Source organism: Pseudorca crassidens, chromosome 2, assembly GCF_039906515.1.
Source record: "Pseudorca crassidens isolate mPseCra1 chromosome 2, mPseCra1.hap1, whole genome shotgun sequence".
NCBI classification, from domain to species: Eukaryota; Metazoa; Chordata; class Mammalia; order Artiodactyla; family Delphinidae; genus Pseudorca; species Pseudorca crassidens.
Window position 1 is genome coordinate 27,393,398 of NC_090297.1, and position 72,089 is coordinate 27,465,486.

Genomic DNA, 72,089 nt, shown 5'->3' on the forward strand with positions numbered 1-72,089 from the left:
CAGTTCACAACACATACCATCAGCAACTGCCTGTTTAGGGTTCTGCTGTTGTTAAATTTTGTTTCATTATTTTTCCCCTTCAACCTCACTCCCCAGGCCCATTTCCCATAAGCACTTACTATATGGTGTTTGGTAAATGCCCTTGGATATAAATGTATCCATGAAAAATCTGTAATAGTGCTTCATGAATGAGTTTGTTTTAAATGTATATAAGAAGCAGTGTGCAACATATTTCATGCTGTTTCTTTTTACTTTAATCACTCTGGTTTATAGTTCAACCCATGTTGCTGTTGTTGTTGTTCTAACTTTTATGCTATATTACAAAAATGCATCCTCTACATTTTGCTTATCAATTTTTTAGTGACAAGTGTCTTAATTGCCTAAAACTCTCTGCCACCCCAACAATGTTGCTATGAACATCTTTGTCCATGTTCCAAGGTGAATCTGTACCTGAAGTTTTCTGGGTATATACACGAGAGTGAGATTGGCAGGTCATGGGCCATGTGCACATTTAACATCATTAAACGAACTCTAGAGCAGCTGCACCAGAATTGAGGTCTTTTCTTTTGTTTCTCTTCCAATCATATATTAGTGTTAAGTATCTTCATATGCAATTCTCAATATTTACATTATTTTGTTTAAATTCTTGTGGTTTTCTTTTTGAGATAACCAGGGCAACCGAATTTGGGGGAAATGAGGTTGCAATGCTGGGCTTAGTGATGTCTATACCAGAAATCAATAAGCTAGAAATTCAGTCAGTCTATGTCCCAATATAATCACGCATAGGAAGTTGAGATCAACTCCAGGGGCAGGGGTTGGGGCATTAGGAGATAGAAATGTCCATCTCCAGACCAGTGATTCTCAACCCTTGGTTGTACATTAGAATTACCTGAGGAGTATTTAAGAAATACTGATGCTTACACTATTTACAATGGTGAAGACATGGAAGCAGCCGAAATGTCCGTCCACAGATGAATGGATAAAGAAGATATGACATATATATACAATGGAATATTACTCAGTCATAAAAAAGAATGAAGAAATAATGTCACTTACAGCAACATGGATGGACCTACAGCAACACGGATGGACCATACTAAGTGAAGTAAATCAGAAAGAAAAAGACAAATACCATATGATATCACTTATATGTGGAATCTAAAATATGATACAAATGAACTTATTTACAAAACAGAAAGAGACTCACAGACATAGAAAACAAACTTATGGTTACCAAAGGGGAAAAGCAGTGGGGAAGTGATAAATTAGGAGTTTGGGATTAGCAGATACAAACTACTATATATAAAATAGACAAACAATAAGGTCCTACTGTATAGCACAGGGAACTATATTCAGTATCCTGTAATAAACCATAATGGAAAATTTTTTAAAAAGAGATACTGATGCTCATGCCTCACTCAAGACCAATTAAATCATGTTCCCTGGCGGGGGTGGGTGGGGGGGCTTGCATTGGCATTTTAAGAGCTCTTGAGATAATTTTAGCATGCAGCCAGGGCTGAGACTCTTACCCTGGACTAAGGGGTTAAGCTTAGAAGGAGGAGCATCTGGTATTTATCACTGGGCACATGGGTGTGAGGATTTAGGCACCTGATGGCAAAGAGGAAGTCCTGGAGGTAAAATACATAGAAACAGGATGAGAAAGGTGACTGTAACTACTACCATCCACCACTCACAGGAAGGATAACCTGACAGGAACCCGATACCACTAGCTCTCAGCCTAGAGGGAACTAAATTACATAGAATATTTTAATTCATGCCTAATAATTAGAAACTCAAAACTTCCAAATGATGGAATAATTACAGAAATATGTGAAGCCCTAAGGCCATTAGCAAGTCTGCTATGGATCATTACCCAGGGCTAGTGAGTGCCCAGCTGACAAACCTGTTCCTCTCGTGCCCTGTCCAAGGTGCTGAAGCCCACCATGCTTATTGCTGGCCCCCTCTCTGTCTGCAGGAAGCAGATTCGCGGGAGCACCCAGCACTGAACCAGATGGCCCCCTGAGAGTCAATTTCTCTCTGCAGCCTGTAAGTAAATCCTTTACCACGCTGATGTTCCTTCTCAAGCCACCAAGAAAGTTTAATCTCTAAACCGGCAGAAATGATGCTGACTCTGAAAATGTCTCTCCCCTCCCAGCCTGGTTCATTTTTCTTCCTAATATATTTCAAAATAATCATAGTGTCCAACGATGAACACTGACTCTATTACAAGGAGGAGAATACATTAGAAGGGAGATTCTTAATATTAGTTGAGTGTCTACTCTGAGTAAGGCAAGGTGCTAAACAAGTTATACACTTCATTGTGCTTAAACTTTACCAAAGCCCTGATAATCTCTATTTTATGTATATAGTTCCAAAAGCTCAGACAGGCTGAGTGACTTATCCAAGGAAAATTATCTAAAAAGAGAGACATAAAAATTATTCAAACCATGTTTTCTCTGATTCCAAACCCTAACTTAGTCTACATTGAGGAAAATCTAATTTGTTTCCAATTTTTGCCCAGATGTCATAACTTCTCTTGTGTCCTCTAAGTGCATTCTGCAGTTTTTATTATCCAGTAGATTCTTCTTTGTACCTAATCTAAATCCTTCCCAGGATAATTTTGACATCTTAAGAAGATGGAAATGATGTGATGAGAATTATATCTATGAACTGGTCAATTCAATTGAGAAGGGAAATCTCAGTCTACTGTAGATTGATCAAAATATTAAATTCCACTGGTTTTGGCTATAAAAGCTCATTCATTGAAAGCAGCCCTCCCCAGGAAAAAGAAATGTCTGGCTGTAGGTCAAGGTGAAGCCCTGAGTCCCACCATGGGCAAAGAAGATGTAGTTATTCTCAGTGACCTTTCATGAACCCAGTGCTGCTGCCTGCATCTCAATAATGAAGAAATTTCAAGGGAAGACCCATTTGTGATTCTTTAAAGCAGTAGTTCTTCAAGTGTCCCTGGGCCAGCAGCAACAGCATCACCTGGAAATTTGTTAACTATGCAAAGTTCCAGGTCTTACCTCAGACCTACTGAAACAAAAACTCTGGGGGTGGATCCCATTAATCTGTATTTTAACAGATCACACACACACACATACACACACACAGGTTTGAAAAACCTGCTTTTAAAACTCCTGCTGTTCAATAAACAAATGGAAAATGCCAATCTGTACATATGCTTTGTCTGTGGGAATTCAGGAAAGCAGTCCCCTGGTCTGATCAGAGCCATCTAAAGACAAATAGAAATCATGCTACCATTGCATCATGTTTCTGCTTAAAAACCACACGTGGTTAGCTATGTCCCATTGTATTTAACCTGAATGTTTTGGTCTGGTTTTCCAGGCAACTTTGCCTGTCCGTATAGCATCTATCTAATTTTAACACTTTCTTCTTCCCCTCAGGCACTAAGTACTCTAGATTGAGAAGTGGAGATTTGGGTAAGGAGGGGTTGATAGAGAGAAGTGAAACCAAAATATTATTTTTCTGAAGATGTTTCGTTTGTCAAGAAATAACACATTTCCCCCCAATTTTTGTACTTCTTTATAAGCTCTTACATCCCTAAATATACAAAACATGATCATTTTCTGAGCAGACTAAATCATACATAATGCATTTTTATTGGCACCTTGAATAAAGATATGGCAGACATGAATATCAAGTGTGCAGATGAAAAAGCTGAAGAAAGCACTCACAATGGGTGAACAGGGAGGAAGAGAGCACCTGGCTGCTCTTGCGAAGCCAAAAAAAGATTCAGCTGGAGGAATTGCACCCCATAGTCCTGGGAAGATTAGCAGTTGCAGTCACAAAACCACTGTTCATTTTCTATGAGGTATCAAGGAGAAGAGGCGAGATGCTGATGGCTGCAGATGGAGAAAGGTAGTTGATTTAGAAAAGAGGGAAAAGATGAATTCTTCAAACGACCAACTAGTGAGAAGTTTTGTGAATACTTTGGAGAAACAGCAAAAAGCCTGGGAATCGTTGTGGATTTACCAAACACAGGAACCAGTGATGTTTGCCTTGAAAGGGACTTTATATAAAGTAGGTCTTTATATATCTGTAGATCTGTTGTATGAAGAAAAACTTTATGTGGTGTGGCTATCCAGGGCAGAAAGTATTGAAGCTACAGTGACCTTGGAGATCACCAAGTTTTTTTCCTTCACTCATAGGTAGACATCAAATTTGAGAGAGGTAACATGGTTTCAAAGCTAAGATTATTGCTCCTGATTCCCACCTCTTTTCATCATACTAAGCCACTCATAAAGAAGAGGTCATAAAAAAAAAAAAAAAAAAAGAAGAGGTCATGAAAGATGAAACTCATTTCCTATTTTTCCAGAATCCCTAAGCTGGCCAAAACTCCATAACCTGTAAATTCTATATAGATATAAGTTGTTATTATTATCATTCACAATACCAGGTTCAGTTCTTGACCTCTTCCCACTTAACACCTTTATGAAATGTCTGAAGGAGGACATTGATTTTCTGACAATAAGCAGTTGGGGCAGACAATGAGTGTATTTGGATGACTTGAAAAATTAGGTACATCATCTAACTTGATGAAATCTAACCAGATCAAGGTTAAGTCAGGCATTTAATGCAAAAAGCAATGGAATAGCATCTAAACTTATGAGAAAGTGGATTATCTTGGAAGTTAATCTGAGTCAAGAGCTGCCAAAGATTAGTCTTCAGCTGTATTATTGTGAAAATAATATCAATATAACAAGTGAGGCAATTGTTCCACTGCTGTGGCCAGGGCCCACCATGGTATTATGTTTTATTCTAGTCAGTGCCCTTCATCTAACGGTCATTTCTTCTCCAGTGAGGAGCAGCTGAAGAAACTAGATCCACTTCGTTTGAATAAGAGAAGCCTACAAAGAGATCTCACTGTTACCTGAAGTGTACAAAGACTGTGTCTTAGTCAGCTCAGCTGCCATAACAAAATACCACATGCTAGGTGGCTTAAACAACAGAAATTTCTTTTCTCACAGTTCTGGAGTCTAGAGGTCCAAGACAAAGGTACCAGCAGGTTTCGTTTCTCCTATCCTTGGTTTGCAGATGGCCGTCTTCTTGCTGTGTCCTCAAATGGCCTTTTCCTCTGTTTTCTCTGCCTCTTCTTATAAGAAGACCAATCCTATCTGATTAGGGCCCCACCCTTATGATCTTATTTAATGTTAAGAACGTCCTTAAACACCCTATCTCCAAGTCTACTAACATTGGGGTTAGGGTTTCAACATATGAATTTGGAGAAGGGACATTATTCAATTCATTATTGACTGACTGTCAGGTGGGAGAGAATTTTAGGCTCACTCTGTGATGCTCTAGAGAGAAAAACAAGGCCCATTGAACAGCCAATTGAGGGTAATTTGTGCTCAGTATAAGGAATATATTTCTAGTAATAAGACTTTTAAAATTAGAATAGCCTTCCTTGTGTGAGAGTGAGTTCTCTATCATTTAGTTCTTTAGAAGGCAACTTTCAGTTCCATGGATGCCTTAAGCAAAGAAGAAGAAGAAGAAGAAGAAGAAGAAGAAGAAGAAGAAGAAGAAGAAGAAGAAGAAGAAGAAGAAGAAGAAGAAGAAGAAGAAGAAGAAGAAGAAGAGGAAGAAGAAGGAGGAGGAGGAGGAGGAGGAGGAGGAGGAGGTGGAGGAGGAAAAGGAGTTGTTTTTGATTTTTAGAGGCTGTTAAAAGAAATCAAGTATTGCACATAGCTATAATCAAGTATTGCACACATTCCTAAATCCTGCACCCAAAACTTTTAAAAATTGATTCAGTATTTTCAGGGATTTCAGAAGTTTTATCACTCTCTCACAGAAATGCTCTACTTTTCCCATTACCACACCTTTGTCAACACTCTTTCTTCTTGCATCTATCTATCCTAATCCTACCATGGCCCAGCTAAAGTCCATGAAAACTTCAAGCTAGGCTAATATTTCCTTCCTCTGATTATCCACCATACTTCCAACACTATTAATGTAGTCAATTCTGACAGAGGTGAGTACTCTCAGGTGAGTACTCTCAGGAGTACAAGGAACCAGGATCTCTAAACCTTGTTGACTCTGCCAGATGTTTATTAAGAGGAGGTTCCAAATCTTCCATCAGTGACCTACTGCTGCCATAGGTTGGTGAATGAGGCAAACAAAAGTCAGAAATCACCAAAATCATGATCTTTATTAATGGCTCTGGACCTCATTATGACCTTCCAATAAGTTCAGCTGGACCAAGATTGCTATAAGAAGCCATTTTTCTTATATAAGATCAGACTTCGGATACCTGTACTAAAACAAATGAGTGGTCTGATTTCACTAATAGACTCAGCAGGCACTTATCAGCCATGAGTGATTCCAAGTACTGAAGACATAGCAGTGAAAATGAGAGATAATGTCCCCACTCTCAAACTTACAATCTAGTGGGAAGAAGACAACATCCAGGAAAAAATAAATAGCAACATCTATACCAGATAGTAAAAGATGCTATGCAGAGAGGTAAAATAGAGTGATGAGATAGAAACAAGATGCCTAATTTATAGCTGATGGATCTCTCTAAGTTGTTGACATTTAGACGAAAGTAGGAAAGGAAGATGGAAACCTGTCATGATAAGATTGGGGTGAAATCGTTCTAGGCAGAGGGAACAGATAATACAAATGCCCCAGATTGGGAAAAAGTTTGTCAAATTTGAGGAACAGAAATCAGACCAGTACAGTGAAAGCACAGTGGAAAAGGAGAGAGGCAAGTCATGTAAGGATGACTTCCTTATCAGAAAGATAAGAAAAGTTCAAATCACATGAAATTTTGAAAAGAAGATAAAATGTCAAATGTTGTTCTCATACCATGGGAAGATGTAAAAGGATTTTTAAAAGAGGGACAGACATGATCAAATGTGTGCTTTAAAAATCTAATTCTGACTACCAAGGAGACCAGTTATGAGATGCTTGCAGGATCCAGGCAAGAAATGAAAGAGGCTTGAACAATGGGAGATACTGGAGATGGAGAGAAATAGATGAATGGTAAAGTCTGAAGAACTTGCTATTAGTTGGATTGGGGGATAAAAGAAAAGAGTTAAGGATAACACTTCAATTTGGGATATGAACAACTGAGGGATATACTGCCATTTTTCAAGATAAGGAAGAAGAGGAAGAGTTTTAGTAACAAAACATGAGTTTTATTTGGGCAAATTTTAGTTTGAAATGCCTTTATTAGACATCCATTTGGATATATAAGCTGTTGGATATAGGAGTTTGGAGTTCCAGCGAAAGTACAGTACTACAAGTAAAGATTTATAGGTCATCAGCATATAGGTAAAACTTAAATCTTGGAACTGGATGGGCTCACCTAGAGAGAGTATGTAAATAGAGAAATGAAGAAGCATATCTCTATGATGTTCCAACATTTAAAAGCAAAATAAAAAATGAAGAACCAATCAAGGAGATCATGGTATCATGGAAGGTAGCAGAAGAAAGTGATTCAAAGATGAGAGAGGATCAACTGTGTTAAATGTTGCTTAGAGGACAAGATAGAAAGAACAAATAGTGACCAGTGAATTTTATTAATGGCCTTGACAAGAGCCATTGCAGTTGAGTGGTGGGGGCAGAATGCTGAGAAGTGTAGGTTGAAAGGAAGGGAAAATGAGGAATGGAGGCAGTGGTCAGAATCAACTTCTTCAAGAAGCTTTCTGTAAAAGGAAGCAGATAAATGGAGTATAATTGGGGGAGATTGGGGTCAAATGATGGTTTTGTAAATAGGAGATATGAGATACAGTGGGAGAAGGTGGTAATTCAAAGAGAGAACATACTCTGAAATTCACCTCACATCCTATATTTGAAACCTAATCTTGACTGTGGTCCTCACAGTCTAACCACTTAGGGTGGGCCCACGGAAAAGAAAGCTTTCTTCCAAAGTCCTAGAAAAGGAGTCTTTCCCAGGATGCACACATATTTTTAATCAGGACGCAGCTCCAGGTCCACCTTAGTGCAGCATATCCACAGGAAATAAATACTCAAAGAGCAAGCCAAAGGGAGGTCATATACCCATAAGATATGCCCTATGTTTGCAATTGCTCTTAATCTTTATCTGCCTTCATGGAAAGCTGCCCATATGCCCCCCTACCACAGGCTCTTAAGCATCCTATTCCACTGAATATCCTGGCTTTTCTTTGGGTGAGGTGCAGGGAAAATAGAGGAGTTCTCCCTAGAGGTCAGAGAATGATGTGTCATCTTATATAGTTGCCACTCATTCACTTAAATACTCTTAGGAGCTCAATAAATGCCAGTCACTGTGCAAAGGGCTGGGGAATATAGCTATAAGCAAGAAAAATAGCAACTCTGAGCATCCTGTGCATCTTTCATTCTATTGGGGAATACAACCTGGAAACAAATAATTGTGTAAGTAAATATTTATTACAATTGAGATAAACTATAGGAACAAGAACCAGATGTTTTAAAAGTATATAATAGGTGAAAAAACAAACTAAACTTTTGTTTGAAAAAAATTGTTTAATATAATATATGGTTGTGTAGTATTAAACAGTTTACAAAGAGCTTGATCATTCATGAAATTATTAAACCTAAGGGTAAAGAATGAAGAGATGAGTAAGAGCAGAGCTCAATTTTACAGACAGGAAAGCTAAGTTTCAAAGAGGTTAAGTAAAAATCAACTATCTCCATATTTTTGAACATATGTTTCCCTTTGTCTATTGATTAAACAAATCAGCCAGAACTCTAAATTAAAACTCAAACCCAGACTAATGCACATAACTGAAAAGGTCAAAAGTAATAACAACATACAGTTCTTCCTTCCTCCATAGTGATGTAATTTCAGCTTGGCACATGGCAACCCAGCTAGACTTCATTACTCAGCTCTCCTTATAACTAGGTGTTACTGTATGACTAAGTTCTGACAATCAAATGTTAATAGAAGGGAGATGGGAAAATTCTGAGTCTTGTGAGATGGGCAACTTCTGAGTCTTGCCCTTAAAAGATTTTTCCTTGGAGGACTTATGCTTCTTTTGTATAGAGATTACCTTCTCACCATAAACAACTAGAAAAACAGACAAAATATATAAGACAACTTTTATAAGACATTGGACAACAGACCGAACAGGATTGTGATCCCTGAGGGAAGGGAAATAAGCAAGCTTAGCATAATAGTGACATTACTTACTGTCTAGAAGCATTTTCCAGGATATAGCACAGTGAGGGGCAATCAGAATGGATCAGTGGTCCTGCCGAGTTGAGAAGACAGAACAAAGATTGGGGAATCTGAAGCAGCCAAACTTTTTAAGGCACAGTATCAGAAAGGAGGAAGCTGCACTCAGAGCCTCAGACATCAGCCAAAGGGTCCTTTTCAGTTTGGAGCTGAATACTAACCTAGGAATCCATGGGATAAGACTCCTCAAGGCCAGAAAAAGAACCACTAGTAATCAACAGGCCAACGAATGGTCAGAACTCACACAGGCTTGGGAATAGTTCACATTCCCAAAAGCCAGAGTGGAGAAATCATGGGTAGAATCCTCAGAAGTTTCAGGACTTCATTATGAGGTTAAATTAGTCCTCAAGTAAAGCTATCCTGGACTTTAAATAATAAAGCTTAAAAGCAAACCACAAAAGATCAAACAGATCCTCAATAACTTAAATTTGCATCAGAAAAAATCTAAATTCTTTAAAGGAAAATAACAAAATCTAGCATTCAAGAGTATAGTATAGCCAACATCCAGAATCCAGTCAAAAATTACCAGGCATGTAAATAACAAGTAACTATAACTCATAATGATTACTATAAATTATAAATCTTATAATAGCATGTGCTCAGAGATGTAAAGGAAAATACACATAGAAAGAGAAACATAAGATATAAGGAGACTCAAACAGAACTTCCACAGATGAAAAATATAGTATTTGAAATAAAAAAATAAAATAAATAGGATTAAGAGCAAATTAGATGGCAGAAGAAAAAAAATCAGTGAACTTGAAGATATACCAGTAAAAACTATCTCGAAGCAAAGAAAGAAAAAGAAAGACAAAAAAAATAGCTTAGTAATCTGAGATAACAGCAAATGTCTAACATTCTAGACTCAGTAAAAAAAAAAATTTAAAAATGGGGGGGCAAAAACTATATGAGGAAATAATAGCCTTTTTTCTAAATTTGACCAAAAATTCTATAGATAAAGAAGATCAATTAACACCAAGGAATATGAAGAAAACAATACTGAAGTACATAATAATCAAATTGCTTACAACCAGTGAGAAAGAGAAAATCTTAAAATCAGCTACAGGGAGAAAAAAAGACATTATGTGTGTAGGACAAAAGATAAGAATAACAGCAAACTTCTCAACAGAAAAATGCAAGCTACGGGATAGTGGAACAACATCTTTAACATGCTGAAGAATATGTCACTATACTCAGGGAAAATAGCTTCCAAAAATGAAGGTAAAACAAATACTTTTTTTAGACATACACAGCATAAAAATTCATCAACTTATGAGCACTACAAGAAATATTTAAAAAAACGCTTCAGACAAAAAGAAAGTAGAAGAAGTAAATCTGAATCTACACAAAGGAATGGAGAGCCCAGAAATGGTAAATATATAGTTAAATATAAAATACTTATTTTATTATTTAACATTTTTAATTTTTTAATCACTTTACAAGATAATTGACTGTTTAAAGCAAAAACAATAAAAATGAATTTCTGGTTTATATCACATAGAATATATAACAACTGTGCACAAAAACCAAGAGTTCTTATATTATATGTGAAATGATATAATACCTTAAGTTAGCTTGTGATAGGAAAATATGTACACTCTTAAAACAATTGGTAAAATGAAATAAAACATAGGCATAGACTAATAAGTCAAACTTGGAAATAAAATAGAACTATAAAAAGATATGTGATCTAAAAACAGGCAGGAAAAGAATCAAGGAGAACAAAAAATAGATGGGATGTATAGAAAACAAATAGTAAAATGGCAGTTTTAAATCCAGCCATACTGACAATTATATTAAACTTAAATGGCCTAAACACTCCAATTAAAAGCAGAAATTGTCAGCTTAAGGAAAAAAGTAAGACCCAATGACATGCAGCCTGAGACAAACTCACTTTAATTGTAAAGACACAGATAGGTTGGAAACTAAAGATGGAAAAAATTAGACCCTGAAAACTTTAATCAATATAAAGTTTGGGTGGCTATATTAATAGAAGATAAGAAATAGAGCAATGACTAGTCCAGGGACAAAATGTGACAATTCATAGTAGTAAAGGGACAAAGTCATTAAGATAATATAATAATATTGAATGTTCATGCACCTATTGGTGTTGCTTCAAAATACATGATGCAAAACAGATATAACTGAAAGGAGAAAAAGACAAATCCATAGTTATAGTCAAAGATTTCAACACACCAATTTGAGTCATTGAAAGAATAAGTAGACCACATAAAAAGCATAAAGATTTTAACCTCACCATCAAAATTTTTATTTAGTTGACATTTATTGAACACTCCATTCAACAGCTGCATGCACATTCTTTTCAAGTGAACAATGAATATTCAAAATATAGACCACATTCTGTGCCACAAAACAATTCATAATAAATTTAAAATGGTCGGAATCTGACCATACTGAAATTAAACTAAAAATCAATAACAGAAAGATATCTGTAAAAACTCAACTACTTGGAAATTAAACAACATATCTGAATAACACACAGTCAAAGAATAAATCACAAAGGATAACAGAAATTATTTTGAACTTAAAAACATAATATATCAAAAAGGGTGGGATACAGATAAAGTAGTGCATAGAGAAATTTTCATATTAAAAAATGTTTATATTAGAAAATAAGAAAGGTCTAAAAACAACAATCTAAGCCATTACCTCAAGATATCAGGAAAAAGAACAAAAAAGAGAAGAGCCAAAACCAATGAAAAATAAAACAGAAAAAAATAGAGAAAAATCAATGAAACTAAAATTTGTTTGGTTAAAAGAGCAATACAGTTAATAAACTTTGGCTATAATGATCAAGAAAAAGGAGTGAATACAAAAAATACCAATATCAAGGATGAAAGAGAGGTATTACTGCAAACATTAGAGACATTTAAAGCTTAAGAGAACATTACAAACAACTTTATGCCAATAGATCAACAACTTTGATGAAATGGAAAAATTCTTTGAATGACACAAACTGCAAACACACACTCAAGAGAAAATGTGTGTCCTGAAAAACCCTATATCTATTAAATAATTTGAATTTGTAATTACAAACGTCACCACAAAGAAAACTCCAGGTCAAAATGCCTTTACTGGTGATTCTACAAATCATTTAATAAAGAAATAATATTAATTCTACACTAGCTCCTTCAGAAAATACAAAATGGGGAACACTTCCTAACTTATTCTATGAGACCAACATTATCCTAACATCAAAATCTGAGAAAGATATTACAAGAAAGGAAATATAGAATATCCCTTATAATTATACATGCAAAAATCCTTTATATATTAACAAATCTAATTCAACAATATTTAAAAGGATCATCATCCATTTAGCATCATGACCAAGTGAAGCTTATCCCAGAAATGCAAGATTGGTTTAATAGTCAATCAATATAATTCAACATATCAACAGACAAAGGAAGAAACATTATGATTATTTCAGTAGATTCAGAAAATCATTCAACAAAATTTAACTTCAATTCCTGTTTGTTTGGTTTTTAATGTTCAGCAAACTAGAAATTAAAGAGAACTACCTCAACCTGAGAAAGGGCACCTATTAAAAACCAAAAACTAACATTATACTTAATACTGAAAGATTAAATGCTTTTCCTCTCAAATTAGAGACAGGGCAAGGATGGTCATTCTCACAATTTCTATTCAGCCTCATACAGGAGATTCTAACTAGTGCAATTAGGCAAAATCGACAAACAAGAAAACAAATAAAAGAAAGAATAGAGAGGAAGGGGCTTCCCTGGTGGTGCAGTGGTTAAGAATCCGCTTGCCAATGCAGGGGCATGGGTTTCATCCCTGGTCCGGGAAGATCCCACATGGTGCAGAGCAACTAAGCCCGTGCACCACAACAACTGAGCCTGCGCTCTAGAGCCCGCAAGCCACAACTACTGAGCCCACGTGCCACAACTACTGAAGCCCGCGTGCCTAGAGCCTGTGCTCCACAACAAGAGAAACCACCACAATGAGAAGCCCACGCACTGTAATGAAGAGTAGCCCCTGCTTGCTACTAGAGATAGCCCATGCACAGCAACAAAGACCCAACACAGCAAAAATAAATAAATAAATATAAATTTTTTTAAAAAAGAATAGAGAGGAAGAAACAAAACTGTTTCCACACAGATTATTTATTTAGAAAATTCCCAAAAAATTACCAGAAAAAGCTACTAGAACTAATAAGCAAGTATAGCAAGGTTAAAAGATATAAGGAAAATACACCAAAAATCAATCTTATTTCTATAATATATAGTAGTAACCAACAATGGAAATTTATTTTTAAAGTACCATTTATAATAGCACCATAAAATCTAAAATATTTAAATACAAATCTAACAAAATATGTGCAAAATCTGCATGCTGCAAACTACAAAATATTGATGGAAGAAAAACAAGAAAGACGAATAAATAGAGAGATATACCATGTTCATAGATTAGAAGTTTCAATTATTAAAATTTTAATTCTCCCAAATTGATCAACATAGTCAACGCAATTTCAATTACAATTCCAGCATAGTTTTGTATAAATCTACAAGCTGTTTATGAAATTTACATGAAAAAGCAAAGGAAACAGAATAGCCAAAGCAATAATAAAAAGGAAGAGCAGAGTTGGAGGATTCATACAACCTGATTTCAAGACTGACTATAAAGTTACATTAACCAAGAACTGTGCTGTGTAAATAGATATAGGCATGTAGATCAATGGAACACAAGAGAAGCCAGAAATAAACCTTGAATATATGATCAATTTATTCTCAAAAAAAGTGCCAAGGAAATCCAATGGAGACAGGATAGCCTTTTCAACAGCTGGTGCTAGAAAAACTGAAAATCCATAGGACCCATTTTTGAGTTAATTTTTATATATCATATGAAGTATGGATGAAGCTTTATTTTTTGTATATGGCAAAAGATTTGAACACCAAAGATATATAGAGAGCAAACAAAAACATGAAAAGATGCTCAATATAATTACTAGGGAAATCAAAATTAAAACCACAATGAGACCCCACTACATAGCTATTAGATTGGCTTAAAAAAATCATAACAATTTTTAAAAACTGAAAATATCAAGTGCTGGCAAAAACATGGGGCAACTGGAACACTCATATATTGATGGTGGAAATGCAAAATTGTACAGCCATTTTGGAAAACAGTAGAGCAGCATCTTACCAACTTAAACATACACTTATGACAGAGTAAATTCATTCCAAGGTATTTACTCAAGAAAAATGAAAGCAAATAACCACACAAAGACTTCTACTCAAGTGTTCATAGCAGCTTTATTCATAACAGTCAGAAACTGGAAATGGCCCAAATGATTATCAACTGGTGAAAGGAAAAATAACTTATGGTAGATGTTTACAATGGACTATTACTCAGCAATAAAAAGAGACAAACAATGAATGATACATGCAATACTATGGCTGAATCTCAAAAGCATTATGTTAAATCAGAGAAACCAGATAAAAATAATACATATTGTGTGATTCCATTGATATGAAATCCTGGAAAATACAAAGCTATAGTTACAGAGAATAGGTTGGTATTCCTTGGGGCTGGGGTTGGGGAATGGGATTGACTGTACAGGGTGGAAATGTTCTATATCTTGATTGTAGTGGTGGTTACATGACAGTATCCATTTGTCAAGTCTTAGATTTTTAATTTTGGATGTAACTTATACCTCAACAAAGCTAATTAAACATTTTTTAAAGTTCCCCTGCTCACTTTCTCTCTCCAACGAGGGAGAAGACAAAATACTGGAGTAGCTGCCTTGGACCTAGGGAGAGAAACCGTGAATTGAGGATGGATCCCTGGATCACTTATCTCTCAGCTATGACCTGAGAGGGGAATGTATTTTGTTGACACCATTGCATATGTCAGCCTCTTTATTACGGCAGCTTAGTCTGCACACTAATGAATATGCCAGCTCAGGTTCAGCATAGCTGGTTTCAGAGGCTCAACAATGCCAGGACTTGAGCTCTGTCTCCAGCCTGACTTGGTCCTCCCCATGCATTGGCTCTTTTCTCAGGCTCCATCTGGAGGCAAACTGCTCATGCAGCCCCAGATTCCTACTCTTTCATGTTTCACCAGTCATAAATTGAGTATCCACTTCTGACAGTTCCATCCAAGCCTCCTTACATCTCATTGGTTGTGTCTGGGTCACATGACTATCCTCGGGCCAGTCACTGTGGCCCGTAAACACAATGCTGTGATTATCCCCATCTGAGTCAAATGCTCTATCCAGAGTATCAGGGATAAAGCACCACAGAGAGTGCCATATGGGGAGGGAGGAGTGAGTTCCCCAAAGAAATCTGGGGTGTAGTTATGAAGGAAAGGTAGCTACTGGAGAGCCAAAGTAACAGATGGCCCTGTCAGAGAGTGAGTAAATGAGCAAATGACTTACCCACTGTCACCCAGCAAGAAAGTGACAGGTGTTTGAGGCTTGCCTCCTGTAGCAAAGCATAAACAAAGATTACATTTTTGTTTCTTTTATATCACACCACAATATCTGGCACAGAGCAAGCCCACAGCAGCGATTCCATCAGTAACTCCTGACTTGACTTTTTGTCTGGATTTGTTTGCCCTTGATTGGAGTCAAAAGTACCATGGCTGAGGAGAGATTACCAGAAGGAAAAGACCAGGGCTTGACTGTGGATGTGTCTGCGGAGGAAGAACATGGCGACTCAAGTTACTAATGACTTTTTACAAAAGCTACCTCAGTCTGAGACCTTACTCAGACTTCACCTGTTCAATGCAAATCAGAGTCATTCCTCCAAATTGCCATCCTGCTCCAGCAGTTCAAAGCTGTGTGGCCTTGGACAAGACACTTAACCTCTCTGAATCTCAGATTTGTCACCTATAAAACATGAACAGTGCTGCTTCCCAGGATCGTTGTGAGAATAAAATTTGATGATGTATGTGAAAGCACTTTATAAGCTACAACCACAGCTTGAGGAACAATCACCGCCCAGCTGCTCCCGTGGGCACATACCACTTGTTCCGTTCCATCACTTTCTTCTACTTCACACTCTCCGCCTGGGATTTCTCAAAGTCACCTCAGCTTCAATCTCCTACTCTCCATCAGATCTACAGCATGGAGTAAATGCCCTCCTTTGGAGAACATGTGGCCTGTTTGCTGTGCCCACCCTGTTTGCAACATACTAAAATGGTTTAGTGCATTGCAAAAAGTTGCAGACCAAGACGGTGGTGATGGAGGGGCAGGATCCCAGGCTCAGTCCCTGGTGACCAAATCCAGAAGGAATCTATATAGACCATGTTCCCTTGCTCGCCAGGAGGCACCAGCTGAGATAGACAACCTTCCTGGATCTGGTGTGCACAGTGGCTTCCCAGGCCAGAAAGCTCTGGGGGAGGGCTGCTGAGAGCACTCTGGCCAAGTTAAGGGTCTAAATGCAGCTGCACAACCATGGGGCTGGGATATAAGAAACTTGTGGCCCATCTATCAAGATCTTTTGCTGAACGGCCTTGTTGTTTGGGCATCACTGAAATTGTGCCCGGGAGGCTTGGTCATAAAATACCAGGCTCTGCAAACAGGAGCCGGAGAGACAACATTGAGTCTGTTTAATCAGGACCGTTCACTGAGATACAGAGCACGGAGATGCGGAATACTGCCCTGCTCACTCCCACCATTGCACACACACGTAAGCTCACACCTGGGCAAGCACAGTCACATAAATCCTCTCACCGTGCACACATGTGTTCTCACTCCCCAAAGCATGTGTTTTTACTCTACCCCACTATTCATGCATAAGGCACACTCACCTGCACTCATGAAAGCACACTCAGCACACACTCAAACACACCTATGCACACACTCACACTCCAAAGCCATTCATTCACCCACTCAGAGGTTCACATCAGATTTTACACACCTCACAATACACAAGTAGTTGTGGAATTCACCTGTGGTCACACAGACATATTCCAACACACATGGTCAAGCATGCGTTGCACACACTTAGACACACACACACTGGAAGTTCTACATTTGGAGGCTAAGGGCTCTTCTGTGCCTATCCCAGCCTTCACTTCTTTGCAGATTTATGTTTTCACTTGAAATCTTGGTTCAAATGGGTTCCCACTGAGCATGTTATCTGAGGGTTCCCAGCCATATGCTTGCTACAAAAATTCTGCCCATGTGTCAGTGTCTGGCAGAAATGCAGCTCACACACGTGTATCCATTGCAACAAGAGCCAGAATGTAGTTCTCGCTGTGGGATGGATGGGAGCCTGAGAGAGAGCCCTGGTACCTGGCCAGGAAGGGTATTCTGGTTGGGCATAGCTTCCAGGCAGCTCTCCCAAGGCTGCCCTCTCTGCTTTGCCTGCTAGGAGGCCCAGCATCCTAGCAGAGCTGGAGTTCTTTTTACTACGTGCAGGAAGGACTCATCTGGGGGCTCTGCGGCCTGAGCCCCTGCCTCTGGGAGAGGCCCCAAAGCTAAGCTTCTTCCAGGTCGGAGAGAAGACGATTAGAAAGGAGTTCAAGTAGGTCAAGGCTTTGACTTGGGCAATTTGGCCCCAGCAACAGGCAGAGCTTTGCTGATAGAATAAAACAGCCACAAGGAAGCATTGAAGTTTGCTGAGAATAGAGAAGGGGCAGACGGGTGAAATGTGCAAAGGCAATCCTCCTAGGATAAAGGGAGAATCCAACCACGTGACATAAAACTTAGAGACAGACGGCAAATCCAGGCTCTGCCGCTCACTAGCTGTATGATCTTGGGCAAGTGACTTACCTCTTTGTGCCTGTGTGTTCTCATTTGCAAAAAGGGCTTAATAACAGTGCTCACAGAATAGGGTTGTTGTGAGGATTAAATGAGTGACCAGAAATAATGGATAAGTTTCTATAGGTAAGGCACTTTGAACAGAGCCTGGCACCTAGCAAGTGCTTGTATTAGTTTCCCATTGCTTCTGTAAAAAAAAAAAAAAAAAAAAAAAAAAAAAAAAAAAATGATTACTCTTCATGGATTAAAACAACAGAAATTTATTCTCTTGCTGTTCTGGAGGTCTGAAGTATGAAATGAGTCTTACAAGGCTAAGACCAAGGTGTCAGCAGGGCTGCTTCATCCTGGAGGCTCCAGGGAAGAATGCATGCCTTCCTCACCAGCTCCTGGAGTCTGTTCGCATTTCTGGCCTCGTGCCCCATCACTCCAGTCTCCGTTTCTGTTATTATATTACCTTCTCCTCTGTCAGATGTTTCTCTCTTCTTCTTATGAGAACTTAGGTGATTAAATTGTGCCCACCCAGATTATCTCCCCACTAAATATCCTTAAATTAATCACATCCACCAAGTCCCTTTTGCTGTATAAGGCAGCATATTCACGGGTTCTGAGGATTGGCACATGGACGTCTTTGATGGTGAAGAGAGCGTTATTCAGCCTACCACAGTGCTCACTAAGTGTGAGTGATTATGACCAAGTCCTCCCAGCTAACTTGCCCAAAGTCACACAAATGGGAGGTACCAGTGCTGGGAGCCCCAATCTCCCTGATCCCAAAGCTGTTTTCCTTTCCACTAAGCCAATGGGCTTCAAACTTAAGGAACATCACCCAGAAGGCATGGTTGCTGGGCCCACCCCTAAAGTTTCTGATTCTGGGGTGGCACCTGAGAATTTGCATTTCTAAGAGGTCCCCAGGTGACGCTGAAGCTGCCATACAAAGTTGCATGTACGATACTTTGAGAACCGCTGCACTATATAGTATGCAGTCTGCTGGGAGGAGTGAGTTCCCCGTCTTTGCAAACATTCAAGCAGAGGTAACAGAGGTGGTAGATGGGCAGAGTCCACCAAACGTTCTTTACAGAGAGTCTGGGCCCTCGATGGGAAGGGTGCCCAGGATCTCCTGGGGACAGGTGGGCTCAGCTCAGCCTGTTAATTGAATGCCCATTTGAGCTCGGGTCTCTCTGACTCCTTTGAAGGCAACCTGGTACCATAAATAGTCTGGAGTCCTGGTACCATGGACTCTGGGGTCTGAGCAGACTGTGTTCCAGACCCCTCGCTCCGTCGCTCACAACAAAATTAGTCAACCTTCCAGAATCCAAATTTTCTCCTCTGTAACATGAAAACCTCCATGCCTGCTTCGTCGGGTTGTTTTACGGATTAGAAAAAAATAATGACGTTGATACGACTTACACAGTATCCGGCACACGGTACAAGCCTTAATAAAATGTTAGGTCCTCTCTCCTTGAAAGAACGAAATGGAGTGTCTGGTCACATCATAGTGAACAAGACTCCACATACAGCAGGGCAGGGGATGTGGAACATAGGAGAAAGCATAGAGCAAGGCTGACAGAGGCACACAGACAGTGAAAGCCCAAGATCTAGGAAGCAGAGAGCACTGAGCTGGGCAGGGAGCGGTCAGAAGCGGAGGAGATAGCACTTGAATGGGAGGCATCCCCTTAGCCTTTGGTGACACCCTCAATTATTTTCAACTGGCACATTCAAGGGGCCAGATCTAACCCAAGTGCTTCCCCTCGGGTTTCTCCTCTTCATCTCTTGAAAAAGCATCATTGGTTCCCTCTTCAGCCTTGGGATGGGAGGTTGTGGAGCTATCACTTATTAACAGTCTACTATGTGCCAGGCTCTATGCTAGACGCTCTACATGTGCTATCTCACATAAGCCACTCAACACAACTATGAAGCAGGAATGTTTCAGATGTTTCGGAGGCTCAGAAAGCCTCATCCTCCTTCCCTCCCTGTTCCAGGGACACCTGCTCATCCCAGCGGCCACTTTAGCCTTCCAGCTGTGGGACCCCTGGAAACTTCCTCAGCTTCCTTCCTTTGTACCAGTCTCTCTGTGTGCTGCATTTTTTATTAGGATTCTTGCAGGGCTGCAGGGAAGCTAGGTGTGTGTGTTTGGTGATGGTGGTGGGAAGGGTGGAGAGGGGTTATTGAGTCTATAGCCATTCATCAACCACATTCAAAGAGCTGCCTCCCCTTCTGCTGCTTATTATTATGATTATCTTCCAGGCTGCATTGCCCACAGTGGTTATTGCCTCCAACTCCAGAGGGCCACATCAGCTGCCGCTGACTTTTATTCCCGCAAATAAAATGGAAGCTCCGCAACGAGAAAACCGCGGGCTCAAGAGACAAAGCCCATAAACTCGCATTTTAAAGGCGGAAAGATGATGCCAGCAGTTCTCTGGGTGCCACCTCCCACATCCCCTCTGTACCCATTGCACTGTGCACGGCTATCCTCCAGAGAGGGTCCCTCTGAGCTCAGAAGGGCCCTCCAATAGGTGAGTGAGAGGGTGACAAATTGGGAAGAATTAGGGTGAGTTGCAGTGGTTTGCACAGCCCTTCCCCCAACCAATATACACAGGTCTACGTAGACCTCCTTCTGGTACAAAAAAAAAAAAAAGTCAAATAAAAACCATCTTGCTCTCTGGATATTATGTCACTGTGTGTTTTCTGCGCGTATAGACATTTTCAACTAATTTCCTATTTATTGTCCTCGGTGGGGAGTCTGGTCCGTTCCTAAAGCAGGCTGAGCTCTTCCAGCGGCTGGAGGTGAGAAGGGCAGCTGTCAGGCTGGGAGTGTGGGCTGAAGAGGCAGAGACCTCCTCCAGGCAGGGGTGCCTTCCCTGAACACCTTTCCTAATGATCCCCCCTCTGCATCCCCTAATCCATACTCCAGCTCCTCCTATTACCCAATATTATTCTCATTGTAACCTTTAGCACCATAACAGTATCTTGACTTGCTACTGCCTGTCTCCTCTGCTAGAGTATAAGCTCCGTAAGGGCAGAGACCTTGTTTCACTTATGTAGCCTTGATGTTCTAGGCATGTAATAGGCACTATTAAGTGTTGTTGTTGTTGGTAGCAGTAGTAGTAATAGTAGTTTATCCACCTGTCTCTACACCTAGAGCACTGCCTGGCCTATAGCAGGTCCTGAATAAGTACTACTTGAACAATTGAATAAACAGAGAAGGAAGGCCCCCTGAGGTTTGCTGGAGGATGGGGTTGAGCACCGTCATCTCTCCAGGGCCACAGGATGAAACCAGGTGACCTAGAGGAGGAAGAGTGGCTCACTTAGAGGACTCAAGTATCTTTTAAAATCTCATCCCTGAGCCCGAGAGCCACAGTGATTTAGAAATTGGAAGGACCTGTAAGTATCAGGGAGTCAAACCTCCCACCCACCCACCCGTATGTCCCGAATCATGGCTGCCCAGTCTCCACTTGCATGTTTCCAGGAGGGGGAGTTCCCCCTCACACAGAACAGCCCAGTCATCTATTCAAGGCCCTAATTCCCATGCTGAAGCCTGGGCTAGCCCTGGGGGCACAGAGAGGAAATCGGCCACCCTGTCCTTTCTGGCCTTGCTCTGAGACCTACCCCCATCCCACCACTGGAACGATGAAATGGACAGCTCTCTAGAAGAGCCCTCTTGAGTCCTAACATGCTTCTTCTGTCCAGGTTAAGTGTTTCCAGTCCCTGTGATTTTTCCCCATATGACCCCATATTTAGTCTCCTTGGTTATGACCCTTGAACATGTACTAATTTTTCACTGTTCCTTTAAAACTATGCTGCCTAGAACCAAGGATATTACCACAGATGGGGTCTGTCTACAGGAATATCACCTCCTTTTCTCTATTCACTAGGCTTCTGTTAACGTAGCTTTGAGACTAATTGAAATTACCAAAAGAGAATGCTGAGATGAAGAAAAGGGCCACCCTTGGAGAAAACCCCTTCATTATGGGATGGGCTTATGAAGGACAAGAGAAGAAACTGAGAAGGAGTAGTCAGAAGGTAGGTGGAAGCAGGAGGGCACACTTTCCCAGATACAAGAAGGATGGGAGAACATCCCAAAGCTGCAGGTGGTAAATAACCGTACAGATCCTGCAGGGGGGCCAAGAGAACGGGATGAGCTAGAGGGCTTCATCTAATGATTTAGCTCATCATAACCTTCAAGGGAGATTTTTCATGACGTGGAAGGACCAGAAATTGGACTGCAAGGTGCAGAGGAGAAAATGAGAAGTGGAGAAGCAGAGGCAGGAGGTATAGACAACACCTTCAAGATCCAAAGGGAGGACTTGGCTGCTGGGAGCTGGGGTGGGCCAGGGACTTAGGCAAGAGCTCAGACACTGTGGTGCACATCACAGTTTGTGTGTCCAGACTCTTCTTTCTTCTGGGAACCATATGCCCTCTTCTTTTGGGGCCATATCCTCCCCAACTTCAACCATTTCGTTTTAGTGGGACCTGGGCCTTGAGTCTCTGCTCAGCCAATCAAAGCCCTTCCCTGGGATTTCTCAAATTAGAACCAAGGGAATAGAGGCTTTTCCTCTCTAGTGTTAAAACCTGGGTTTGTGAGTCCAAGAGTAGCCAATGGTCCCTGTGGCAGCCCAGCCTGGTGGAGAAAGTCCATGTGGGAGAATTCAGTTGACGTTTAGAGAAACAGAAGTCTTGTCCTGGAGCATGTGAGTGCCTGACACTCAACTCTGCCCCTGCGTGCTTGGCCTGAGATATGGTCATCTGAGTCAATAGAGCCAGTTGGATCTTAGACTAAATCAAACTGAGTTTCTGTCACTTTCTACCAAAAAAATTTTCATATCATGACTGTAGACCAAAGGGCATGTTCACAATGTTTGGTACCCAAGATGCCTGATGCTAAAATCATTCATGTATAGAGCCAGGGCAGCCCTCGTGGGCCACTTGTCCCTCCTGAGCCTGATGTCCCCAGTCTGACAACTAGAGATTGTTACGCCTAGCAACTGTCCCTGCTATGAAAACGGAGCCAGCCTGGCTGCCTATGGAGAAGGTTATTCGCTTCATAAGCAGGAGGGCCCAAGGCACATCATGGCAGGGCCCAAGCTCGCCCTTCTTTCCTATTTCACATTATATTTCACCCTGGCAAGAATGATTCTTCTTGGCCAGGAAATTGATTTTAAATCACCCTTCTTGGTGCTGACAGCTCCCATGAAACCCTCCCTTCCTGGTGTCTTTGCCCTCTCTCCCTCTCTGAAAAGCCCTCCTCTCAGCCCATCCTCCAGCGTCCCCTCTACACACACATACACACACACACACACACACACACACACACACACAGCTCTTCTCCATGCTGGGGATTTTATTTTTCCCCAATTCCATTTATTGATGCACTTTTATAACCAACTCCATCTGTGGCACTGAGACCAGTCTGGAGTGATGGGGCCCTGGGAGAGGAGGCCAGGAAGCCGGCTGGAGGAAATGCAAACTTTAATTCTTGGCACATGCCTAGAGGAAGCGAGCTGGTATGGGGCAAGAGGAGGCTGACCGGTTGCTCCAGGAGCAACTTAAAGAAGGGATGGAGACTGATGCCATGGCCACGAGCTCTATAGACCAACATCCTCAGCTAAGACACCAGACACCAAGTGGGGAGGAGAAAACACAGAAACTGCAATACTGCTGACAGAGCTCCTCCTGGGGCCCTGACCACCACCTTTCATGTGTACATTGCCACTGTGCCTTATATATCCCAGCACCTGGCTGCAGGGGACATGCCTGGGAAATTGGTGCACAGGCTTTGGAGCCTGAAAGGCTTTAAGAAGAGGCTGGGGTCTGCCAGCCTCTTCTTAAAGGCCCAGATGGTACGTATTTTAGGGTTTGCAAGTCAAGAAGTCTCTCACAACTACTAAGTTCTGCCATTGTAGAACCACAGCCACCATACACAGTATGTAATTGAACGGGCATGGCTGTGTCCTAATAAAACTTTATTTACAAAAACAGGCAGCCTGCCCTCAGGGCATAATTGGCCCCTCCCTCCCATCATCCTCCCAGTTCAGATGCAACTCACAAAACTGATTATAGCCACAGGCGCTCAGCCCAGTTGCTCAAAGGAAAAATGCAAAATTGTGAGAAAGCAAGTACACATGGTACAGCCTAGTGGTCAAAACCGTAGGCTAGGTTCAAGCCTGGCTTTGTCACTTACAAGCTCCGTAACCTCAGAAAAGTCACTTACCTGTTCTGTGCCTCAGCATTATCTGTAAAATGAAGATGCTAAACAGCGGGTGTGTGTAAGGACTTGATTATTCAGCTCATGTGCTAAAACAGCATCTGGAAGATAGTACGAGCCTTATTATCAAGGAGTCTGGTGAGACTGTGAGATGGGTAACAGAAGGAGGCTTTCATGTGACGGCAGAGGAAGGCCTCTTAATCTAACCTTAGGAGGGCTTCCCAGAGGAGGTGCCCTTGGACCTGAGGCACTGACAATAAGTAGGAGTCGCTCAGGAGAAGAAGACGGAAGCATGTTTGTGCATCTCATTAAAGGCAAGAAAAAGTAAGTTTTTTTTTAAGGCCTCACAAGGAGGCTTGGTATTCCCAGGATTTGCTGCAAAGCAACCAGGCAGAGGCCAGGCTGGAGAGATAAGCAGGGGCCCAATCATGCGAGACTACGTGTGCTATGCAGCAGAATGTGGGTTTTATCTTCATGACACCGGGGGCTATGGAAATGTTTTAACTGGAGGAGATTTGTACCTAGATGTGTGCTCACTGTTGCTGCGGTCTAGAGGATGGATTAGAGCGGACACAGGTAGAGGCATGGGGACCACCAGGAAGCCCTTGCATAGATTAGGGCAGGGAGGAGGTGGCTGCCCTAAGGCAGGGACTTGGGAGGAGAGAAGAGGCACAAGCAGGAGATGTTAAGGAGATAGAAGCAACCAGATACGGAATCCTGTTGGACATATGGAATGGTAGAGAGGGAGGAGGCTAGAGTGACTCCCAGGTTTTGACCTAACTAAAATCATGACCAGCAGAAGCAATTGACATCACCACTCGCCTTTAAAGTTCTGACACAGCAGAGCTTTATCACAGACTGATTTGGGGCCAGAGCTCAAAAACCATCATGCAGACATCTCTTCAAGATCCTGATATCAATTCTTTTGGACATATACCCAGAATTGGGATTGCTGGATCATAGGACACTTCTGTTTTTAATTGGGAGGAACCTCCATACTGTTTTCATAGCTGCTGTAGCATTTTGCATTCCCACAAACAGTGCACAAGTGTTCCAATTTCTCCACAACCTTGCCAACGCTTATTATATTTTGATTTTTTTAAAAGAGCCATCCTGGGCTTCCCTGGTGGCGCAGTGGTTGAGAGTCCGCCTGCCGATGCAGGGGACACGGGTTTGTGCCCCGGTCTGGGAGGAACCCACATGCCGCGGAGCGGCTGGGCCCGTGAACCATGGCCGCTGAGCCTGCGCGTCCGAAGCCTGTGCTCCGCAATGGGAGAGGCCACAACAGTGAGAGGCCTGAGTACCGCAAAAAAAAATAAAATAAAAGAGCCATCCTAACAAGTGTGAATGATATCTCCCCGTGGTTGTGATTTACATTTCTCTGGTGAGTAGTGATGTTCAGCACCTTTTCATGTGCCTGTTGGTCATCTGTATGGCTTCTTTGCACTCCCACGTTCAATGACGTATAATACGCAATAGCCAAGATATGGAAACAACCCAAAAGTCCATCACCAGACAAATGGCTAAAGAAAATACACATCCAGTGGAGAATGACTTAAGCTTAAAAAAGAAAGAAATCATAGCACTTGTGATAACATAAATGGACCTTGAAGACATTATGCTAAGTGGAATAAATCAATCACAGAAGGACAAATATTACATGATTCCACTCGCATGGGGAATCTAAAGTAGTCAAACTTACAGAAGAAGAAAATAGATTGGTGGTTGCTAGATGGTGGGGTGGGGAGGAGGGAGAAATGGGAAGTTGTTGCTCAATGAGTATAACATTTCAGTTATACAAGATGAAGAAGTTCTAGAGGTTTGCTGTATAACATAGTACCCATAGTTAACAATACGATATTGTGCACTTAAAAAATAAAAAGGGTAGGTCTCATGTTAGTTGTTCTTATCACACAAAAAAGCAAAGGGACACAAGGAAACTTTTGGAGGTGATGGGTGTGCTTATTACCTTGATTGTGGTTATTGTATCACAGGTGTAGGCATATGTCCAAACTTAAATTGAATATATTAACTATGTGCAGTTTGGGGTACATTGATTATACCTCAATAAAGCTGTTTTTTAAAATAACCTGAGGTAGTAAGGAGCCTGTCAGAGGCCGTTTTATACATCCCTCTGCCTCAGGACCCATCTGCATTCAACCCATCTAAATGGTCAGCCACGGGTGCAGTAAAGGACAGATGCTCCGTGAACACACAGGTTGGCTCTGCTCTCAAGAAGGAAGCTGCTCCTACATGGAGGTGAAGGTCTTGAGGACCTGGAGAGTCAGAGCTTTTAACTATTAGGCACTACCGTGGTCGCTCCCGCCACGGAGCACAGGCTCCGGACGCGCAGGCTCAGCGGCCGTGGCTCACGGGCCCAGCCGCTCCGCAGCATGTGGGATCTTCCCGGACCGGGGCACGAACCCGTGTCCCCTGCATCGGCAGGCAGACTCTCAACCACTGCGCCACCAGGGAAGCCACCCGTTTCCTTTTATTTCTTGTAAAATTAGCCAGCCAGGTCAGCTTCCTTGCTGTAGGGGGAGGGAGGGTCTGGCAGATAGCCACCCCAACTGCATCACAGTTAAACTCCATGGCCTCAGCCACGACAGATGCAATTTATCTACAGCCAAGGCAAAGAGGGAAAAAAGAGGCCGTTTCTTCCCTTCCTTGCTGTTAGAGGCCATTTATCACTTTCGTTATTTTTATAGCAGTGTGGAGTGCTCAGCCCTCACCGCTGCCCCCCAGGAAATGTGAACAAATGAGGAATCTGGAACCCATGCTATCAAGGAAGGCATCAAAGCACAGAGGGTGATTAAGAATGGGATGTCAAATTCCCACCCCCCCGCCGCCTCTAGTTCTTATTTTAACTCCCTCCCAAGCGCCGGAATTCCCCAGAGAATCTGAGTTGTGGACCAGAATGGAAGAGTTGGTCTAAAACACCTGGCGCATCAGTAGACTTTGAAAACGGAGTTTATTGTAATGCTCATGCCAAGTGACCTCTGATTTAAGCCAGCAGAGTAAGCAAAACTGACTCAATGAGAAAATTCGGTGTGAGGGCTGTAGGACTTAAACTTTTGCTGGAAAGATGGAAAGGTGGAGAAAGAAAATGGAACCTACTCTCATTTGGGTGAAGGTTGGTGTTGCTCACCTCAAAGCAGAAGTGAGTGCTTTAATGCACTGAGAGATTCTATTTGCCTTGCTACAATGGGGAAGGTGTGTATAGTGGAGCTTTGGTATTATATGAACCTGAAACTGAATCTTGACTTCTCCAGTACCTCAGGGATTTATAAACTGGGAATAGTTATATCCATATCATAGGGTTGTTATTTTTTTAATTAAAATACCAGCATTATTTTTTTGCTGCTCAAATGGTTCAAGCTTTAGCCATTGGGAGCTCCATCAAGTTGGCTTCTATCTTCTTTCAACAAGCCTCCAGATATTCTAAGCTCATCTTGTATTTTCCTTTCCTCACTCCTGGAATCAACCACTTCTTCTAGGACCCCCAGTTCCTTTTAATGGAAAATGGTGTTTAGAGACCAAGATCTGAGCATTACATGTGCTCATGGTTACTGAGGTGTCATTGATTCTAGGCCCTCTCATCAGACAGAGCTAAGAAATATAGGTATGTACGCCAACCCATGCATATATGCATATCGATATTTCTTCATCTATCTATATTGTGGTTTTGCAAGAAGAAAATGAGGTAGGTAACTTAAGAGAATGTTTTATCTTTGCAACTTTTCTGTTCACTCAAAATTAAAGGTTTTTTGAAAGTATATGAAGAATCTAGAATGTAATAGGCATGCAATAGCTTCAGATTCCCTTTCCATCCCTCCACTTCCTGAACTTGACTGCTCTACCTCAAGAATTTATAAGTGGCCCCATAGGATTGTTGCAAAACATACTGGATGTGTTTCTGGATGTGTTTCAGGATGTGCCCTATTACAGCCAACTAGCAGCAGGAACCATTCTGGCCAAGCTCTTTGAGCAATTAGCTGACTCTATCCAAAGTTTGAAGCAGAGTCTTTTATAATCTGGAGGGGGATATAGTTTAGGCTCCCCTAGAAGCAGACCCTGAGACAGGATTCAAGTGCTAATAATTTATTTGGGGGGCACCAGGAACACTATATGGAAACGGGAAATCATCCAGAGAGAGGAAGGCAGCCAAAATGTGTGCATTAATAAGCCAGCTTCCCCAGTGAGGGTCTGCAACATAATCCCATAAGGAAACTCCAGGAAATGCTATAAAGCACACGCCTCAAAATTAACCACACACACGCAGCAAAGTAGCTAGGGGATTTTACATACAAACCCACATTCATCATTGGTTGAAGGCTGCTCCCAGGGTTGTTGCTTCCCCAGCACAGGCAGAGTGGCCTCCTGTGGTTCTGGGGAAAGATGGGCCTTAGCTTGCCCCAGACACCAGTGGCCATGGCAGGTCCAAGTTCAGTCTGCTTGTCTCCATATCCTCAGCTTCTCCAGTTCTCCTGAGCTTCCTTGAGAAGACTATGTAATGGGAAGAGAATCACGACATCTCCTGAGCTTTTCGCTTAGGAGGAGAAGATTTGTCATGGAAGAGCCAGTTTCATCTAACCAAATATTCAGTAAACTGTGACAAGGTAGCCAGACCCACAAATTTCCTCAAAATGATATTAAAGTGTATTTATATAGAGAGCTAAGTGGCATTTCTCTATATATGAATATGTAAATTTCTGGATTTGTAAGTGTCTGTGGTTGAGAATGAGAATGAGAGTGAGTACAGAGCCGTGAATTCATAAAGAAGTTTGAAAGAAGCTCTTTCCAACCTTTTGGTGTGTTACGTTATTAAGGTACAGTAGACTTGCAAAGTATCTTGTAAACTTAAAAGTTTAATGCGTCATTTGCAGAAGTTTTCCACCGAGTTTGCTCTAAGAAAAGTCAATGAGGGGAAAGGGATGTCATCTCAACCTTTCCCCTTAAGAAGAGCTGCATGGTTGGCTTCCCCAGCTGGAACCAGCATCCCTCCCTGCAACCTGAGGGTCCAGAGCTTCTTGCATGGCAGGCTTGCCATGTAAAGATGCAGACTGTACCCAGCACAAGCACACCCAGCCTAGGGATGATGGAGCACTGAAATCTTGCCCACACCCCCGTCACCAAGCCAAGCACCCTGATGTAGGATTGCAACTGCCAAGAAGAAGAGATATCTTTTATTAATTTGCACAAAAGCACCATGTGGGTCAACAGCATTCATATGTGTAACATGCATTATATACAAGCACCAAAGACAAGGAGTTATCAATTTAAGCATTGCAAGACCAGGACACAGAGAGGAAAAAGACTTGTCCAGGGTATATTCGTTTGCTGCGGCTGCCATAACAAAATGCCACAGACAGGTTGGCTTCAACAACAGAAATTTATTGCCTCACAGTTCTGTAGGCTAGAAGTCCAAGATCAAGGTGTCAGCAGGATTAGTTCCTTCTGAGGTTCTCTCATCGGCTTATATATGACCGTCTTCTCCCTGTGTCTTCATATGGTCTTCCTTCTATATGTGTCTGTGTCTTCATCTCTTCTTCTTATAAGGACACCAGCCGTATTGCATTTGGGCCCACCCTAACGACCTCATTTTAGCTTAATCACCTCTTTAAAGACCCTATCTCCAAATATAGTCACATTCTCAGGTACTGAGGAGTTAGGACTTCAACATATGGGTTTTGGAGGTGGGGGGGGGGGCACAATTCAGCCCATAACACAGGGCAACACAGAAAGTCATTAATGATTCCAGAAATTGAACTTAATATTTTCTGACTTCCTATCTATGAAACTCTGGGGCTTATTCCAAAGTTGTCGCGTCCCAGTCAACCCTTGTTTTTGACAGAGGTGTAAATGGAATTGCAGACACTAAGAAGAAAAAAAGCAGTCTGCTTCACTGCTGTTCCTGCTTAGCAAGTCATGTTGCCATCCCTAAATGGAGCCAGGATCTCCTGTGACACCCACGTAATACCCACCTCCACTGGTTCCTTCAGCAGAGGAGGGGAATGTCATTCCAGAGCCAAGAGCTCACAGGTGCCTGTTAGATACCCACTTCCCTCCCCTGAGCAGCCACATCCCACCTGGTCTACACAGAGAATGGGTTTCCACAAACCCAGCTTTCAGAGACATTTGTGTCATTTCTGCATGATGAAGAGGTCACCACGGTGAAGCCCCTTCCATGTCAAACTTCTGCAGGGAAGAGGCTGTGCTCACCTCCACTCAGGGCTTTGGATGATCTATGTAAATGGAACCTCCTAAAGTAGTGCAGTGCACAACCAGCATAACTGTATGGGGCAGCCCTGCCACAGTATCAACACCTGTTACCCCATAAGTTGTTTCTATCTGTTCCCTCCTTTTCCCCTCCTCTCAACTTCTTGCCCCTTCCCAGTCTTTTGTTATGGTAAAACTGCTTCTTCCTTACAACCAATCAACCAACGGACAGCATTGTATCCAGTCTCCCAGACTGCCCCCAGTTACCGCCACCTCCTGGAATTTATACCCCCAATTTGTACCAGGGTGATTGATAGAATACTGCAGAAATGATGGCATGTCACTTTCAAGATCAGGTTATAAAAACAATGTGGCTTCTATCTTGATCAGTTTCTCTCTCTTACTCTCTTGAACCTTTTGCTCTGGAGGAAGCCATGTCATAAGAAACCATTTGGTAAGATCCGCCTAGCAAGGAACAGGAGCTTCCTGCCAACAGACACATGGGTGAGCTCAGATCCCCCAAACACAATCTTCAGATGACTGCAGCCCTGGCTGACTCACAGCTAAGCTGCTCCTGGATTTCTGACCTACAGAAACTATGAGATAATAAATGTTTATTGTTTTAAGCTGATAAGTTTGGGGTCACTTGTTACGCAGCAACAGATAACGAATGCAAGCAAACCACATGTGGAGTCAGATCAACTCAGCCCCTCATAGAATCACCTCCACTGAGCTGAGTTTGGATGTTCTGCCCCAAATTTTATCAGAAGTGGTTACAAGAAACAGCCACATAGAATGTGCCACCAATTCTGCCGCACACCTGTGATTAAGCATATTGTTTACTGCTTCATTAACTTCGTGGTTCTCTTTGTAAAGGGCCATATGAGAAACACTTTAAGAGTTTAGAACAGGGTTTGCCTTTATCCAGGTATTCATTATCTGAACTCCTACAGTTACATGTTTACCTAGGGAAGCAAAACTCTCCACATATAATATTAGTCCTCTCTCCTTAATATTCCTCCCACATGCACACTAGGATCTATGCCTTCCTTTCTCATCAACATCTTTGGTGCTCAACCTTTCCCTGGTTGACAGAGGATCAATACCCTGGGAATACAATGCAAACTGATTGCCAAGTATAATTGCAAATATTGCAGAGGAAGGGGGCAGGATTTCATAAAGTCTATGAGAGTGAAGTTGAGGAACTGCTGGCATCGTGTGCGAAGGCTTTGACGAATGTGTATTTGGGAGCGTTAAAGCAGTTAACAGCTGAAGAGAGGAGAACAGCAAGGACGATGATACCATGAAGACTTTGAAAGGGATTGGTTTGAATATGAAAGGAATAAGAGAGGCTCTGGAGAAAACTTATAAAGCGCTCAAAGAGTTTTTGCAAAAAATAACACTTTTATGATCATGCTGAAAAAGTCAAACATGAATTTGAGAATGTTATTTCATTCTACCATATACTTTTGTTGGGAAAATTCCACCAAAAAGTCAGCCCTTGGTTTCTGCTGTTCATTCAAAGAGCAGACTGATAGTATCATGTGCAAATCCAATTTTGTTAAGTTTACAATAAAATAAACTTACTTTTAATAATTTTTGCTTTCACATTTCAAGGTACAGTCTAACAAAGCTCTGTTTTAAATATTAACTGTGAGATGTTTGTCCCATCTTTAAGGCCAATTTTTTTTTGAAATTTATTTTTTTTATATAGCAGGTTCTTATTAGTTATCTATTTTATACATATTAGTGTATATATGTCAATCCCAATCTCCCAATTCATCTCACCACCACCACCGTGCTCACTTTCCCCCCTTGGTGTCCATACGTTTATTCTCTACATCTGTATCTCTATTTCTGCCTTACAAACTGGTTCACCTGTACCATTTTTCTAGATTCCACATATATTTGTTAATATACAATATTTGTTTTTCTCTTTCTTTCTTTTTTTTTTTTTTTTTGCAGTACGCGGGCCTCTCACTGTTGTGGCCTCTCCCTTTGTGGCTCCAGATGTGCGCAGGCTCAGCGGCCATGGCTCCCGGGCCCAGCCGCTCCACGGCATGAGGGATCCTCCCGGACCGGGGCACGAACCCGTGTCCCCTGCATCGGCAGGCGGACTCTCAACCACTGCGCCACCAGGGAAGCCCTGTTTTTCTCTTTCCGACTTACTTCACTCTGTATGACACTCTCTAGGTCCATCCACTTCTCTACAAATGACCTATTATATTCCTTTCTATGGCTGAGTAATATTCCATGGTATATATATATATATATATATATACCACATCTTCTTTATCCATTCATCTGTCAATGGGCATTTAGGTTGCTTCCCTGACCTGGTTATTGTAAATAGTGCTGCAATATACATTGGGGTGCATGTGTCTTTTTGAATTGTGGTTTTCTCTTGGTATATGCCCAGTAGTAGGATTGCTGGGTCCTATGGTAATTCTATTTTTAGTTTTTTAAGGAACATCCATACTGTTCTCCATAGTGGCTATATCAGTTTACATTTCCACGAACAGTGCAAGAGGGTTCCATTTTCTCCACACCCTCCCCAGCATTTGTTGTTTGTAGACTTTCTGATGATGCCCATTCTAACTGGCGTGAGGTGATACCTCATAGTAGTTTTTTTTTTTTTTTTTACATCTTTATTGGAGTATAATTGCTTTACAGTGGTGTGTTACTCTCTGCTTTATAACAAAGTGAATCAGTTATACATATACATATGTTCCCATATCTCTTCCCTCTTGCGTCTCCCTCCCTCCCACCCTCCCTATCCCACCCCTCCAGGCGGTCACAAAGCACCTAGCTGATCTCCCTGTGCTATGCGGCTGCTTCCCACTAGCTATCTATTTTATGTTTGGTAGTGTAAATATGTCCATATCACTCTCTCACTTTATAACAGCTTACCCTTCCCCCTCCCCATATCCTCAAGTCCATTCTCTAGTAGGTCTGTGTCTTTATTCCTGTCTTACCCTTAAGTTCTTCATGACATTTTTTTTTCTTAGATTCCATATCTATATGTTAGCATACGGTATTTGTTTTCTCTTTCTGACTTACTTCACTCTGTATGACAGACTCTAGGTCCATCCACCTCACTACAAATAACTCAATTTCGTTTCTTTTTATGGCTGAGTAATATTCCATTGTATATATGTGCCACATCTTCTTTATCCATTTATCCAATGATGGACACAGGTTGTTTCCATCTCCGGGCTATTGTAAATAGAACTGCAATGAACATTTCGGTACATGACTTTTTTGAATTATGGTTTTCTCAGGGTATATGCCCAGTAGTGGGATTGCTGGGTCATATGGTAGTTCTATTTGTAGTTTTTTAAGGAACCTCCATACTGTTCTCCATAATGGTTGTACCAATTCACATTCCCACCAGCAGTGCAAGAGTGTTCCCTTTTCTCCACACCCTCTCCAGCATTTATTGTTTCTAGATTTTTTGATGATGGCCATTCTGACTGGTGTGAGATGATATCTCATTGTAGTTTTGATTTGCATTTCTCTAATGATTAATGATGTTGAGCATTCTTTCATGTGTTTGTTGGCAGTCTGTATATCTTCTTTGGAGAAATGTCTATTTAGGTCTTCTGCCCATTTTTGGATTGGGTTGTTTGTTTTATTGTTACTTTGCTTCATTTGCAAATATTTCTCCCATTCTGAGGGTTGTCTTTTGGTCTTGTTTATGGTTTCCTTTGATGTGCAAAAGCTTTGAAGTTTCATTAGGTCCCATTTGTTTATTTTTGTTTTTATTTCCATTTCTCTAGGAGGTGGGTCAAAAAGCATCTTGCTGTGATTTATGTCATAGAGTGTTCTGCCTATGTTTTCCTCTAAGAGTTTGATAGTTTCTGGCCTTACATTTAGGTCTTTAATCCATTTTGAGCTTATTTTTGTGTATGGTGTTAGGGAGTGATCTAATCTCATACTTTTACATGTACCTGTCTGGTTTTCCCAGCACCACTTATTGAAGAGGCTGTCCTTTCTCCACTGTACATTCCTGCCTCCTTTATCAAAGGTAAGGTGACCATATGTGCGTGGGTTTATCTCTGGGCTTTCTATCCTGTTCCATTGATCTATCTTTCTGTTTTTGTGCCAGTACCATACTGTCTTGATTACTGTAGCTTTGTAGTATAGTCTGAATTCAGGGAGCCTGATTCCTCCAGCTCCGTTTTTTGTTCTCAGGATTGCTTTGGCTATTCGGAGTCTTTTGTGTTTCCATACAAATTGTGAAACTTTTTGTTCTAGTTCTGTGAAAAATGCCAGTGGTCGTTTGATAAGGATTGCATTGAATCTGTAGATTGCTTTGGGTAGTAGTGTCATTTTCACAATGTTGATTCTTCCAATCCAAGAACATGATATATCTCTCCATCTATTTGTATCATTTTTAATTTCTTTCATCAGTGTCTTATAATTTTCTGCATACAGGTCTTTTGTCTCCTTAGGTACGTTTATTCCTAGATATTTTATTCTTTTTGTTGCAGTGGTACATGGGAGTGTTTTCTGAATTTCACTTTCATATTTTTCATCATTAGTGTATAGGAATGCAAGAGATTTCTGTGCATTAATTTTGTATTCTGCTACTTTACCAAATTCATTGATTAGCTCTAGTAGTTTTCTGGTAACATCTTTAAGATTCTCTATGTATGGTATCATGTCATCTGTAAACAGTGACAGGTTAACTTCTTCTATTCCAATTTAGATTCCTTTTATTTCTTTTTCTTCTCTGATTGCTGTGGCTACGACTTCCAAAACTATTTTGAATAATAGTGGTAAGAGTGGACATCCTTGTCTTGTTCCTGATCTTAGAGGAAATGCTTTCAGTTTTTCACCATTGAGAATTATGTTTGCTGTGAGTTTGTCATATATGACCTTTCTTATGTTGAGGTAGGTTCCCTCCATCCCCACTCTGGAGGGTTTTTATCATAAATGGGTGTTGGATTTTGTCAAAAGCTTTTTCTGCATCTATTGAGATGATCACATGGTTTTTATTCTTCAGTTTGTTAATATGATGTATCACATTGACTGATTTTTGTATGTTGAAGAATCCTTACATCCCTAGGATAAATCCCACTTGATCATGGTGTATGATCCTTTTAACGTGTTGTTGGATTCTGTTTGCTAGTATTTTGTTGAGGATTTTTGCATCTATGTTCATCAGTGATATTGGTCTGTAGTTTTCTTTTTTTGTAGTATCTTTGTCTGGTTTTGGTATCAGGGTGGTGGTGGCCTCATCAGATGAGTTTGGGAGTGCTCCTTCTTCTGCAATTTTTGGAACAATTTGAGAAAGATGGGTGTTAGCTCTTCTCTAAATATTTGATAGAATTCACCTATGAAGCCATCTGGTCCTGGACTTTTGTTTGTTAGAAGATTTTTTTTTTTTTTCACAGCACGTGGGCCTCTCACCCCTGTGGCCTCTCCCACTGTGGAGCACAGACTCCGGACGTGCAGGCCCAGCAGCCATGGCCCACGGGCCCAGCCGCTCCGCAGCACGCGGGATCCTCCCGGACCGGAGTACGAACCTGTGTTCCCTGCATCGGCAGGCGGACTCCCAACCACTGCGCCACCAGGGAAGCCCTAGAAGATTTTTAATCACAGCTTCAATTTCATTACTTGTGATTTGTCTGTTCATATTTTCTATTTCTTCCTGGTTCAGTCTTGGAAAGTTATACCTTTCTAAGAATTTGTCCCTTTCTTCCAGGTTGTCCATTTTATTGGCATAGAGTTGCTTGTAGTAGTCTCATATGATGCTTTGTATTTCTGCAGTGTCTGTTGTAACTTATTCTTTTTCATTTCTAATTTTATTGATTTGAGTCCTCTCCGTCTTTTTCTTGATGAGTTTGACTAAAGGTTTATCAATTTTGTTTATCTTCTCAAAGAACCAGCTTTCTGTTTATTGATCTTTGTCATTGTTTTCTTTGTTTCTATTTCATTTATTTCTGCTCTGATCTTTATGATTTCTTTCCTTCTGCTAACTTTGGGTTTTGTTTGTTCTTCTTTCTCTAGTTCCTTTAGATGTAAGGTTATATTGTTTATTTGAGATTTTTCTTGTTTCTTGAGGTAAGATTTTATTGCTATAAACTTCCCTGTTAGAAATGCTTTTGCTGCATCCCATAGCCTTTGGATCATCGTGTTTTCATTTGTCTCTAGGTATTTTTTGATTTCCTCTTTGATTTCTTCAGTAATCTCTTTGTTATTTATTAACGTATTGTTAGGCTCCATGTGTTTCTGTTTTTTACGTTTTTTCCCCTGTAATTGATTTCTAATTTCATAGTGCCATGGTAAGAAAAGATGCTTGATATGATTCCAATTTTCTTAAATTTACTGAGGCTTTATTTGTGATCCAAAATGTGATCTATCCTGGAGAATATTCCATGTGCACTTGAGAAGAATGTGTAATCTGCTGTTTTCGGATGGAATGTCCTATAAATATCAATTAAGTCCATCTTGTTTAATGTGTCATTTAAAGCTTGTGTTTCCTTATTAATTTTCTGTCTGGATGATCTGTCCATTGGTGTAAGTGAGGTGTGAAAGTCCCCCACTATTATTGTGTCACAGTCAATTTCTTCTTTTAGAGCTGTTAGCATTTGCCTTATATATTGAGGTGCTCCTATGTTGGGTGCATATATATTTATAATTGTTCTATCTTCTTCTTGGATTGATCCCTTGATCATTATGTAGTGTCCTTCCTTGTCTCTTGTAACATTCTTTATTTTAAAGTCTATTTTATCTGATATGAGTATTGCTACTAAAACTTTCTTTTGATTTCCATTTGTGTGGAATATCTTTAACCATCCCCTCACTTTCAGTCTGTATGTGTCCCTAGGTCTGAAGTGAGTCTCTTGTAGATAGAATATATATGGGTCTTCTATTTGTAGCCATTCAGTGAGCCTGTGTCTTTTGGTTGGAGCATTTAATCCATTCACATTTAATGTAATTGTCGATATGTATGTTCCTAGTACCATTTTCTTAATTGTTTTGGGTTTGTTTTTGTAGGTCCTTTTCTTCTCTTGTGTTTCCCACTTAGAGAAGTTCCTTTAGCATTTGTTGTAGGACTGGTTTGGTGGTGCTGAATTCTATTAGCTTTTGCTTGTCTGTAAAGCTTTTGATTTCTCCATCAAATGTGAATGAGATCCTTGCCAGGTAATCTTGTTTGTAGGTTCTTCCCTTTTATCAGTTTAAATATATCATGCCACTCCCTTCTGTCTTGTAGAGTTTCTGCTGAGAAATCAGCTGTTAACCTTATGGGAGCTCCCTATGTTGTCATTTTTCCCTTGTTGCATTTTTTTTTTTTTTTTTTTTTTTTGCAGTATGCAGGCCTCTCACTGTTGTGGCCTCTCCCGCTGCAGAGCACAGGCTCCAGACGCACAGGCTCAGTGTCCATGGCTCACAGGCCCAGCCGCTCCGCAGCATGTGGGATTTACCTGGACCGAGGCACAAACCCATGTCCCCTGCATCGGCAGGCGAACTCTTAACCACTGCACCACCAGGGAAGCCCCCTTGTTGCATTTTATAATTTTTCTTGGTCTTTAATTTTTGTCAATTTGATTACTCTCTGTCTTGGTGTGTTTCTCCTTGGGTTTATCCTGCCTGGGACTCTCTGTGCTTCCTGGACTTGGGTGGCTATTTCCTTTCCCATGTTAGTGAAGTTTTCAACTATAATCTCTTCAAATGTTTACTCAGGTCCTTTCTCTCTGTCTCCTCATTCTGTGACCTCTATAATGTGAGTGTTGGTGCATTTAATGTTGTCCCAGAGGTCTCCTGGGCAGTCTTCATTTCTTTTAATTCTTTTTTCTTTATTCTGTTCTGTGGCAGTGAATTCCACCATTCTGTCTTCCAGGTCATTTATCTGTTCTTTTGCCTCAGTTATTCTGCTACTGATTCTTTCTAGTGTATTTTTCATTTAAGTTATTGTATTGTTCATCTCTGTTTATTTGTTCTTTAATTCTTCTAGGTGTTTGTTAAACGTTTCTTGCATCTTCTCCATCTTTGCCTCCATTCTTTTTCCAAGGTCCTGGATCATCTTCACTATCATTATTCTGAATTCTTTTTCTGGAAGATTGCCTATCCCTACTTCATTTAGTTGTTTTTCTGGGGTTTTATCCTGTTCCTTCATCTGATACATAGTCCTCTGCCTTTTCATTTTGCCTCTCTTTCTGTGAATGTGGTTTTCATTCCACAGGCTGCAGGATTGTAATTCTTCTTGCTTCTGCTGTCTGCCTTCTGGTGGATAGGCTATCTAAGAGGCTTGGGCAAGCTTCCTGATGGGAGGGACTTATGGTGCATAGAGCTGGGTGTTGCTCTGGTGAGCTGAGCTCAGTGAAACTTTAATCCAATTGTCTGCTGATGAGTGGAGCTGAGTTCCCTCCCTGTTGGTTGTTTGGCCTGAGGTGACCCAGCACTGGAGGCTACAGGCTCTTTGATGGGGCTAATGGTGGACTCCGGGAGGGCTCATGCCACAGAGTACTTCCTAGAACTTCTGCTGCCTGTGTCCTTGTCCCCACAGTGAGCCACAGCCACCCCCTGCCTCTGCTGGAGACCCTCCAACATTAGCAGGTAGGTCTGGTTCAGTCTCTTATGGGGTCACTGCTCCTTCCCCCTGGGTCCTGATATGCACACTACTTTGTGTGTGCCTTCCAAGAGTGGAGTCTCTGTTTCCCCCAGTCCTGTGGAAGTCCTGCAATCAAATCCCATTAGTCTTCAAATCTGATTCTCTGGGAATTCGTCCTCTGATTGCTGGACCCCCAGATTGGTATGCCTGACATAGGGCTCAGAACCTTCACTCCAGTAGGTGGGCTTCTGTGGTATAACTGTTCTCCAGTTTCTGAGTCACCCACCCAGCAGTTATGAGATTTGATTTTATTGTGATTGCGCCCCTTATACCACCTCATTGTGGCTTCTCCTTTGTCTTTGGATATGAGGTATCTTTTTTGGTGAGTTCCAGTGTCTTCTTGTCGATGATTGTTCAGCAGTTAGTTGTAATTCCAGTGCTCTCACAAGAGAGAGTGAGTGCACGTCCTTCTCCTCTGCCATCTTGAACCAATGTCACAGCCAATTTAAAGTAGGCCTTTTCTACTTTCAAGTATACCAAGGTATCAAAGGCTGAAGCTAGCAGAGGGAAAAAATCATTCTTGTCCTGAGGAACTGGTCTGTGGCCTCATTTCTGATCATCTGTGTTTTGTAACTTCCATATTTGACTTTTTGCCTGGACTTCTGGGAAGCTAAGTATGGTTCTGCTCCCAGTTCCAGTGTGTGGGTTTTTCCCACACCACCAAGCAACTCTGGGACATCAGCAGGCTGTCCTACAATTCTACTCAATTCTGACATGATCTATCAAGTGATAGCATTAGATCCCACAGGTTAATGGCTCAGTTCTACAAAACTGCCCCCCACCCTGACACCAATCACAAGTCCAAGTTGTCACCTGTGCTTCCAACTGACCAACTATAGATTGGATGTTTCAACAACCCCTTCCTTGTATTCAATCAATTTGCTAGAGTGGCTCACAGAACTCAGAGAAACATTTTACTTACTAGGTTACTGGTTTATTATAAAAGGCTATAACCCAGGAAGAGCCAGATGGAAAATATCCACAGGGCAAGGTACATGGGAAGGGACTTGGAGCTTCCATGCCCTCTCTGGACATACCACTCTCCAAGTATCAACACAGTTAACTGGAAGCTCTCCAAACCCTGTCCTTTGCATCTTTACAGTGACTTCATTACATAGGCATGACTGATTAAATCACTGGCCATTGGTGATTGATTCCATCTCCAGCCCTGCTCCCCTCCCCTGAGGTCAGGTGCGTGAGACTAAAAGTTCCAACCTTCTAATCACCCAGCTGATTCTCCAAGCAACCAACAACCCCCATCTTTAGATGCAGTCCAAAACTCACCTCATTAACATAACAAAAGAGCACTTTGTCTCTCTCATCACTTAGGAAATTCCAAATATTTTAGGAGCTTAGTGCCAGAAATGGGGACAATATCTATTTCTTATTATATATCTATATTTCTTATTATAAATCACAATATAACACTGTCAAGCTTTGCTGTTGTCATGTTTAGTTTCTCTTTTATCCTTGGTCCCAAATTTTCCTTAGTGTCCATCCTTCACTAAAACAATTGAATATGTATGTTGTAGACAAAGTGCAGCACAGACTTTCATCAGCCTTCTCAGCCTCTTTACTGCCTTTGACTAGGTTAGTCCCACGGCCCTTCCCCCAGCCTCCTTTTTTGCTTTTTCTAACACATGGTACTCCAGCTAGTTTTCTTCCTACATTTCTATCCTTTCTTTCTGGGTCCCCTTTTCCCAATGTAGAAATTTCCTTGCCTGACACATTTGCTCTCTTTTCATATGTGTCCAGTGGTGTCTAGAAAGCTAGGATGGTCCAAAAGCCATCTTGTCACATCAACAAAGTTTATCTTAAGTCCACTCTAGAGTTACTTATTCTTTTTTTAATTTTTATTTTATATTGGAGTATAGTTGATTAACAATGTTGTGTTAGTTTCAGATGTATAGCAAAGTGATTCAGTTATACATATATCTATTCTTTTTCAAATTCTTTTCCCATTTAGGTTATTACATAATATTGAGCAGCGTTCCCTGTGCTATACAGTAGGTCCTTGTTGGTTATCTATTTTAAATATAGCAGTGTGTACATGTCAATCCCAAACACCCAATCTATCCGTCCCCCCCGACCCTTCCCCTCTGGTAACCATAAGTTTGTTCTCTAAGTATGTGTGAGTCTGTTTCTGTTTTGTAAGTAACTTCATTTGTAACATTCCATTATTAAATTATGCATATAAGAGATATCATATGATATTTGTCTTTCTCTGTCTGACTTCACTTAGTATGATAATCTCCAGGTCCATCCATGTTGCTGCAAATGGCATTATTCATTCCTTTTAATGGCTGAGTAATATTCCATTGTATATATGTACCACCTCTTTTTTATCCATTCATCTGTCAATGGACATTTAGGTTGCTTCCCTGTCTTGGCTATTGTAAACAGCACTGCAATGAACATTGGGGTGCATGTATCCTTACAAGCAATTTTTTTCTCCAGATATATGCCCAGGAGTGGGATTGCTGGATCATATGATAGCTCTATTTTTGTTTATTAAGGAACCTCCATACTGTTCTCCACAGTGCCTGTACCAATTTACATTCCCACCAACTGTGTAGGAGGGTTCCCTTTTCTCCACACCCTTAGAGTTACTTATTCTGATGCCCATTCTCTCAACCTGCCCAGACTCATTTTATTTTTTAGCCTATTATGTAATATTTAAGGTAGACAAAAGGTTTAAAAATAATGCAATGAATGTTGTGCACCCTATCCAGCTTAAGCAATAAAACATGGCTACAGAGGTAATGCTTTCTACCTCCAGCTCATTTTCAATTATTAGAAGAAGTGGGGGGGGAGTCAATATGGCATACTAGGAGGATGTGGAATTCGTGTCTCCACACAACTAGGGCACCTACCAGGCACCAGTGGGGGACCACGGACACCTAAGGGGACGGGAGGAACCCCCAGTGACCGGGTAGGACATGGGGCATGGGGGGAGTGAAGGGGGAGGAGAAGTGTAGGCAGGAAGGGACTGGCACCCCAAGGGGTGGCTGGGGGAGGGGAAGGGTTTCCCACACCCGAAGGGGGAAATTGGGGAACCACTGGGAGGGCAGAGGATCAAAAGGGAGCATGGCCAGGTTTCCCCTGCCCACTTGGTCCCCCAGTAACCTGCTGAGATCCCAGGCCTGATCCTCTGCCCACCAAGGCCCCCTCCAGCCGGGCGTGTCCTGAGGGAGTGAGAGGGAGGGAAGAGGGAGCAAAAGTAACGGCTGGACCTCCAGGACAGCACCCCTGAGGGATGGCTGGGGGAGGGGAGGAGCTCCTATACCCAGCAGGACCCACCCACGTTCGGGGTCCAGCGGCAATGGGGGAGACCCTGGGGGAGGGAACGCAGCCAGTGCTTTCCCTGTCCATTTAGGCACTGGGGAGCCTGTTGGGATCCTGGGCTTAATCCTCTGCCCTCAGAGCCTCTCTCCTGCCGCACAGAACACAAGCCCTGTCCCTACACCCCCAGCCAGGGCCCTACCTCTACATTCGGAGACCCCCTCCAACGATCTGGGCCTAAACCCCACCCACACACCCTCACTCAGGTCCCTACCTCCGAACTCTGGAACTCCACACTCCATAGGCCTTCCTTGCAACCGGCTGCCTCTCCCCTTCTGAGCAGGTCCTCAGCAGAGGCCCCGCCCCATGCTTGAACATAGCCCCACCTAGGCCCCGCCCCACAGAGCCTTTTCCGGCTCCATGGGTCCTGAGCCTAGGCCCTGCCCCACGCTCAAACGTGAGCCCCCCACCCACCTAGGTCCTGCTGCAGCCTAAGTTCCACCCCCGCCTAAACGCTGCCCCCATAGCCAAGCCTTTTTTTTTTTTCCTCTTTTAGATTGGGGCTCTGTTTTACCTTGTTGATTCATTGTTGCTCATTCTTTTATATTTTTATTTTTCCTAACAAATCTTTTATTTTTCTACTTTTATTTTATTCTTTATACTTTGTTATTGCTCTCTCCATTTGGTTTGTTTCCCCCCACCCCTTTATTTATTTCCTTTTTTCTGTTCAGGTTTTGTTATACTTTGTTGCAATTGTTTCAATTATAGTTTTATTTTTCCTAATATATTTTCTATCTTTCTAATTTTATTTTGTTTTTTATTCTTTGATATTGTACTGCTTTCTTTCTTTCTTTCTTTTTTTACCATGCCACGAAGTATGCAGGATCTTGTTTCCCAGGCCAGAGGTCAGGTCTGAGCTCCTGTGGTGGGAGCTCCGAGTCCAAAGCTCTGGACTAACAGAGAACCTCAGAACCCAGGGAATATTAATTGGAGTGAGGTCTCCAAGAGTTCCTAACCCAGCTCCATCCAACTGCCTGCAAACTCTAGTGCTAGACGTCTCAGGCCAAACCATCAGTAAGACAGGAACACAGCACCACCCATCAAAAAAAAATGAAATGACAAAACAATATGTTACAAAAAAAGGAGCAATGTAAAAACCTACAAGACCAAATAAATGAAGGAAAAATAGGCAAACTACCTGAAAAAGAATTCAGAGTACTGATAGTAAAGATGATCCAAAATCTCGGAAATGGAATGGAGAAAATACAAGAAATATTTAACAAGGATCTAGAAGAACTAAAGGACAAACAAACAGTGACAAACAACACACTTACTGAAATTAAAAATACTCTAGAAGGAATCAATAGCAGAATAACTGAGGCAGAAGAATGGATAAGTGACCTGGAAGATAAAATGGTGGAAATAACTACCAGGGAGAAGAATAAGAAAACAGAAGTGAAGACAATCTCAGAGACCTCTGGGAAAACATTGAACGCACCAACATTCGAATTATAGGGGTTCCAGAAGAAGAAGAGAAAAAGAAAGGGTCTGAGAAAATATTTGAGGAGATTATAGTCAAAAACTTCCCTGACATGGGAAAGGAAATAGTCAATCAAGTCCAGGAAGCACAGACAGTACCATACAGGATAAACCCAAAGAGAAACACGCCAAGACACATATTAATCAAACTATCAAAAATTAAATACAAAGAAAAAATATTAAAAGCAGCAAGGGAAAGGCAACAAATAACATACAAGGGAATCCCAATAAGGTTAACAGCTGATCTTTCAGCAGAAACTTGGCAAGCCAGAAGGAAGTGGCAGGACATATCTAAAGTGATGAAAGGAAAAACCTACAACAAAGATTACTCTACCCAGCAAGGATCTCATTCAGATTCGATGGAGAAATTAAAACCTATGCAGATAAGCAAAAGTTAAGAGAATTCAGCACCACTGGCCTTCCCTGGTGGCACAGTGGTCAAGAATCCACCTGCCAGTGCAGGGGAAACGGGTTTAAGCCTTGGACCAGGAAGATCGTACATGCAGCGGAACAAGTAAGCCCGTGTGCCACAACTACTGAGGCCACATGCTGCAACTACTGAAGCCCAGGCACCTAGAGCCCATGCTCCACAACAAGAGAAGCCACCGCAATGAGAAGCCCGTGTACCACACAGAGAGTAGTCCCCCACTCACCACAACTAGAGAAAGCCTGCACACAGCAACAAAGACCCAACACAGCCAAAAATAAAATAAATAAATTTTTTAAAAAAGAGAGAGAGAATTCAGCACCACCAAACCAGCTCTACAACAAAGGTTAAAGGAAATTCTCTAGGCAGGAAACAAAAAAGAAGGAAAAGACCTACAAAAACAAACCCAAAACAATTAAGAAAATGGTAGTAAGAACATACATATCTATAATTACCATAAATGTGAATGGATTAAATGCACCAACCAAAAGACATAGACTGGCTGAATGGATACAAAAACAAGACCCATATATATAATGTCTACAAGAGACCCACTTTGGACCTAGGGACACATACAGATTGAAAGTGAGGAGATGGAAAAAGATATTCCATGCAAATGGAAATCAAAATAACGCTGGAGTGGCAATTCTCATATTAGACAAAATAGTCTTTAAAATAAAGACTATTACAAGAGACAAAGAAGGACACTACATAATGATCAAGAGGCCAATCCAAGAAGACATAACAATTGTAAATAGTTATGCATCCAACATAGGAGCACCTCAATACATAAGGCAAATGCTAACAGCCATAAAAGGGGAAATCGACAGTAACACAATCATAGTAGGGGACTTTAACATCCCACTTCCACCAATGGACAGATCATCCAAACTGCAGATAAATAAGGAAACACAAGCTTTAAATGACACATTAAACAAGATGGACTTAATTGATATTTATAGGATATTCCATCCAAAAACAACAGAATACACCTTCTTCTCAAGTGCTCATGGAACATTCTCCAGGGTATATCTTGGGTAACAAATTAAGCCTTGGTAAATTTAAGAAAATTGAAATGGTATCAAGTATCTTTTCTGACCACAATGCTATGAGACTAGATATCAATTACAGAAAAAAAATTATAAAAAATACAAACACATGGAGGCTAAACAATACACTACTAAATAACCAAGAGGTCATGGAAGAAATCAAAGAAGAAATAAAAAAATACCTAGGAACAAATGACAATGAAAACACAATGACCCAAAACCTATGGGATGCAGCAAAAGCAGTTCTAACAGGGAAGTTTATAGCAATACAATCCTACCTCAAGAAGCAAGAAAAATCTCAAATAAACAACCTAACATTTCACCTAAAGCAATTAGAGAAAGAAGAACAAAAAAAAAAAAACCAAAATTAGCAGAAGGAAAGAAATCATAAAGATCAGATCAGATATAAATGAAAAAGAAATGAAGGAAACAATAGCAAAGATCAATAAAATAAAAGCTGGTTCTTTGAGACAATAAACAAAATTGATAAACCATTAGCCAGATTCATCAAGAAAACAAGGGAGAAGATTCAAATCAACAGAATTTGAAATGAAAAAGGAGAAGTAACAACTGACGCTGCAGAAATACAAAGGATCATGAGAGATTACTACAAGCAACTCTATGCCAATAAAATGGACAACCTGGAAGAAATGGACAAATTCTTAGAAAAACACAACCTTCTGAAACTGAACCAGGAAGAAATAGAAAACATAAACAGACCAATCACAAGCACTGAAATTGAAACTGCGATTAAAAATCTTCCAACAACAACAACAACAAAAACTTCCAACAAACAAAAGTCCAGGACCAGACGACTTCGCAGGTGAATTCTATTAAACATTTAGTGAAGAGCTAACACCTATCCTTCTCAAACTCTTCCAAAATATAGCACAGGGAGGAACACTCCCAAACTCTTTCTATGAGGCCACCATCACCCTAATACCAAAACCAGAAAAAGATGTTACAGAAAAGAAAACTACAGGCCAGTAGCTCTGATGAACATAGATGCAAAAATCCTCAACAAAATACTAGCAAACAGAATCCAATAGCACATTATAAGGATCATACACCATGATCAAGTAGGGTTTATCCCAGGAACGCAAGGATTCTTCAATATATGCAAATCAATCAATGTGGTACCTCGTATTAACAAATTGAAGGATAAAAAACATATATAATCTCAATAAATGCAGGAAAAGCTTTTGACAAAATTCAACACCCATTTATGATAAAAACTCTCCAGAAAGTAGGCATAGAGGGAACTTACCTCAACATAATAAAGGCCATATATGACAAATCCACAGCCAACATCATTCTCAATGGTGAAAAACTAAAAGCATTTCCTCTAAGATCAGGAACAAGACGAGGTTGCCCACTCTCACCACTATCATTCAACATATTTTTGAAAGTTTTAGCTACAGCAATCAGAGAAGAAAAAGAGATAAAAGGAATCCAAACTGGAAAAGAAGTAAAACTGTCACTGTTTGCAGATGACATGATACTATACATAGAGAACCCTAAAGATGTTACTAGAAAACTACTAGAGCCAATCAATGAATTTGATAAAGTAGCAGGGTACAAAATTAATGCACAGAACTCTCTTGCATTCCTATACACTAATGATGAAAAATCTGAAAGAGAAATCAAGAAAACACTCCCATTTACCATTGCAACAAAAAGCATAAAATACCTAGGAATAAACCTACCAAAGGAGACAAAAGACCTGTATGCAGAAAACTATAAGACACTGATGAAGGGTAGTTTTATTTTATTTTATTTTATTTTATTTTATTTTATTTTATTGACAGTGAAATAATTCTTTATTTGGGCCAGTTGGGAGAGGGCAGGCGAGGCTAAGCTGGACCCCCATGGGGGGTGGCACCCAGGAGCTCCTCAGGGGGCCAGCCCCTGTGCCCCTTGGCTGTGTCACAGGAGCAGCCACAGGCAGCCCCCTGGACGGACGTGGTGGCTCCCTCTGTCCTTCCTACTTGTGTGACCAGGCCTCGGGGGCCCTCTGCAGGCAGTACTGGGTGGCAGGCAGTGACAAAACCAGGCTGCTGGCATGGCGCCCCATCCAGTACAGGCTGTAGCCCAGGAGGCCCAAAAAGGTGGCCTTCATGGTCAGCCAAGACACTCTGCCAGAGACGGAGAGCAGGGGGACCATCATTGTCTCCTGGATGTTGAGGTCAGTGGTCCAGTTCTTCTCGATGCCAGGGACATGGCCCATGCCCACAATGCCCACCACCATAGGGGGGACGCATTTTCTGCACTCGGCATCAGAGGCATGCAGCAGCTCCAGGCACCAGGCCGCCTGCCTCAGCATGTAGGTCAGATAGATGTCCCGCTCAGACACGGTGCAGTGCAGGTCGGGGAACTCGCCGATCATCTCAGCCATCATCTGCTCCAGGGAGTCCTGCTTGCACCACTCCACATCATCCTTGCTGATAGGGTCTGACAGGAAACATAGGCCCCAGGCCAGCTTGATCTTCTGCAAGAAGGAGAGGGTAGCAATGGCCCTCTTGAAGGTGATGGGGATAGGCTGGTCACCCAGGTGGAACTTGCAGAAAGGCACCTTGCTGGCCTCCTTGAAAACCTCCCTGAACTCACCTCCAGGGGCCATGCCCAGCTTCTCAGTGATGTGGGCGGACACCTTCAGCAGCAGCATCTGCATGAGTTCCGACATGACCCCGTTCTGCCTTATGGCCTACTGCAGCTTCTCCAGGCTGATGTCCTTGGCCTCACGCAGCAGTGTACACTAGTTCATCTTCAGCACGTCAGGCTGCACCTCCCAGATGGTCTTCACCATGTCCTTTATGCTGTCATCGCTGAAGTGCGCCATGCCCACCATGTGCACCCAGCTCCCGTCCTCGACCACCAGCTCGGTCACCAGGGAAGATGATACAAACGATAGAGAGATATACCATGTTGTTGGATTGGAAAAATCAACAGTGTGAAAATGACTATACAGATTAAACGCAATCCCTATCAAACTACCAATGGCATTTTTCACAGAACTAGAACAAAAATTTTCACAATTTGTATAGAAACACAAAAGACCCCAAATAGCCAAAGCAATCTTGAGAAAGAAAAACAGAGTTGGAGGAATCAGGCTCCCTGACTTCAGACTATACTACAAAGCTACAGAAATCAAGACAGTATGGTACAGGCACAAAAACAGAAATATAGATCAATGGGACAGAATAGAAAGCCCAGAGATAAACCCATGCACATATGGTCACCTTATCTTTGATAAAGGAGGCACGAATATACAATGGAGAAAAGACAGCCTCTTCAATAAGTGGTGCTGGGAAAACTGGACAGCTACATATACATGAATGAAATTAGAACACTCCCTAACACCATACACAAAAATAAACTCAACATGGATTAAAGACCTAAATGTAAGGTCAGACACTATAAAACTCTTAGAGGAAAACATAGGCAGAACACTCTATGACATAAATCACAGAAAGATCCTTTTTGACCCACCTCCTAGAGAAATGGAAATAAAAACAAAAATAAACAAATGGGACCTAATGAAACTTCAAAGCTTTTGCATAGCAAAGGAAACCATAAACAAGATGAAAAGACAACCATCAATCCAAAAATGGGCAGAAGACCTAAATAGACATTTCTACAAAGAAGATATACAGATTTCCAACAAACACATGAAAGGATGCACATCACTAATCATTAGAGAAATGTAAATCAAAACTACAATGAGGGGATTCCCTGGTGGCGCAGTGGTTGAGAGTCCGCCTGCCAATGCAGCGGACACAGGTTTGTGCCCCGGTCCAGGAAGATCCTACATGCTGCAGAGCAGCTGGGCCTGTGAGCCATGGCCGTTGAGCCTGCGCGTCCGGAGCCTGTGCTCCGCAACGGGAGAGGCGACAACAGTGAGAGGCCCACGTACCGCAAAAAACAAAAACAAAAACAAAACTACAATGAGCTATCATCTCACACCAGTCAGTGGCCATCATCAAAAAACCTACAAACAACAAATGCTGGAGAGGGTGCGGAGAAAAGGGAACACTCTTGCACTGTTGGTGGGAATGTAAATTGATACAGCCACTATTGAGAACAGTATGGAGGTTCCTTAAAAAACTACAAATAGAACTACCATATTACCCAGCAATCCCACTACTGGGCATATACCCTGAGAAAACCATAATTCAAAAAGAGTCATGTATCACAATGTTCATTGCAGCTCTATTTACAATAGCCAGGACATGGGAGTAACCTAAGTGTCCATCAACAGATGAATGAATAAAGAAGATGTGGCACATATATACAATGGAATATTGCTCAGCCATAAAAAGAAACGAAATTGAGTTATCCGTAGTGAGGCAGATGGACCTAAACTCTGTCATACAGAGTGAAATAAGTCAGAAAGAGAAAAACAAATACCATGTGCTAACGCATATATATGGAATCTAAAAAAAAAAAAAAAGGTTCTGATGAACCTAGGGGCAGGACAGGAATAAAGACACAAGACCTAGAGAATGGACTTGAGGGCACGGGGAGGGAGAAGGGTAAGCTGGGTCGAAGTAAGAGAGTAACATTGACATATATACACTACCAAATGTAAAATAGATAGCTAGTGGGAAGCAGCCGCATAGCACAGCTCGGTGCTTTGCGACCACCTAGAGGGGTGGGATAAGGAGGGTGGGAGGGAGATGCAAGAGGGAGGGGATATGGGGATATATCTATGCATATAGCTGATTCACTTTGTTATACAGCAGAAACTAACACAATATTGTAAAGAAATTATACTCCAATAAAGATGTTAAAAAAAAAAAAAAAAGCAGGCAGTGACTTCCCCAGTGGTGCAGTGGTTAAGAATCCGCCTGCCAATGCAGGGAACATGGGTTCGATCCCTGGTCCAGGAAGATCCCAAATGCCACAAAGCAACTAAGCCTATGTGTGCCACAACTACTGAGCCTGCGCTCTAGAGTCCATGAGCCACAACTCCTGAGCCCACGTGCCACAACTACTGAAGCCCATGCGCCTAGAGCCCGTGTTCCACAACAAGAGAAGCCACCACAATGAGAAGGCCACACACCACAATGAAGAGTAGCCCCCACTCACCGCAACTAGAGAAAACCCTCACACAGCAATGAAGACCCAGCGCAACCAAAAATAAATAAATAAAAGCAATCATTTATTTAAAAAAAGAAGAAGAAGAAGAAGAAGCAGGCAGAGGGGTTGTATTTGAGGGTAGCCTGGGGATTGTAGCTATCATGAATAATGAACATAGGGAGCATAATTTCTGGCTTACATGTACTCCCACAGATATTTAATCTTCTCTACATTCTGATGAGGTGTCTATTGTTCTTCCCACTTAGGGATGAGTAAAAAAGTTCAGAAATCATCTGATGTGATAGATGCAGTAGGAAGATATGGACCATGGAGCAGATGCTTGGGTTTCAGCTCTGTCTCCAATAAGTGCTGGCAGTGCCATACAGGCCCAACTACTTAAATGTTCTATGCGTCTAGCTTTCTCATCTCTAAAATGGGGTAATAATATTACTTACTTCATGAGATTTTCCTAAAGATTAAATGTATGCTTAGAAAGAGAGCTTGGCACATTATAAGTGGCACATTATAAGTGCTGTTGCTGTCACTACTACTATCACTACTGTGATTATTACTATTACCTGAATCGCCAACTAAGGAGAGCTGTATTCTCCTACATAATTCTCTGTCCCCAAGAGTCTCAAATGCCGACAGCTATAGCCAATCAGCTTCCGCCACAGATTTAGCTACACCCCAGGCTCAAAATCCAATCGTCTGGTACTTAGAAGAATTTAAGAAGCCCATAGCCTGCTGTTCAAGATTCATCTTGTCAGCCTTGGTGCTTGGACCTATTCTGATCTTGTGCCCCATGAACACTGGGGATCTGTCTCATCCATTTTCCCAAGGCTATGAGGGACCGAGGTGCAGGGGGTGTCCTGCAAGCAGCAAGCTAACCACCTGCTGAGACTACTCCATCCTGGCACGTCCTTGCCTGGCTGGTGCAACACCCTTGAGCTTCTGATCATACCACCACCAAGTGAATCTCCTTCCCTGGTAAACATGCCTGCCCTCTGGATCTGAGACCTCCCTGGCCTACATCAGCCCACCACTAACTAGGTCTTCTTCCAACAAGAGTCACCCAGTTTGGGAATGGCATTTCTTCATTTCTACCAAGTTCCACTTTCCCTTTTAACTACATAATTTGATGTTTTTTTAAATCAATGGCCTCTTGCTAATCAACCTCCTGCCTTGGCATTTGTGCACTGAGCTTATACAGCAATCCAAAGCACTAGGCTACGTTAGGCCTTCACACAAGTGCAATTGCACTTTTACTGCTGCCATAATTTTGAGTTGCTGAGTAACGAGACTGATTTCTCAGAGAAGTGAAAGGCAAATATGTGGCCACTCAGCAGCCAACTTCTTCTTCTTTTTTTTTTTTTTTAATTTTATTTTTGGCTGTGTTGGGTCTTTGCCGCTGTGCAGGCTTTCTCTAGTTGCGGTAAGCAGGGGCTACTCTTTGCTGTGGTATGTGGGCTTCTCATTGCAGTGGCTTCTCTCGTTGTGGAGCACGGGCTCTAGGTGCATGGGCTTCGGTAGTTGCAGAATGTGGGCTCAGTAGTTGTGGCGCACGGGCTTAGTTGCTCCGCGGCATGTGGGATCTTCCCAGACTAGGGCTCGAACCCGTACCCCCTGCATTGGCAGGCGGATTCTTAACCACTGCGCCACCAGGGAAACCCATCAGCAGCCAACTTCTATTTCTTTATAATTTAGTGCCACCAAGGACTATGTCTCGTTTTTCCTCCTTTCTGGTCACAGCAACCTCAACTGTCGAGAATAGCTGGGTGGTGTTCAACCCAAGCAAGCTACACCTAGTCCTACTTACTCTTTTAAAAATATACATGAAGGGGAAATACTTCCTGAAAGGTGCAAAAGGAGCTTGGCAGACTCTCTCTCTCCAGCAAAACAACTATTTAATTGGTGAAAATTATTTTTAAAAAATTATTTAAAGTCTCTAGAAATTGTCCTAAATATGTACAGCAATGGGAGAAACATTCACTCTAGAAAATCTACTAAACCTCAGTAAGAACAGTGAGAGTCTATAGTATCTGAGCCACAACTCACTCCCTTACCCCCTACCCCACAGCTCTACATTACAGAAGCTCTGCCCCAAGTCAATGTGTCCAAGAAGAAGAGGGCTCCCTCTCCCTCCAGCTCCCAGTGTGGAGCTCCTGTTTCATCTTGTCAGGGGGCAGTCCACTGGTTTTGCTCATCCCCCTCCCCAGCCCCAGGTTGCAGAAGTTCTATTCTGGTTGATGCTGCAGAGAGGACCAGTCTCCCTTCCCTCACTCAGCCCCTACTTATAGGAGAAAAGCTCTACTCTAGGCTCAGCAGGCTGAGATGACTGGGGACCCAATCACTCTATTCCCAGTTTGCCTGTAGGGAAGAGGTTTCATGTTACTAGAGATAAAGAAGGACTTTTTTTTTTTTTTTTTTTTTTTTGCGGTACGCGGACCTCTCACTGTTGTGGCCTCTCCCGTTGCGGAGCACAGGCTCCGGACGTGCAGGCTCAGCGGCCATGGCTCACGGGCCTAGCCGCTCCGTGGCATGTGGGATCTTCCTGGACCGGGACACGAACCCGTGTCCCCTGCATCGGCAGGCGGACTCTCAACCACTGCACCACCAGGGAAGCCCCAAAACTATTTTTTTAAAAATGAGAAAGAACTCAAATTAATAACCTAGTCTTTCAACTAGAAAAATAAGAGTAAACTAAACCCCTAAAAAAAAGCAGAAGGAAAGAAATAATAAAGATTAGAGCAGAAAAAATGAAATAGAGAATAGAAAAATGATTTTAAAAAAATAAAAACAAAAATTTGGTCCTTTAAAAAGACTAAGAAAATTGACAAACCTTTAACTAGAGTGACCAAGAAAAAAGCAGAGAAAGAATACTTGACACTAAAATTAGGAATGAAAATGAGAACATCCCTACCAGCCTTACAGAAATAAAAAGAATTGTAAAGGAATACTACAAATAACTTTATGCCAACAAATCAGATAAAATAGATGAAATAGGAAGTTCTTAGAAAAACACAAATTACCAAAACTGACCTGAGAAGCAATAGAAAATCTGAATATACCTGTAACAAGTAAAGAAATCAAATTTGTAATTTTAAAACTTCCCACAAGGGAAAGCCGAGGCCCAAATAAGTTCACTGGTAAATTCTACCAAAACTCAAAGAAGAATCAGTACCAATCCCTCATGAAATCTTCCTTAAAAATAGAAGGGAAACATTTCTCAATTCATTCTATGAGGTCATTACTACCCCGATATCAAAACAAAACAAAGACGTCACAAGAAAACTACATACCAGTATCCCTTACGAATATATTTGCACAAATCACTAACAAAATACTAGCAAGCTGATGTCAGCAACATGTGAAAAGGATTCTATACCATAACCAACTGAGATTTATCCCAGGAAGGCAAATTAGTTTACTATCTGAAAATCAATTCATGTAACGCACCATATTAATAGAATAAATGGCAAAAAATATCATTTCAAAAGATGCAGAAAAATAATTTGACAGAATCCAATAACCTTTCAATATTAAAAAAAAAAACCTCAAGAAATTATAAATAGAAGGAAACTTTTTCAACTTGCTAAAGGGATCGAAGAAAACCCACAGCATCTTACTTAACGGTGAAAGTCTGAGCGCTTTTCTCCTAATGTCAGGAACAAGACAAGGATGTCCACTCTTGCCACTTCTATTCAATATTGCACTGGGGCGGGGGGGGGGCACTCAGCAAAGATGCAACACACATGATTAATTTATAAAAATGTTTTATTTCTATACATTGGCAATAAACATTATGGAAAAAATTAAGAATTCAATTCCATTTACAATAGCATGCTATTTCATACTAAGAAATAGAATGAAAAAGAATAACATAGTCAGGAAAAGGAAGTACAAGACTTGTACACTTAGAACTACAAAACATTGTTGAAAGCAATTAAAGATATAAATGAATGGAAAGACATTCCATGTTCATGGATTGGAAGGGTTAATATTAAGATAGCAATACTCACAAAATTCATCTACAGATTTAACACAACCCCTATCAAAATCCTAACTTCCTTTTTTGCAGAAACAGAAAAGCTGATCTTCAAATTCATATGCAAATTAAAGGGACCCAGAATAGCCAAAAGAATCTTGTAAAAACAAGTTGGAAGACTCACACTCCCCAAGTTCAAAACTTGCTGCAAAATTACACTGCAATCAAGACTGTGGTACTGGCATAAGGATAGATCAATGGAATGGAATTGAGGGTCTAGAAATAAACCTTTACATTTATAATCAGTTGATTTTCAACAAAAGCGGCAAGACAACTCAATGGAGAAAGAACACTCTTTCAACAAATGAAGCTGGGACAACTGGATATCCACAAGCAAATGAATAAATTTGCACTCCTACCTCAATTATATACAGAAATTGACTCAAAATGGATCATAGACTTAAATATAAGTGCTAAGTTATAAAAGTCTTAAACAAAAACATAGAAGCCAATTTGTGACTTTGGATTAAGTAATGGTTTCTAAATACTAAAACAAATGTACAAGCAATAAAAGGGGGGAAAAAAGGAAATTGGACTGTATCAATATTAAGACTTTTGTGCCACAAATGATACCATCAAGAAAGTGAAAAGATGACCCATGGAATGAAATAAAATATTTGCAAATCTTATACCTAATATGGGACTTATATTCAGAATATATTTTAAAATTCTTAAAACTAACAATGACAAAAACAAATAACACAGTTTTTAAGTGGGTAAGGATCGGAATAGATATTTTTCCAAGGAAGATATACAAATGATCAATAAGTGCATAAAAAGATATTCAACATCATTATTCATAGGGAAATGCAAATCAAAACCACAATTGGATACCACTTTACACCCACTACAGTGGCTATAATTTAAAATACAGGCAATGACAAACATTGGTGAGAATGTGGAGAAATTAGAAGCTGCACACATCGCTGGCAGATTTTTAAATGGTGCAGCCACTTTGCATAAGAGTTTGGCAGCTACCCAAAACATTAAATATAAAGTTACCATGTGACTCGGCAATTCCACTCCTAGGCATATACCCAAGAGAAATGAAAACATATATTCATACGCTTGTACACAAATGTTCACGGCAGCATTAGTCATAACAGCCAAAAAGTAGAAACAATCCAAATGCCCATCAACTGATGAATGGTTAAATAAAATCTGGTATATCTATATAATGAAATATTATTCCACAATAAGAACAAATAATGTACAGATACATACTACCATATGCGTGAACCTTGAAAACATTATGTTAAGTGAAAGAAGCTAGTCTCAAAAAACAACACCTTGTGTTTATATGAACTATCCATTTATATAAAATGTCCAGAAAAGTCCAGAATTGGAAAGTCTGTAGAGAGAGAAAGTATATTAGTGGTTGGGCTGGAGCAGTGGTTGGGAGGAAATGGGGAGTACTAACAGGCATGGAGTTTATTTTAGGGAGACAAAAAGTTTCTAAAATTAGATAGTGTTGATAGTTACACAAACTTGTGAATATACTAAAAAACATTGAAATCTACACTTTAAATGGTTTAATTGTGTGGCAATGTGAGTTATCTCTCAATAAAGCTGTCTAAAAATCATCATTGTTCATGTATAGGAAGACAACATTGTTAAGATGTCAGTTCTTCCCAACTTGACCTAGAGATTCAATACAATACAGTCAAAATCCAAGCAAGTTATTTTGTGGATATCAACAAAATGATTCTGAAGTTTATATGGAGAAGCAAAAGGCCTACGATAGCCAACACAATACTGAAGGAGAGCAATAAAGTCACAGGACTGACACTACTTGACTTAAAGACTTACTATAAAGCTAAAGTAATCAAGATAACATGGTATTAGTGAGAGAACAATAAATTAATGGGACAAAATAGAGAACCCAGAAATAGATCCACACAAACACAGCCAACTGATCTTTGTCAAAAGACCAAAGGCAATACAATGGAGAAAAGATAGTCTTTTCAACAAATGATGCTAGAAAAACCGGACAGCCACATGCAAAAACAAACAAAGAATTTAGACACAAACTTTACACCCTTTGCAAAATTTAACTCAAAAATGGATCACAGATATAAATGTAAAGCACAAAACTATAAAACTAGAAGATAACATAAGAGATAATCCATGTAACCATGGGCTTGGAGATGAACTTTTAGATACAACACCAAAAGCACAATCTATGAATGAAAAGAATGTCTATTAATTAAACTTCATTAAAACTAAAAATTTCTGCTCTGCAAGACACACTGTTGAATGAAAAAAAAGAAAAGCCACAATGGAAGAAAATATTTGCAAAACACATACCTGATATATGATTTGTACTCAAAATATATGAAGAACTTTTAAAACTTAACAAGAAAAAAACTACCCACTTTAAAAATGGGCAAGAGATCTAAACAGACACCTCACCAAAGAAAACATAAAAATGGCAAATAAACATAGGAAAAGATGCTAAATATCACATGCCATTAGGGAACTGCAAATTAAAACAAGATACCACCTCACACCTATTAGAATGGCAAAATCCAAAACACTGACAACAAATATTGACAAGGATGTGGAGCAACAGGAATACTCATTAGGTTCTGGTGGGAATGCAAAATGGTACAGCCACTTTGGAAGACAGTTTAGCAGTTTCTTACAAAACCAGACATACTCTTAATACAAAATCCAGTAATTGCACTCCTTGGTATTTACCCAAATGAGTTGAAAATGTCTATCCACAGAAAAGCCTGCACACAAATGTTTATAGCAGCTTTATTCATAATTGCCAAGATAACAAATATGTCTTTCAATAGGTGAATAGTTAAACTGTAGTATATCCAAACAATGGAACACTATTCAGAGATAAAGACAAATGACCTATCAAGCCATGTAAAGACACGGAGGAAACTTAAATGCATATTGTTGAATGAAAGAAGCCAGTCTGGAAAGGTCTACATACTGTATGATTCCAACTATATGATATCTGTAAAAGGCAAAACTACAGAGACAGTAAAAAGATCAGTGATTGCCAGGAGTTGGGGAGAGGAAGGGACGAATAGGTGGAGCAAAGGGAATTTTTAGGGCAGTGAAACTATTCTTTATGATTCTATAATGGTAGATATTTGCCATTATGCATTTGTCAAGACCCATAGAACGTACAACACAAGAGTGAATCCAAATGTAAACTACGGGCTTTTGTTAATAATGATGTATAAATATTGTCATCAATTATAACAAATGTTCCACAATAATGCAATACTTCAATAACAGGGGAAACTAGGGATGGGGAACTCTTTGTACCTTCCACTAAATTTTTTTATAAACCTAAAACTGCTCTAAAAAAATAATAAAATCTATTAATTAAAAAAGAAAAAGTTCGGGGCTTGCCTGGTGAAGTAGTGGTTAAGAATCTGCCTGCCAGTGCAGGGGACATGGGTTCGAGCCCTGGTCCGGGAAGACCCTATATGCTGCAGAGCAACTAAGCCCGTGTGCCACAACTACTGAGCCTGCACTCTAGAGCCCACCAGCCACAACTACTGAAGCCTGCACACCTAGAGCCCATGCTCCACACCAAGGGAAGCCACTGCAATGAGAAGCCCACGCACCGCAATGAAGAGTAGCCCCAGCTCGCCGCAAGAGAAAGCCCGTGCACAGCAACGAAGACCCAATGCAGCCAAAAATAAATAAATAAATACAAAAGGAAGAAAAAAGAAAAAGTTTCCCAGTCATTTCTCATGTGCAATCCTGTTGCATATCACCAATTCAAGCACACAGAGATGCTTGATTCTTGAGAGTGAGTGTTTGCTCTTATCTCTTTCCACAAGGAAACAAGTAAATAAATTATAAAATAATAATAATTTGTCATGTAATATTTGGTACATCCAAAAGAAAATACGTAATCTGGGTGTGAGTTATACAGTGTATAGTAAAGTGAATACCGCCTTAAAAACTAGGATATCATCAGTATTGCTACATCCACCTATATGCTCCTCCTCATCCTATCTCCTTCCTCCCATCAAAGGGAATAACGATTTTCCTGAGTTCTGTGTTTACCATTCCTTTGCATCTTGTGAAACAGCTTGGTGTTAGGAAGGCAGCTCTGGAACTTCACTGCCTACATCATTGCCATGGTGGTAGGCAGCTTCTAAAATGACTGCCAGTGATTCCAGCCAGCTGGCATATTTACTCCTTTGTGTAATCTCCTTCCCTTGAGCAAGGACTGGACTTGAAGGCTTGCTTCTCTTCTGAGGAGACTATGGCAACCATCATGGGATGTCATTTCCAAGACTGGGTTGCAGAAAGATTCTAGCAGCCATCTTGTTCTCTCTCTCTTGCTTTTTCTCTAGCTGGCCCTGATGGAAGCCAAGTGCCATGTTTTGAGCTGCCCTATGGTAAGAATCACATACCCTCAGTCCAACAAACCCAAGGACCTGCATCCTTCTGACAGCCACGTGAGTGAGCTTGGAAACAGATCCTCCTCTAGTTGAGCCTTGAGATGACTAGCAGCCCTAGTGGACACCTTGACTGCAGCCTTGTAAGGAACCCTGAGCAAGAGGACCCAGCTAAGCCATACCTAGATTTCTGACCCACAGAAACTGTGAAATAATTTTGTTTTTTTAAGATACTAGATTTGGGAATACAATACTCTCCCCTTATCCACGGGGGGATATGTCCCAAGACCCCCAGTGGTTGCTTGAAACTATGGATGGTACCAAACCCTACATATACTATGTTTTTTCCTATATATAATACCTATGATAAAATTTAATCTATAAATTAAGCACAGTAAGAAACTAACAATAATCACAAATAATAAAATAGAACAATTATACTGTAATAAAAGTTTTCTGAATGTGGTCTCTCTCTCTCCCTCTATCTCTCTCTCTTTTTGTCAAAATATCTTATTGTACACTGGACAAACAGCTGACTCATGTCCTGGGCAGGACAGAGCAGAATGGTGAGAGATTTCATCACACTACTCAGAATGACATGTACCTTACAACTTATGAGTTGTCTCTTTCTGGAACTTTCCATTTAATATTTTTGGACCACAGTTGACCATGGGTAACTGAAGCTACAGAAAGTGAAACTGCAGATAAGGGGGTACTACTGGTAATTTGTTATGCAGCAATAGATAACTAATATGGGCATTTTATTAGCTATGTGATCTTGGGAAAATAACTTATAATTTCTGTGCCTCTGTTTCATAGCTATGAAATAAAGTTATCTTCTCATGGTGTCTAGAGAGGATAAAATAAGTTAATCTACAAAAGGCTTAAAGTGGTTTGTGGTGCATAGTAAGTGCCTAGTAAATGTCAGCTATATGTCTGGGTTGACTGATATATGTATGGATTCCTCACTGAAGGTGCAGACAAGACCCAACCTCTCCTCACTTCAGCATGAACAGGCACTGCTGATGTTGGGATATTGGAGAAGGGGCTGCAGGTCCACAACATTTATGCCTGTTTATAAGAGCTTACCCCCCTTTTCTGAGGTGGGGGGACTAGTTTCAGGAGCTGGTCCTCCACTGATAAGATGAAATGTATTGAAGTTTGTCTAAACTGACTGTGTTCAATGTTCAGGGAGCTTCCATATCAAGAACTTGGTGAGTCCCCACTGAAGACACTGATGTTACAAAAGGAGAGAAGACATCTCTGTTCAACCCTCAGTTTCCCTGACTGACAAACACAGATCTCTATAACTTCTTTTCATGGGTTATACCTACCATTCATCCCCAGCCTCTCTAGAGCACCTCAGACCAGAAGTGCCAAAAGCAATACACAGGGATCTGGGTATGAACACATGGAAGTTAAACAAGATACTGAGGTGTGTAATTCCAAAATTTAGTGATTTGCTTATGCTTCAGTCATTGATTTATGCCCACTGCAAGCCAGGCACTCTGCTAGTTCATGAAGTTCAACACCAAATAAGTTAAGGGGCTTCGGTTGGGATTTGAGGATTCATGCAGATCTCTCACCTAAGTGTAGGGGTCTGTAGTCCTGTTTGCCTGGGTTCACCATTCTTCCTTTCTTTCCCTAGTAGCAATACTGGGAAGTCACTAGTCCATAAAGCTATACGCATGGAACTTCCATTGAGCATTTTGGTGCCTCCCTTTTAAATATGAAAGGCACTGGGGCTCACCAGATGTTTGAGGAACTGCTCTATCATGGAAGAAAGACTAACATAAGCAAAGCAGGGGGAAAAAAATTGGGAAATAGAAACAAGGTATTAATAGATTTTTAAAAAACAACCTGTAACTGATATCCCCAGAGATATAGGGAAAACTATTGTATCCTTAAAACAAGAACTTATGAGATGGCTGCTAGTCATCTCAAGGCTCAACTAGAGGAGGATCCATTTCCAAGCTCACTCACGTGGCTGTCAGAAGGATGCAGGTCCTTGGGTTTGTTGGACTGAGGGTTGTTGGACTGATTAAAGAGAAATATTAAAAGAACTCTTGAAAATTAAAAATATTATAACAAGTAAACAACTCAGTAGAACGGTTGCAAGAGTAAGTTAAGGGAACCTCCAAAGAGATGCACAGAGAACCAGAGAAGTGAAAAATGGGAGAAAGTACAAGAAGATTATAACACCAATGAGAACAGCCAATATTTGAATAACAGAGACTCCTAATAAGTACCTACTGTACAGCACAGGGAACTCTATTCAATACTTTGTCACGGCCTATGTGGGAAAAGAATCTAAACAAGAGTGGATGTATATACATGTGTAACAGATGCCCTGTGCTGCGCACCTGAAACTAGCACAACATTGTAAATCAACTATACCCCAATAAAAAGTTTAAAAAAATAACAGAAGCTCCAGAGAGAGAGAAACCAAGAGGGGAAATTATTGAAGCAGTAAACCAGGACATGAATTTCCAGATTGAAAGTGCCCCCAAGTACCAGAACAAAGGATGGAAAACATCACCCACCAACTGACACTGAAAAAATCAGGAAAAAGAATAGCATCAGACTTCTCAATATCAACACTGCAAGGCGGAAACAATGGAGAAATACGTTAAAAATCCTGAGAGTCAGGGGAGAGATGATCTCCATTCTATAATTTTATATTCAGTCAAACTGTTAAGAAAGTGGGAGGATATAATAGAAAATCACCTCACACATACAAGATCTCAAAAATAGTGCTTCCCATGAACCCTTGCTCAGAAAACTGCTAAAGGATGTTCTCCACCAAGATGAGGGAGCAAATCAAAAAAGAGAAAGCCTGGCATCCAGGGAATCAAGAATTGAATACAGGAGAGAGTCAAGGGAATTTCCAATGTGATGATGAAGGGAAGTTCCAGGGTGACAGACGAGCGAGAAACCAAGTTGGAGCAGGAGGACCAAGAATTAAATCAATACATAATTTTACGTGTCAACATATTTAAGAGAAAATTATAATTCTGCCAGGGAGCTTGGGGATGAAATAGTGATAAGTACATAGAAAACCAAGTAAATGACAAATCAGGGCAATTATAACCCAAGGAAAACAACAAAGTTGTACAAGAAAAGAAATGTAATCATGATACACTATGTAACTCAAGCTGAGATTAATACAACCATAATAACATAAATATTGAATACTAATATTACCCAAAAATGATAATATAATCATATTAGGAAGATAGAAAGAAATGTGTTTTGGGAGATAAGAGAGATAAATCCTCTTCTTACACAAAAAGAAGTTAATAAATCGTAAGTAGATATTTTTAAAAAAACAGAGTAAACATGTTATTTAGAAACATGGATAATACTGGAAGAAAACAGCTAAAAGAGTTGGAAATGGTTGCCTGAGGGAGAAAAATAATTAGGAGAAAGGAAAAGTGCTGCCTTCCCTTCAAAGTCTTATATGGATATTTATTCTTTTAAACTAAGTACATGAAATTTAAATATGGACTGCATAATAGATGATAGCGTTGAATTAACTTTGAATTCCCTAGTTGTTATAATGGTATTATGATTATATAGAAGAATGTCTTTAATTCTTAGGAGATACATGATGAAGTATATAGGTATAAAGCAATACAATATCTGTAATATATTTTTAAATTATTCAGCAAAAATAAATAATAAGATAGGTAGATGATAGATGGGTAGGTAGATAGAGAGATAGTTGATAGACTGACAGAGATGAGAAAATAAAGAAATGTAACAAAATGTAATTGGTGAGACTAGATAAAGGGTATGTAGATGTTCACTGTACTTTTCTTTCAACTTTTCAATCATCTTTTTTTTTTAATTAATTAATTAATTTATTTATTTTTGCTGTGTTGGGTCTTCGTTTCTGTGCAAGGGCTTTCTCTAGTTGTGGTAAGCAGGGGCCACTCTTCATCGTGGTGCGCGGGCCTCTCACTGTCGCGGCCTCTCTTGTTGAGGAGCAAAGGCTCGAGACGCGCAAGCTCAGTAGTTGTGGCTCACAGACCTAGTTGCTCCGCAGCATGTGGGATCTTCCCAGACCAGGGCCCGAACCCGTATCCCCTGCATTGGCAGGCAGATTCTCAACCACTGCACCACCAGGGAAGCTCTTAATCATCTTTTATATTTTTCAAAATAATATGTTTGTGGGAAAACCACAACATTTTATCAGGTACATTGTTACTCTGATAAAAATAAAACACTTGGCCCAATGCCTGATATATTTATATAGGCATGCTAGCTATCATTAGTATTTTTATCATTATCACCATCATTATTTCTCACTAAGTGGTCCAATTTAACAGATAAGAAAGTGATAGACCACTGATTGTTACTCCTGGATAATAAGAAAAAATATTAACCAAAGACAATTTTTACTTCACCATTCACCCACCCACCTATCTACCCAGGGTCTAGGGCCTAATGTGTAGCACTAGAAACATAAGCAAATATGCTCTTTCCTCTTACGTAACGCTCATGGTCCATACCTGAGTGATAGTTGTGGTCACCTCTGGTTGGAGATGGTCCAGAAAATGACCGATGGCCTGGTTAAAGAGATATAAAAGAAGCAGAATCACAAATGTTGAAAGGAAAGGTAGTTTAAGTACCTCTCAGGTGTCCAACTTGGTGGATCTGGGTGAGTGTTAGGATGTTGCCTAGAACGAGACCAGCCACCTTGACTTTTACAGTACCTTGTTCAGAGTTGCTTAAGGGTGTACGCTGACTTCCCACCCCAAGAGCCATCCCGAGACCTGGAGCCTGTTGTGTCATAACTATGTATTCTAAATGTATTACATTCACACCTGGCCCTATTCCATGTTACCATTTTCTGTCCACTTGAGAAGAGCTGAAGGTCTTCCCAGAGTCTAGCCAAACAACTTAATGACTTATGTCCTAAAAAAGCTCAGTACAACTGCAGATTTAGAAACACCAGTGTGCCCCTCCCCACCCTGGTCACTTATAAACGCTTAGAAGTCCAATATAATGATGAGACAACCTCAAAGGAACTCGTCTTCACGTGTCTCTGTTCTGAAGCATCAGGTCAAATCTAACTGGTGTTTTCTGCCTCTAGGTTGAGTCCCTAACCTCTGAGTAACATGTCATTTGTGTGTGTGTGAGTGTGAGTGTGTGTACACAGATAGACTAGCAAGTATATATACAGTCGACCCTCACTATTCACAGATTCCATGTTCATGAATTCCCCTGCTTGGTAAAATTTATTTGTAACACCAAAGTCAATACTTTCACAGTCATTTATGGACATGTCCAGAGCAGCAAAAAAATTGAGTGGCCTGACATGCACATTCTCAGCTGAGGTTGAACAAGGCAACACTCTCTTATACTATAAACAAGTGTCTTATCTGAAGTCTATTTAATGCCCCGCCCCATTTTTCTTTTTTTGCATTTTTGTGCTTTTTCTGGTGATTTTACTATTTTAAAAGGCCCCCCAGGCATAGCGATGAAGTGCTGTCTAGTGTTCCCAAGCACAAGAAAGTTGCGGTGGGCCTCAGGGAGAAAATACGTGTGTTAGATGAGCTTCATTCAGGCGTGAGTTATAGTGCTGTTGGCCATGAGTTCAATGTTAGTGAGTCAACAGTATATATTAGAGAAGGCGTCTTTAAAGAGAAACACATAAAACAAGGTTATGTATTGATTGGCTGACAGAAATGTTGCAACCTGAGGCTCGCAGGAACCTGACCCTTTTATTTCCCCTAGAAGCAATGATTCAGTATCCACTAAGTCAGAGTTTGTGGCAACTTTGTAGACCACAACCCACATAAATAATAAGAATCAACTATGCAATATGTGTTTGTGTGTCTATAGGTTTATGTACATATATTATGTATGTATATATATATATATATATACACACATATGTATATATCTTTCCAATGGCTCTTTGAAAAGTAATATCAACAGATCCTCCTTTGTTGCTTGATTTTTTTCAAAACAACCACTAAATGCACTTCCCCCAAGGTCACATGTTAAAATTCTAGGATGGGGCTTCCCTGGTGGCGCAGTGGTTGAGAGTCCGCCTGCCGATGCACGGGACACGGGTTCATATCCCAGTCCAGGAAGATCCCACATGCCGCAGAGCGGCTGCGCCCGTGAGCCATGGCCGCTGAGCCTGTGCGACCGGAGCCTGTGCTCTGCAGCGGGAGAGGCCACAACAGTGAGAAGCCCGCGTAACGCAAAAACAAAAAAAAAACAAAACAAAATTCTAGGATGTAGCTGAAAAGGGGCAGGAATTCAAAAGACACGGCTGACAAGGGATTAATCTCCAAAATATAAAAACAGCTTATACAGCTCAATATCAAAAAAACAAACAACCCAATCAAAAAATGGGCAGAAGATCTAAAAAGATATTTCTCCAAAGAAGACATACAGATGGCCAATAGGCACATGAAAAGATGCTCATCGTCACTAACTATCAGAGAAATGCAAATCAAAACTACAATGAGGTATCACCTCACACTGGTCAGAGTGGCCATCATCAAAAAATCTACAAATAATAAATGCTGGAGAAGGTGTGGAGAAAAAGGAACCCTCCTACACTGTTGATGGGAATTCCTTAAAAAAACTAAAAATGGAGCTACCATATAATCCTGCAATCCCACTCCTAGGCATATATCCAGAGAAAAACACAATTCAAAAAGGTACATGCACTGCAGTGTTCATAGCAGCACTATTTACAATAGCCAAGACATGGAAGCAACCTAAGTGTTCATCAACAGACGAATGGATAAAGAAGATGTGGTATATATACACACAATGGAATATTACTCAGCTATAAAAAAGAATGAAATAATGCCATTTGTAGCAACATGGATGGACCTAGAGATAATCATACTAAGTGAAGTAAGCCAGAGAAAGACAAATATCATATCGCTTATATGTGGAATCTTAAAAAAAAAGATACAAATGAACTTATTTACAAAACAAATAGACTCACAGACATAGAAAACAAACTTATGGTTACAAAAGGGGAGGCGGGGAGAGGGATAAATTAAAAGTTTGAACTTCAAATATACACACTACTATATATAAAATAGATAACGAACAAGGACCTACTGCAATAGCACACAGGGGACTCTACTCAATGTCTTTTAATAACCTACAATGCGAGAGAATATAAAAGAAGAATATATATATTTATACATATATGTGTAACTGAATCACTTTACTGTGCACCTGAAACTAATATAACATTGTGAAACAACTATATTTCAATTCAAAAAAAAATTTTTTAAGGGGGCAGGAATGATATAGGAAAAGTGTGGAAATGATAACTGTGGCTAGATAAGTCAGAAATCATGTCCCTTTGCAGAACTGTTCAGGTCCCCTCACTCTGAGCTGCACCCCTCACAACCAGTATCTCTAAGAACCCCACAGCTCTGGTCTGCAATCGTGTACCTATCATGGTCCTTCACACTGCCCTCAACCTAGGCCTCTATACATTATGGGTAATGATTGTTTCCCATGAGAAGAAAGGATGAACGGGAGAGTCTTCCCCACCCTTCTGGCCTCAGCCATGGAGCATTCACTTATAGTGGGTAACAAGTACACAAACAACCCCAGGTACTTTATCTTGAGCCCTGGTCATCTAAGTATGATTATTTATACATTGTCTGGCACATAGTAGGCATTCAGCAAGTATGAACAAATTAACATCTTAGCATAAATAGTCATTCTTTCCCTTTAAAATGTGATCCTGAAAGATCTGTCCCATGCCTAATGATGGTTTTATTATTCTTAAGGACATTTTCTTTTCTTTACATCAGAGAAACACATCTTCAATTCTGCATCAAAAGTCACTGGGTGCTGGTGGGAATGTGAATTGGTTCAGCCACTATGGAGAACAGTATGGAGGTTCCTTAAAAAACTACAAATAGAACTACCATATGACCCAGCAATCCCACTACTGGGCATATACCCTGAGAAAACCAAAATTCAAAAAGAGTCATGTACCAAAATGTTCATTGCAGCTCTATTTACAATAGCCCGGAGATGGAAACAACCTAAGTGCCCATCATCGGATGAATGGATAAAGAAGATGTGGCACATATATACAATGGAATATTACTCAGCCATAAAAAGAAACGAAATTGAGCTATTTGTAATGAGGTGGATAGACCTAGAGTCTGTCATACAGAGTGAAGTAAGTCAGAAAGACAAAGACAAATACCGTATGCTAACACATATATATGGAATTTAAGAAAAAAAAAAGTCATGAAGAACCTAGGGGTAAGACAGGAATAAAGACGCAGATCTACTGGAGAACGGACTTGAGGATATGGGGAGGGGGAAGGGTGAGCTGTGACAGGGCGAGAGAGAGGCATGGACATATACACACTAACAAACGTAAGGTAGATAGCTAGTGGGAAGCAGCTGCATGGCACAGGGATATTGGCTCGGTGCTTTGTGACCGCCTGGAGGGGTGGGATAGGGAGGGTGGGAGGGAGGGAGATGCAAGAGGGAAGAGATATGGGAACACATGTATATGTATAACTGATTCACTTTGTTATAAAGCAGAAACTAACACAGCATTGTAAAGCAATTATACCCCAATAAAGATGTTAAAAAAAAAAAAAGTCACTGGGTAAAGACAGTTTGATTCAGTGATCTGGATTTATTGAAACTGCTTGAAGAGAACCTCAGTGCCATAAACAGTGGTAAGCATGCAGCCGAGATGCCATCCAGTCTCAACTTGGCCCATGCTGGCACCCCTGTTCTCACAGCTGGCAGCCCCAGTCCACACAGTGAGCACCTAGTGTACACAGCTGGCTGCTAATCCAGTCCACACCTGGCTGGCATCCCAGTGCACACAGCTGGCACTCCAGTCCATTCAACTGGCTGGCACTTGGATTCTCACGGCTGGCACCCCAGTCCACTCAGATGGTGACCCAGTCCACACACCTGGCTGGAACCCAGGCCCTCACAGTTGGCACCCACTCCACACAACTGGTGCCCCAGAATGGCAGCTGCTCCACTGGGAATGTTCTCACTGTTCCTTGCTCTTGACAACAAAGTCTGTACTGGCCTCTGAACACACCTCAGGTGACTACTCTGTTCTCACTAAGCAAAACAAGCTTCGATGACACTGAAAGGGGGTTAGGTAAGACACCTAGTAAAGCTTTCCAGGCAGAAGAGTTTAAGACACGACCACAAGGAACCTCTTTTATTGAGGATTCCCAGAAAGGAAAGCACTTACAGTTTCCCAGATGGTGTGAATGTAGTTCTAGTAAGGGGCCTCTTGGAGCCCCTTTGACCTGCGCTGGGATGGAGGTTGTTCTCTTCAAGGTGTCCAGGCTACTCCAGGCACAGCAAAGTCAAAAGCATGGCTCAGGCCTGCATCAGGAGCAAAGGCCCTGTGAAGTCAGGCCCTGACCCTTGTGGAGGTATAGTGACCATGGTGTGGGGACTCCACGTTGTCCAGAAAACCCACCAGGCAAGCCTAGCACAGACGAACACTGGAGTCCAACTGCAGGTAGAAAGGAGCATCATGGGAGTCTCGGATACTGGACCAGACAGTGCACAGTGGGTCTGGAACAGTGCTCTTCTCAGATGGAACATACTTAGAAGGGCACACACACCCATTCCTAACTCTTTATGATCTTATAGAGACACCTGAATACAACACCTGTTGGAAACATGTTGAAGGGGAAACGCAGAAAGTACTTCTCTAAGCCCAGGCCAGGAATGTTGCTGAGAGAATATTCAGGAAGGGCAGCTCCCCGAGCTCAGTGGCACTGCCACTCGTTATCTTGGGAGTGCACCATCCCCCTCTATCAACCTTGGTTTGTTCAACTTGGAAATGAGAATGATGGTGCTTATCTCTCAGAAGCTCCTTCCACCATTGCCTCAGTCTGAGCTGATCCAATTAGATTCTCCCTCTTGGGCATTTGAAAGTGAGACGGAAAGACCACATAAGTTAGCCATGGATATCCTCCATTTGCCCCTCCAAATCCACACCCTATCCTTCTCTGCCCTGCTCTGTGCCCTGGGAAGCTGACCTCTATCTGGATTGTATCCACTGGCCTCCCTGACCTCCTGGATTCTAGCCTGATCTGTCCAACATGAGGCACCAGCAGGAGAGAGAAGAGTGGAAGGAGAGAAAGGTAGGGGCCCTTATTCCCACAGTTCCCTCTCTGCCAGGTTATGGTTTGGCAGGGGCTGAATTCCTCTACCGAAGGCCGTGACTCTTGTCAGGCAGCCTTTCTCCCATTGCCACAGGCTTTGCCAGGTTCAAGGGCACCGCTCCCTCCCCTTGCCCCTTCTGATCTACAAAAAGAAATGGTTTCCCACTTTGCCAGCCCCAAGGTGCTTCAGGGTCCCTTGTTGGTTTCCCTGAGGCCTTTATTGGTAAATAGTCTCTGCCCTAAGCTCTCTTTGACCTCCCCTTTCGAGCAGACCATCTGTGTCCTGCTGGACCCCTGACAATACAGGGAGCCAAACCGGAAAGCCTCAAAGATTTAATGACCTGAGGTCACAACTTGGGGGCATCATGATAGCCCTTGTAGAAGCAGGATCATGTAGCCGTAGAGAGCATCCAAGGAGCAGATGGCTGCCTGGTGACTTTCCAGGACCCACACGGCATGACCACGCACCCCATGCTCCAGAGTCCCTTCCAACAACCTCTCTGGCTGAGCTAGTTTGAGCAGGTTTCTGATTCTTGTGTTCATGGATCCCTGACTGAAACACACGCCTGTCTTTATCCCACTCTAGGACAGCAGCTGCCTGTTAACTTCTCACAAGGACTGGAATTCCTACTGGTGAAAAGGTCTATCCCTTTTTAGGTACGAAGAGCCAGATGGGTGGGTTCTATGTCTGCTCTTGAGCACGCTGGATGATCAGTACCCAGCCTAGCACGTGGCAGAGTAGACACTCAAAAATATATCATATTGAATGACTAAAAAAATAATCTCCAAGCAAATGTGTTTGTTGGGTGCACAAACACAAGATTATTTCAGAGGAGACGCTTAGTTGAGAAGGACTGTTGGGCATTTTGCTAATTGGCTGAATAAACACGAGTCCACTTTTCTCTTCCACCCAAACCGCCTTTGATTTATCGATGTTCTGTAAAGCCGGCTGCCACAGATGACCGGGAATGCCTTCCCAGGCACGTAGGGGCACTGGAAGAGGAGGAACTACTTGCCTCCGGGTACACAAGACCTGAGCATTTTGCTTTCTGGTTTTGAAATGTAGGAGAAACAACAAAGGGTTGAAGGACGACATTTTGGCTGGATGTAGAGGATAAATATTCCTAGAACTGTAGATTCTCAGAATTGGAAGGAATGTTCAAGGTTGGCAAGTCCAGTCTTCCACAAGTGGTAAAATGGCCCTCAGCAAAGGCTGGGGACCCCTCTTGGCCGGCCCAGAGAGGTGCTGTGCCTCCCCAGACTCCCCCCTCTCCCAGCAAAGGCCTGGCATTCCAGAGGAGGCAGGCAGGGGGGTGTCCAAGGCTCACCTGCACCTGTGGAAGATGGGGTGATGGCATCCTCACTGTGGGTTCCACGGGACACAGGAAGCACGTGGAAGTGGCAGAGACAGGGTCGGGGTGGCAGTCACGGTCATGCTCTGTCCATGCCCCTGTGAACACGGGGTCTCACAGGGCAGGGGCTTTGGCTAAGCAGGCCCAGTCATGGGTGCCCACACCAGCCCAGGCAGGTCCTCTTCACAGAACTCAAGTGTTCGTCGAATGTTGCCACGTCTCTGTCTCTCGGCTTGCAGTGGGCAGGTGCGGCCTCCACCACCCTCAGGAGCCTGGACTGGAGGTGCTGCCAAAGAACGTACCCCCCCACCCCCCAGGTTGCCATCCAGAATGAGCCGGCAGTGCCAGGTCCATCTCAAAAGAGATGCTCAGAACTGCTCTATCGTAAGTATATATCATATCATACTGTATCATATCATATTGTATCATGTATCATGTTGTATAGTATCATATGTTATTACATCATATCGTATTATATCACGTCGTGTCATATATCATATCGTATGGTATCATATTATATCATTTCTTCTTATCACCTCTATTTTACAGATAAAGAAACTGAGGCCCAGAGGGACTAAGTCACTTGTCAATGGCTAGGAAGAGGGGAAGCAAGAATGTGAATCACAGTTGGGCTCAGATGCACGTGAGCTTTCAAGAGCAACAGGTGTTTGGTGGAGAGTGAATGGGGGGCAGGGCAGGGAAGATCAAAACCTGCCTGGAGAATAGGAGAGGCTTGGAGGAAAACATGGGCCAAGCTTTCAAGCTTAGGTAGAGGCTCTCCTGGTATCAGAGAAAGGGCATTCCAGTCAGGGCACAAGTTTGCCTCCTGGGTGCCAAACTCTGTTCTAGGAGTTGGGAATGCAGCCTTCAACAAGATATACAGAATTTCCTGACCCGGGGAAGCTTATACTCTGGTGAGAAATATAGACAACAGGGGCTTCCCTGGTGGTGCAGTGGTTGAGAGTCCGCCTGCCGATGCAGGGGACACAGGTTTGTGCCTCGGTCCGGGAAGATCCCACATGCCACGGAGCGGCTGGGCCCGTGAGCCATGGCCGCTGAGCCTGCGCGTCCGGAGCCTGTGCTCTGCAACGGGAGAGGCCACAAAGGTGAGAGGCCCGCGTACCACACACACAAAAAAAAGACAACAAAAAATAATAATAATTAACTCTGTAGTGTGTTAGGTGATAAATGCTGTGCAGAAAAATTAAGCAGGGAATGGGAGTTAAGGAAGGAGTTCTGGAAGAATAAGATGGTCAGGGAAGGCTTCAGATATCCATTTGAGCAAATACTTGAAGGGCTAAGAATGAGCCATTCAGGTATGTACAGGAAGGGCATTCCAGGCAGAAGAAATAGCAGGTGCAAAGGCCCTGAGGCAGAGGCATTCTGGGTATTTGCAGAGCATCAAGAATCCAGTGGAAGGAGTGGGAAGAAGGTAACTGGACTGAATGGACTCTAGGGTTACCCATTGGGGGAACCTTTCTGTGCCTCAGTCTTTTCATCTATATAAGGAATGCACCCTCCCCAGGTATTCAGGGACCAGGATGCTCCAGGCAGGTTTCCACTGCCTTCTCCCCTGAGGTCTGAGTCTTCTTCTGTCTCAGTAAAAAGGACCTCAAGTAAAAGCCAAGGGGCAGCTGGCTGGGAAGCCAGAGCAGGCAGCACAGGGAAGGGGCAGGACAAACAGGGGAGTGAGGGGGTGCACTCTGGGGAGAGGGGGCAGCAGACAACTGCCATGTCCCCTGGACAGGACTCGTGGTCCAGGAGGAGGGAGTGGGGAAG

The 72,089-nt window shown here is 41.5% G+C and overlaps 1 pseudogene; it reads right to left on the minus strand.

Annotated features, from left to right (window-relative positions):
* Positions 1–47,123: 47,123 nt before the first annotated feature.
* On the minus strand, positions 47,124–48,052 carry LOC137210250 (traB domain-containing protein pseudogene; annotated as a pseudogene).
* Between the last annotated feature and the right edge of the window lie 24,037 nt (positions 48,053–72,089).